This window comes from Lates calcarifer, linkage group LG3 (genome assembly GCF_001640805.2).
Source record: "Lates calcarifer isolate ASB-BC8 linkage group LG3, TLL_Latcal_v3, whole genome shotgun sequence".
NCBI lineage: Eukaryota > Metazoa > Chordata > Actinopteri > Centropomidae > Lates > Lates calcarifer.
The window spans coordinates 18,717,394-18,788,145 of NC_066835.1; the positions used below are offsets into that span (position 1 = coordinate 18,717,394).

Sequence of the window (70,752 nt, forward strand, 5' to 3'; positions counted from 1 at the left end):
ACCAGAACTGAGAATTTTTTTCTTTCTGAATTTTCTTTTCTGTTTGATTTGTTTGTGAATCTACAAAAGACACAAAATCAAAGTGATTGATTCAAGCAGAAACTATTGATTATTCAAACTGTCAGTAAATCTGTTGGTTATGTTTACAAGTAGCCAATTGATGGTTTAATTTGTAAAATGTCCAAAAAAAAATAAATAAAAAAAATAAATAAAAAATAATGATTAAATAAAATCTTATTTGTGTGATTATTTTTGTCCAACTGACTCTGATCTTTACTTCCACAACTTTTTGGTATTTTTGCTCGATGTTGGCCATTAGTTTTCTTTCAGTTGACTAATAGATCACCACCAGTATTTACTATGTATTTATTATTATTATTTTTATTTTATAATTTTAAAGAAGAAAATGAAGTGCTCTGTTTTTATTTTAACAATCCCTGAGAAGTTAAACAACTGTGGTTTTTCTCGGAGACAGGTATATTGTTTGTAAGTAAATTATAGTACAGCTAATTCAGCGTTTTCACTGACGTCAAGCAAACAGGTGTTCCTGCGTGCGACGTCAGCAGCGTGCTAACGTACATAGGTCCGTCTATTACACTTATTTCTTTTAATGAACAAATTTCATCTTTGTCCCCGTTTAAAATGGGAATAAATTAATCTCTCACGCACACGTTGAATATGTGTTAATTATTTTTATTTTTAAACGGCTGTAAAACGTCGGTGTCTCGCTGCAGCGGACACTAAACCAGCGGAACCTCTTCTTTTACGCCTGTGTTCAGTCAGGATGAAGTAGTTTCCGGGCGACAGGGTACCAGCAGTAAACATGGCGGAGGAGCTGCTGGAAACAGTGGACAGACTTCAGTCCCGGCTTCAGGAGAACCCGGAGCCTCGAAAGGTAACCACTGAGCAGGTGGAGACGGACGGGTTTGGTCATAAGCACCGACCGTTTCCCGAAACGCTGCGGTTTGTCTCTCGAGGCCGTAATGAAGCCGCGGCCGCGACAGTATCCCGAAAGTCGAAACGGTTTTTTAAATGTTGCGTTTGCGGGCTGCGGTTGGGCTCCGATTTCTGACAATCCTTTTCACAAAGCTGATTTTATATTTTTTACGGTTGGAAATTACACAAATACTACCACCACTACTACTGTTACAACTAGAATTACTTCTACTGCTGCTGCTACAACTGTAACACCCTTTGCAGTGGTTGTTTTAATTATAAGTAGAGTGATTCACTGCTAGAGAAGATCACCATCCTGTACCATGTGTGACTGCTGTAAAGTTTAAAGGATAGGGAAAAAAGAAACAACACAGAAAATGACTCATGATAATTTAACTAAAGATTATTTGGAGTGATCAGTCGATTTGTTAAATAGTTTCTTAATTATGAAATGTCTGAGATTAGTGAAAAATCTAAGTTTCCACAGCTTAAGTTGCTGCGTTCAGATTCAACCTTATGTCCAAAACTCAAAGATGGAAAAAAAAAATTGCTCTTTCGATTAATTATGTGATCAACAGACCAACTGTTGTACTTTACACAGATTAGCATTTTGTTTAACAATTTAATCATTAATGATAAAAACTCTGTCCACTAAATGTCACAAGTTAACACAAATGTCTATAACAAGTCTACTACAAGCAGTGACTGAATAAACAGATGAACAGCAAGACAGGACCCTAAAAAAGAACCTGAAACATCTTGATTGACCCCTGCTGGCTGGAGTTGGAGTACAAGTCATAAACCCCACCCCCTTCATATTAACTGATGGGACATGGGCCAAACTAAAAAATCTTAAGTACATTTTTTTCTTGAAGATGTTTTTTTTGGTAGTTTTATTACACTGGTGTATGTTTAAGTGTTTTTTTTTAATGCTTTAAAAAAAGCAAGTTTGTCGTCATGATTGACAGTTGTCGCTCTGTGAATTGACTAATGAGTTTTGAAACATGAATTTTATCATACTGTTTATCAGTGTAATTCAATCATTAATCATACATTTGTAATCTAGTTACTGTTAAAAGTCATCACAAACGTCTACACTCCATACTGTACAGATCAAACAATTAATTGATCAATCGAGAAAGTAATCGGCTGATTAATTGGTAATGAAAATAATCTTCAGTTGCAGCCTTTCAATATATAGATATGTATATCAGAGTTTTTCTGTCCTATATAATGCAGTAAAATGTAACTTCTTAAGTTTACTACCATGGACTTTGATTTGGAAGTTTGAATGAGTCTCTAGTGGTCATCTTACTGTTTCGTTATTTCCAACAGTCAGTGAAAGCATCATGTGGACGTCACGATAATTAAGGGGTTTTAACTTGTTAAAACGTAGTTGTTTAACCCCGGCTTTTAGCTAATATTAACACCTGTCAGGTACAACACCTGCCCACAGAGACTCTGTTGGATACTGAAATAATAACCGTAAACACAACGCGATTAATTTTATTACGAAACTCGGGGCCAGAGTAGCCGTTAGCCGTCCAGCTAACTAACGTTAGTGCGGAAAGTAAATGACAGTTCCAGCGACTCCAGGCCGCTAATGTTAAACTGATTTCTGTTAACTGAAGGCACCACGCAGCTGTTCATCACTGCACCGGGGTTTAACGATAAAATACTGAAAATTAAAAGCGGATAATGCTGAAATGCAACCATGTCCGACCTTCCCTTTGTTTACTTTCTCTGTGAGATGTAATGATGTAGTGAAAATAAAGCAGACATGATCTGTGTGATAGCTTTTGTTCAACATGAGCCATAATCCGATTTCCACAAATGGCGAAAGAAGAAGAGAAAAAAATGGTGAAATCACAGTTCAGTGATTTGACTACAGCTCTGCCCCGTTAGGCCACGACATCATTCAATCTCCATGAAGCAGGACTGAGAGTTTAATGTGCCAGACAGACACCACTGCATGTTTAATGAAACACAGGGAATAAAATCAAATATAAGGTGAGAAAGAGCTTTTAAATTTATTCAATCAGGGAGTTTTATAAGAAAGTAAAAGGTGAGTAAATTTGTGCTCCACATCTGAGGATGTTTTCATGTAAATTATCCAGAGGAACAGGAGAACAGTGGTTGAAAATGAAACCCGTGAACAAACCTGTCATGCATAGACACAGATATGAATATTATCCACAGTCGTCATTAGGATTTGTTTATAGTAATGATATGCACTGTTTAATGAAAGTCAAGTAGACTGAGTTACGACATCACCATCTTATTTATTTATTTTCTGTGACTTCTGTGAGAGAAGCTTAAACTGCCACTTTAATTTTTATTCCTTGTACCTAAGCACCAACGCTGCCGTGTCACTTCCTCCTTTATCACTGTGTATGTAAATTTATATCACAATATTAATATAGATGTCGTTATCTAGTCATCTGGTGTTGCATTGACCTAAATATTGCATGTAGAATAACTTTAAATGATGAAGTTTAAATAATATTTTACTGTGTATACATTTCAATTCTGTCAACACAGGAGCGAAATTAATGGCTACGTTTTGTTTTTCTCTTGTGTTGCAGCTACTAAAGACCCTCAGAAGACTGGGGGAACTTCCCATGACTGTGGATATACTGGTGGTAAGTGTTAATTTGTTTATTCACGCTTCACATCCTTTTGATTTCCAAACTTGGACGTCTGCCAGTAAAGAAAAGAAAAACAAAACAAACAAACAAACAAAATGAAAGCAGTGCTGCTGTGGTGAAATAGTTTAAATTGCAGGTGGCTCAGATGAGCTGCTGATGCTCTTGAGCCAGGCACCTAATCTATGACTGCTGCTGTATGTAAGTCATGAGCTACCGGGGCTGAAAAGTGAAGGTTTGCTGGGAGGAAAAATGCCTCGCTAAGTCAGCTTTTTCTTTTCTTGTCAGGTGAGATTTATGGAAATTATCAGCAGAGCCTGAACACGTCTCTGACCAATCAGATCAGCTTGGCTGAAGCTGCCTAAGATATGATAACAGCTGTAAAAATATCATGAGCACGTGCAGACTAAATGTCAGAAGCTTCACATGTGATATCCACCTGCAGGAAGAGTTGTAGACCTAAAACCTTGTCAGATCAGAGCTGTCGGTGTCTGTACGCTCACTTCCCTCTGCTCTCTCTTGCAGGAAACTGGAGTGGGGAAGACTGTGAACTCTTTCAGGAAACATGAAGTAGCTGGAGAGATGGCAAAAAGCCTTGTGGCCAAGTGGAAGAAACTGGTTCCTCAGTCTGCAGACAGGTACCATTCTACATTACCTGTGTCTCAACATGCAAAAAGTAGCTGCAGGAGTGGAGTCTTATTCCTGCAGCGGTCATATACAATTTGCAGTTTAAGCACTGTTCACTTGTGACTCATTATCAGACTGGATACAGGCCTGTCAGTCAGGTTAAACAATGAATAAACACTACACATTCCTGCTGTACTCACTTTCTGAGTCACACTGCTCCACATGTTTAGCAGCGTTCCCCTCGTAGATGAGACAGAAAGCAGTCACGTTAAAATAAATAAACTCTCCACCTCTTTTGAAGCCGTCTGTGATCCAGATATTACAGTATTTTGTAAGCGTCAGGAGCGACATGGTAAATTGTAGAGCTGACATGTTGTGCAGCCAGGCAGAGCTTGAACAAAAAGATGTTTTTTATGCTGGAAAGTTAGATTATTATTCGTATATAGAAGTTTTTCCAGCCCAGATTTTTTTTTAACACTGTCCCCTCACAGCCAAAAAGATTTCTGATATCTGATAAATAAATGTAATTTTGCACCTTGTAAATGTCTTTTCTATCCTGTTAATCATGTCTCTGATCCATCTTTCTACATCTTGGGGGGTCATGACCTCCAGGTTAGGAGTGTTGGGATGTCCCGGAGAAGAATATATACTCAAATTGTTAGTACATAAAGGAGGCCAAGACAGCAACACTTTACATCCCCCTGTTTAGCAAAACTACTGACAAATACTGTACAATAATAAACACCTACGATGCCCTTGCAGCTGTTTACAACTACATACTGCTGCTTTTAAATGTTTAATTAGGGGAAAGTGTTAATTTAAAGTCCTTTATCTGACTGCTAATTAATTATTGATACATTAATCAGCGAGAAGTGTTTTAAGAGCAACTGAACACTCTCTGAAAACCTTCTGTTTCCTTTTCTCCTGGTGGTTTAATTCCTCATCTCAGCTGTGTTAATGCACAGGTGTACTCCAGGACTCTGTGACATCACAGGTTTTGGTTACAGGTGAAGCGAAGTGCACACACCCATCAGTAGAGCTGGTTGTGTTCACAGGTGAAACGGTCAACCAGAGAGAACAGGAAAACACCAGATGACTCTGCAAAGTAACTTGTACCTGTGGACAGTAGTTGAGTAAATGTAGTAACTTTCTGACTGCCATCTTCACTCAGACCCAACAGCCACGCCAAAGAGGCCCCTCGGTCACACACACACTCTCGAGGCCCAGAGGCGGGAGGAGGAGGCCACAGACGCATCCGGGAGTCCTCCCCCGTGGAGGAGCCCTCCTACGAGGAAGAGGAGGAGGAGGAAGAGGAGGAGAGAGGCTACCACACCAACTACTCGCCCTCGCCTCCTCGACAGGAGCAGTACAGCCCTCCGCAGCGAGGAGGCTACCAGTCAGACGAGTACGGAAGTCCAGAGCCCGAGCCCGAGCCGAGCCTGAACCCGAGCCTAGTCCTCCTCCTCCTCCTCCACGCAAAGAAGTCCGCCACGCGAAACCAAACAAGGAGCCCAGCAAGAACCACCACCACCACAGTGACCGAAACAGGGACAGGGAGGAGGAACGACGGCAACGCCACACACAGACAAGTAGCGATCGAGGAGGAGGAGGAGGAGGAGGTGAAGGAAAGAAACGTGGTGCAGACAGAGAGAGGCAGCAGAGTCCAGTACAGAAACCTGCCAAACACAGCAAAAAGTCCACCACACACGAGAGCAAGAGGGAGGAGAAGAGGAAAGGAGGAGATGATGGTGAGTGTTTATGTACGTCTTTAAACCAGTATCATGGTCGTACTGGTCCAGTTTTGCCATTTTACCATTTAGAGCAACTTCCTGTCTACTTTTATCAGTCTCTGAATATTTTAATCTACTTACCGAATGCTGGAAGACTTTCCCTTGGATTATAGGTGGAAGTCCTGACCTAACTTTTGTTAGCTCTTTAGCAGCAGGTTAGCCAGTTCAGTACAAACTCAAACTCAAGCTTTGCAGCCAGAAATTGTTCAAGCTCACCGAACTTTATCTCAAATTGTAGTGTGTGTAGTGTTGTAGTGGAGATCCCAGAGTTTCCAAAGATACCATGCACAGACAGGTGACAGATTAGAGGAAAAACCATCATGAAGGAGCCTCCAGAGTCTCTGGACTCTGCTGGAGGGACTGAACACCACTCCTCCTAAAGATATTCTCTCATTTGGTGTTTTGATGATGGTGGTGGAGAGTGCTGTCTGTGAAGACCATAACATATGATTCACATCATTTTCATATTCATCAAACCATTCAGTGACGCCTCATGCCCTTTATCTTTAATATCCCACCTTGTTTATTTATCTGGTTTAATTTTGGAGAATTGTAAATGAAAATTATATAGAAGGTTATTAAGAATATTTCCTTTTGATGGAGAGGTGCAGCCATAAGAACACTGGCTTTTGCATTTGAATATTACACAGTAAACATACTAACTCTGCTGATGTAGTGTAGAATAAGAGGATTTTAACAACCTTAAAGGGGAGCACCACCAATTTAACACATCACATTCAAGAGCCTAAACATAAATGTTGCTTCAAATGTACAAAACCTTACATCCAAACAAGAATTTGTCCCTGTTGAACTGTAAATGTCGTGGTGTAATTACACCACAGCCTACAACAAAAAAGGAAGATGATGCAATTACATTAAGTTTGCCAGTGTGTTTGTGTTTAGAAAGCAGAGACCTGTCAAATACAGAAACAACTGTGAATACTTTGCACTTGTTTGCACCTCAGAGCAGCAGCTTTAGTTTCATTATTGCATTTTATCAAGTTAATTTAACAGAAACCAAAATGATGATTGTGTGGTTGTGAGATAATTAGTTTGTGCAGCTTTGTGCACCAGAAACATTTATGTTTTTATCAGCCTGGATCAGAAACTGTGGCTGCAGCAGAGAGAGACATCCTGTTCCAGTAAATAAGAGATTCTGTAGGTTCAGTGTGTTCGGTAACTGTGACGACAGGAAATGACAAACTGTTACTTAAGAGAAAATACAAAACTGTTTCCTCAACAACACGGAGCTGCTGCTCTTTCCTGAGAAAAGTGGACGCACTTCCTTCATCTGTTGTGGGCGGTTTGACACAAAACTGAAACACAGCTGTTGATTAATTAATCACCAACAAAAACATTTCAAACCAGTTCCTGCTTCTTAAATTTGAAGCTTTTCTGTTTTGTCACATATATGATCAACTCAAAATCTTTGAGGTTTGTTTGTGAGGGGAATCAGACAAATTGAAGGTGTCACTCTAGACTCTGAATTGATTCATCATTTAATCAACATTCTGTAGTTGCAGTTTATTTTTAAATGTATGATGATAAATGATACGTTGTTTGTTGTTTGTAATGGTAAACGTAACTCTTTGATGTCCTGCCTGAATAAAACAATTTATTTGAATATTTTATCACAGTTTTTTGGATTTTATAGACAGATATATATTATTTGATTGAAGAGAATAATAAGCAGATTAGCTGAAAATGAAAATGCTCATTAATCGCAGCAAGTTTATGATATTTACAGAAAAAAAGACAAATCCAGTAATCAAGAAAATAATTAGCAGTTTAATTCTGAAAATCATCGTTAGTTGAAGCCACCAAAAAGCTGTTAAAGCTCCATCTGAAAAGCTTCAATCCATCTGGGAAGCCTCTAATCAGTCTGAAATGCATCTTCTAACTTTTCTGTTTATCTCTGTTTCCAGGGCGACCACGAGCACCAAAGGACTCTCCACCTAAGGAGGAGGATGAGGAGTTCGAGGCTCCCACCATGTCCTTCGAGTCCTTCCTCACGTACGACGCCCCAACGTCTATCAAGAAGAAGAAGAAGCCATCGTCGTCGTCACACAGTCGGCCGTCTCACTCATCCTCTTCCACGTCGTCTTCCCATCACCACACACGCACCCCTGCGCCGCCTGCGACCTCTTCCTCCTCCTCTTCCTCCAAAGTGAGTAAGGCGAACGGCACTCAGAGCAGCAAGAGGCCACATTCAAGCTCCAGCTCAGCTGCTGCACCGGAAAAACGCAAGAGGGTGAGAACAAACAACTGAACAAACTTAACACAAACGTTCACGAGAAGATCATTTTTCACATCATTCTTCTATTAGTCTTGATTTTTTTTCAACTGTAAGAGTAACTACAGTGAGCAGCTTGACTAAATTATCCTCACTCAGGGTCCAGGCTTTTTCTGTAGCTTTCAACCACACCTCACAGTCTTCATCAGTGGATTTGCTCAGGCCTTCGCTTTAGATTTTTTCAGTATAATATTAGTGGAGCTGCAGCCAGCAGTTACTGTCATTATCAAATAATCTGCTGTTTGTTTTCCTGATTAATAGTTTGGTTATATAAAATTGCCGTTGTAATTTCCCACTGCCCATTATCATGTACTCATGTTGCTTGTTTTATTCAATCAACAGTTCAAACTGTAGATGTAATCAGTTTATCATCATATGTGACAAAGAGAAGCATCAGATCACTGAAGAAGCTGCAACCAGAGAATGCTTTATAAAGAGCAATAAATAATCAATTATTAAAATTGCTGCAGATTAATTTTCTCTTTATCAACTAATTGATGATTGATTGTTGCAGCTCTACAGATAAGTCCTAATCTGATCTGATCTGATCTGAGTCTTTAAGAACTTCGTTTAACCTTCAGTCTCTCTCCAGGAACCAAAGCTGTGCTTTTATTTTGTAGAGTTATGTTCGTTTCCTAGCAACAGTAGCTCACTTCACGGTCAAGGTAGTTCAGAGTCAAGCAGAAACCTTGTAGATTTCAAGAGCTGCATAAAGTTAAGAGACTCAAGCTTAACAAAACTTTTCTTTTCTTTCTTCTATGACTTATATAACAGCATCAGCAGGAGCAGTTGTCATTACCTTTAAAGGATAATTTGGAAAATACAATTAACAGCACCTCTGAAGTTAGATTGGCTGTTTGCCTCCTGTTTTGTCTTTTTTCTTTTATTGTTTTTGGAGGATTTTATGCCTTTATTAGAGAAATTCAGCAAAGGTACATCCAGTCTTTATGGAAAGCTAACAGCTTCAGATTCATATTGAACAAAACAGATATGTAAATACAATATCTCTTCATCCAACTCACTGCAACAAAGTCAGTAGGTGTAGTTAACAAAATGTTGAACTGTACCTTTAACTCGCTGTGTAGTTTGACTGCTTTTCTCCACCACATTTCTTTTACTTTTGTCTGCATTTGTCTTATTTTTTTATAAAACACTTAATTTGAAAAGTCATTTGCACATCCTGTTTGTTGAGCTGTGTAGTGTATTGTCGTGTGCAGGTGGTTGAGGCCGTTCCAACGCTTCCTGAAATCCCTCTGCCAGCAATTCAACCCAACTACAGACCTCTACCCTCCATTGACGTCACGCCGCTGTCGCCGCAGAGACGCAAAGGTAACGTCCTCAGCACCGAGACAGATGCTCAGATTATCTTGACGCATGCAAATCCTAATCAAGTTCTTCTGGAAAATGATCCTCTCTGTTCTGTTTTAAACCGTCTCTTCCTTCTTTCAGTTCCCGTTTTCAACGATGAGGAGGACGCCGGGTTCACAGGGAAGCGGTTCAACTCCAAGATGGTGGTCTACTCAGGATCAAAGACCTCTTACTTGCCTAAGATGATGACCCTGTACGAGCAGTGCATCCGCGTGCTGCAGAACAACATTGACTGTGAGTGGAGCTGTGTTTATCTTATGATTAGAAGCGGCCGTGCTCAGGAAGAGTCCAGCACACACACTCACACTAGACAAACATATCTACCACTGGCAGCTTATTTGGTTAAGGTGGTTAAAACAAACGAAAGCTGCAGCACAGATACGACTGTTCGGCGTCTCTGTTCTTTCAGCCATCGCTGAGGTGGGAGGGGTGCCATTTGATATCCTGGAGCCGGTTCTGGAGCGGTGCACACCTGAGCAGCTGTACCGCATTGAGCAGAACAACCAGGTAACGCAAACGTCTCTCAGACAACATCTCTGCCCTGCTCTGAGCAGCGATTGGTCAGATGTTGATTGTTGCAGCAATGTGTGTGATACCGTAGATGACGGACCTGAGACCTCCTTTGTCTCGTCTCCACTAAAACTCACTCAACTGATTTGACTTTGACTTGGAAATAGGTGCAGCTGTGTCAGCATATTAGGGATGTAACGATATCAAAATCTCACGATATGGTAATACCTCTGTAACAAGTCTATGATATATTTGTTGCAATATTTATTGAAAACTTGGAAAACTGTATGTTGAACAATGATCAGGGCATTAATTTTAATCTTAAAACCAGTCAGTCATATTCCCTGACGTGTAGGTAAGCTGTAGGTGACAGTGTCTGCATGTTGTTTTTGTTTATTTGTCACCTTTTCTCTCATTTTGTAACACGAGGAAACGGAAACACGTCAGATCTAAAAAACGCTGGAGCACCTATAGTTTCAAAGTCTTTGTCTCTAGCAGAACATAATGAGGTGTGATGAAAAAACTAAGTACATTTTCCAACCAAACTTGATATTTCTACATTTACTGAAGCTCCAATTCCCATTTTATTCAGGCATAAAGAGAGCTGCAGTATTGTCTTTATGGTCCTTTAAACCCTGATTTAGTCTCTTTGTGTGCTCCGACCAGAGAGTGCTCTTTATTTCCTTTACCTAATACCCCCTGACTTTCCTCTCCTTTCAGTGTTTTACGGAGGATTCTGATGAGCTGTGGATGCGTCACTGTCAACGGGACTTTAAGCGCGAGACTCCTCAGGAGTACGAATCGTGGAGGGAAATGTACCTGAGGCTGCACGACGAGCGCGAGGAGCGGCTGAGGATGCTCACCCAGAACATCACCTCCGCACACGCCAACAAACCCAAAGGTAGGAGACGTTTTCACTGAGTAAAGATTTGGAAATATACTAGATCTGTCACCACACGCCTCCAGTTTTGTGCTCAAGTGTTTGAGTGCGAGGCTTGTAGTTTTATGTGCCATAGCAATACATGTGAAGCAACTAATGCAGTGATGTGAGGATCTTAAAATGCTTTACACAGGAAGAATCAGGAGACTAGAGTTCAAATAAAGTATAATTTATCAAGTTGTGTGAAGATTCGTCAGCAGAGACAAAATCAGCTGAAGTAACATCCCATAGATGAGACGATGTATTTTAAAAGGTTAAGTATATTCATGAAGGTCTTTGAATGTTCGTATCTCAGTGTGCTTGTTGTGTTTTCTCCTGGCAGGGCGGCAGGTCAAGATGGCGTATGTGAATTCTGTCGCCAAGCCGCCACGTGACGTTCGCCGCCGGCAGGAGAAGTTCGGCACCACCAGTGGTTTGTCCACAGCCGCCTCCAACGCAGCTGCAGCTCCCATCAAGTCAGTTTAATATAAACAGGATGTGATGTTTGAATGTAGACTAATGACTTGAACCTGTGCTGTCAGAGGTTGTACCGTGTATTTAAGTGTATTTCTTACACCAGTGACAAACAGAACTTGTGAAAGTTATGGCTAAATTGAGCTTAGTGTACATTTAATAGATGTGGATTCTAAGTTACAGTAGATTTATATCTACTGCTGATTAATGGCAATGAAACAGTGAAAAATACACGTATCATACGTGTCATAATCTGTAAATGCAGCTTTGAGAATTTGCTGCTTTTATCTGTTTTGATTCCGTTAATTGAAAAGAAATTAAGATGATAACTCAGCTGCAGCCCCAATAGAAATTTAAAATAAAGTCCTTCATCTATTGACTGTAGATGTTGGTTTAGTTCAGATTCATAGATCCTCTCCCTCTTCCTGTGCCTTTCAGAATAAGACCAGCTACCACAGACTACTCTGGTGAATCCAGTCGCTCCTCTTCCTCCAGCTTGTCCCGTTCCTCAGCACCAGGAGGAGTAGGAGGAGTAGGAGGAGGAGGAGGAGGAGGAGGAGGACACGCCGCCCGAGACAAACCACAGGTCAAAAGTAAGTGTGTGTTAACGTTCCTGACATCAGAGTTCATGATCGTAAAAACACATTTTTGGAACATCAGCCCGTTTTAAATCTGATAAATCCTCTTTTCTTGTTTTCAGAAATCGCCCCCATGATGGCCAAAACTATCAAAGCGTTCAAGAACAGATTCTCACGCCGATAGTGTGAAAGAGACTGAATGTATTTTATGAATTCCAACTGTTTTTAATTTAAGTTTAGTAAAATTTTACTGGAGACCCCTTCAACCCTGCACACACACACACCATCATCATTGTTACCCACCAAACATATCATGAACTTTTCAGTATTGGTGGAAAAATTGAATTTTTTTTGTTTGTTTTGTTTTTTAATTTAAGTGGTGGCATCTGTTTTGGGGCTCTTCAAATAAGTATTTAAATCATAAATGACGGTCAAAGGATGTGACGTGTTAAGAAAATCAAGTCGCCAACTTTTTATAGGATACAAAAGGACACACAAACACAAAGTCTGTTACTTTTCTTGTTTTTTAGTTTGACAGTTTGGGAAATTTGCTCATTCGCTGTCTTGCTAAGATTCAGATGAGAACATCGATACCAGTCTTGTGTCTGTAGGATGATCGCAAAGCTACAAGCGGCTGCCAGTTAGCTTAGCTTAGCATAAAGACTGGAAGCAGGTGGAAACAGCTAGCCTGGCTGGACTTTTTTTGTTTTATTCACTTGTTGAAACAATTATTTAAACTAATTTCTTTTCATTTCCTGGTACGGGGAATCAGAAATTGTGATGCTGCTGTGCCTGGGAATTGAACAAAACTGTGCAGCATCTGAATATTGTTAGGTATTTTGCCTTTCTTTCACCCAATTTAAAAAAAAAAAAAAAAAATCATGTTAATAGCAACAACCACTTATATAAAATGATATGCAAGCAACAGCGCCCCCTACAGTCACACCCTACTATGGTCACTTTGTTTTTTGAACAGTTAAACAAGATAAAATGTATTCATTAGTGAGATTTAGAGATGCTGGTAGGTGGTTATTGTTACATTTAAACAGAGCTATGTTAGCTGTTTCCCTCAGTTTCCAGTCTTTATGCTAAGCTAAGCTAACCAGCTGCTGGTTATAGCTTCATATTTATCCCACAAACACAACAGTGGTGTCTGTCTTCTCATCTAACCCTCAATAAGAGAGCGATTAAGCGTTTTTCTTTCACGGGAGACAGAACATACTCGTTCTCTTAATCTAAAGATTAGTCATCTGTTACTTTTCTTTATGACCAAATGATACACTACACTAGGAAACAACCTCTACACACTCTTTGTTTTGTCTTTTAATCGCATGCATAGTGCACGTCAGCTGCAACATTAAGACTTCACCTGAGACATCGACTGGCTGGTGAAAGGCGCTTTTTTTAAAAACAAACACATGCAGAGTAACATGTTTTTGCCTGGTGCATTTTTCAATGTGTGGGGCTAAAATGATCTATGAAATGCACACACATATACACACAAACATACAGAAACACACATTGTAGAGTTATTTTAACCCTCCCTGTGGCTTCAGACCATGTTTTCCTGCTGTCGAATGTGTGCGTCCCTCTTTATATCTGCTTCACTGTGACAAATAGCTCAAGTGAGGGCTGAAGAAGAAAAACAACAATAAGGAAAGAAGCTGGTTGGACGACAACAATAGGGATGATGATGATGACATATTTATTTTCAACACTGGGACCTGGTACAACATGGGCCTGAAAGGAAGTAGATTAAAAATTGTAATTTTATTAGATTTTAATAAATGTTATATGGTCATTTTTATTAAAATTGACTTTTTGCCCTTGAGCTGTTTCTGTCTCTTCTTTTGATGATGACTCTCACTTCATGTATTTTAATTTTCTTTCTAAATGACTGGACACATTTTTAAAAATTGTCCATTTGTCCTGTAGGCCTCAACAAAGATGTTTAAGTCAATTATTCCTGGAACATTTCCTCTGTAATTCATGTTATAATGTCACTTTTTAATGCCATAATATTGGGTTTTCCCTTTGTTTACACATGAATGTATCAATAATTTAACACTCTGAGAGGGGTCATAATAAGCATGATACTTTTAGTTTTAAAAATAGTAATTTTGTTTGTTAATTCTTCCATAAATCCCCTAAATTACACTTTTTAACTGCAGAATTCAACCTTAATCTAGTATTTTCACTTTGTGGTTTTGTGATTTTACTGATACTTAACATGCTCTTCGTGCAGGATTTGCGACAGTTTTGACATTTGGTGGCAAATCAGGGGGTACATCACGTGTTTGGTGTTTTGTTCGTAAACCAGGTAAAGTGATCGCAAAGCCTCAGAGGAGTCTCCGGTGAAACTTACAGCTCCTTCAAAATAATATATGTTTTGCTCCATACTTATTTAAAACTTAAAATATTACCTGTACAAAATGAGCAAAGTAACCTCTGCTGAAAAAATTAAACACTGAACACTTCTTAATTTTTGGCTGTTTACTACCTTGATCTTAAAATCCAGTAATGCTCAGTCAAAGATCGCCTATACAGTATGTCTTAAAACTTCTTGTTGTGGAGACACAAAGTCCTCCATGAAAAAATAGACAAATAATAAATCATGAAATAAATCATCACACAAATAAAAATAGCCAGAAATATGTGATATCGCTATGAAATTAATGTTAAAACCCAGCCCACGCTTATTAAATGTTATTTTATCCTACTTTTTTAATGCTAGGATTTTTTCCCCCAGCGTTTTATATTTATAAATGTTGATGAAGATACCAAAGCCAATTAACTGGCTCGTTTATATGACTTACAGTGGAAAATTCAGGCCGTTTGTCCTTGATATTACAGTTTGTAGAAACAGATTGTTTTATTTTGAAAACCTAAACCGGAAATGTGGTGTAACTTCCGCTCATTTGACACAGACGTCAGTTCGCTTGACGCTGCGAAGTGAAACTTGCTGATCTCATTTCACTTTATAAAAACACTCGGAGCAGAGGTGGTTTCCAGCCTCACTTCTTCCAGCCTCCTGTAACGGAAAGCAGCGTTCCTCAGCTCCACGATGTCCGGGCACGGTCACGGTCATGGTCACGGTCACGGCTGCGGGTGCGAGGGGGAGCACGAGCCCGCGGAGAGGGGCCTGGAGTACGGACTGTACCGGCGGATCGACCTGGAGAAGGTGCAGTGTCTGAACGAGAGCAGGGACGGAGACGGAAAGCTGGTGTTCAAACCGTGGGATCGGCGGAACGAGCGGGACAAGGTAACGGCCGAAGAGAGCCTCTCCCCCGGTCAGTTATCCTGCTTGTGTCCCCTGACTGAGAGAGGCGCTGCGGGTGCTGCTTGTGTGTGTGCCCGGTGAGAGTGCAGGTCTGTGGGGCGTCTGGCTGCAGACTGCAGCTCAGAGCCTCTCTGTGGGTCTGCGCAGTTTCTAAAACAAATAAAAGTTTCATTTTAGCAATCAGACTGACAATTTGAGTTTGCTTAGAATTAAGTTATAAACCATCCAGTTTTGTCTGATGGGGCTTAAATAGGGTTAAATAGGCGGTTTGTGTCAAAATCCGGTGTCATAACTAATCACACAGACATGATTCACATATTTTTAGATTCAACATGACTTACACTCTGTAAGAGTGTCTTTATTTCCAATGTCTATCACAAATACGCATTCACAAATCACCTAGAAGTCACAGGAAAAAAGACGCTCCTGATAACTGCAGAACCTGCCTGATAATCACCAGTTTTTAACGTTTTCTTCAGTATTAAATGAATCCAGTGATAGCTGTCTATGCATCTGCAGGTGCACTGGAAACAGGAACTGCAAATAGCTAATTCGGGCAACTTAATTTTCCAACATATAATAAATATAGGATAGATTAGCATCGAGACACAAGCTTTTACTTGTGATGAAGTATTTTTGCAGTGTTGTACTGGTAATGGTACATTATTTAAAGGATGTGAATGTTTATTACAACATGGTTGAAATCAGTATCATGTTAATGTTAATGATAATATTTTCAAATATTGACAAGCTGCTACGTTACAATATGGTAAGATTTAGTTTTATTAGGATAGAAGATTTTTCCTCACCGCCCAGTTCTGATTGCTCATCCTGTCCAGTCTGCTGACTGATTTTATTGCTGCTGTCACTCTGTAATTACTTAGAAAGGATTCACCTCTTCTTCTTATAGTTTGTCGAGAGCGATGCAGATGAAGAGTTGCTGTTCAATATCCCGTAAGTCCTAAAATTATATGTTGTCATCATCATCATTAATGCTGTCATCAGCCTGAAGTTTAACCTTTTCTCTTGCGTGAGCACTGGATGCTTTGCTGCCTACACACATACACAGATTTACAATATACAGGCACATACACTTTTTTTTCTTATAAAATCTGTTGGTATGTAAGTTGTAATAATAATATGAGATGAGCTCTTTTTGTTTTTGTTTTTTTTTGTAATTTCAGACCAAAGTGATTGAATAGCGAAAACCAAAAATGAAATCTCTAATTTTTCTTCTTTTTTTCATCAAATATTGTAACCAAGGAACTGTGTAACGTCTCTCTCAGTTTTACAGGCAGCGTGAAGCTGAAAGGCATCATCATCTCTGGAGAAGATGACGACTCTCATCCAGCTGAGATACGACTGTGAGTGTCTGTCTCTGCTTCTCTGATCTGGGGTCAGGGAGGAAACACAGGATAAACTCCTTGGCTCCAGGACACTGTAAAGTCTTGGTTTATTAGATTAGAACCTGTAAATGTAAAAAATCTAATGTTTTTCTAACGGTATGTTTTTTGTATTACCTGATAATCACAAGACATTTTAAGTTTATTAATTAAAACAAACATAAGCATAACTCATAACTAATTTTTCACCCTAGGTACAAAAACATTCCTCAGATGTCGTTCGATGCCACCGGCAGAGAACCTGAACAAGCCTTCAGACTCAACAGAGACCCTCTTGCTGAGCTGGAGTACCCAACAAAGTGAGACCATGAACAGTAATACTTTTTTAAAATAAAATTTTAGCACGTTTAAGTCTCCCCAGGTTGCAGTAAAGCTACCGTTGTGGCTGCTAGTCTGATCCTGAAAGCTGCAGCTAGTTACACTGATAGTGTTTATGATCATAATCGTAATATTTTATTGCACAGATGTTGCACAGTTTTAGCTTCATTCCTGTCCAAATCATTTTTATCGCATTTTACTGGAATCCTCCATAGTCATATATGGAAGCTTTTAGCCCACACAAGGATGGAGAACTGATAGCATCATAGCATCATGATCATTTTCATTATCAGTGACATGAAGCTGTGAAATCCTGCTTAAACACGCGCTTATAAAAACAAGTGAAGCCAAACCTCAGTTTCTCTTTTTGTCAGTCTTAATGCGCCGCCTGTGTTTGTGTTTCCACGCACTTGTTTCACCATGATTCATTATGAAAATGTTCAAAAACTCTTCTTATGTTCCATTAACACTCTTTATATTCCTCAGACGTTCCCCAAGCCTCTGTCTCAAATCAAAGTGTCTCTTGTTGTGTGATGATTTTCCAGGATCGCTCGTTTTTCCAACGTCCAGCACCTCTCCATCCACATCTCGAAGAACTTTGGAGCAGAGAGTACCAGGGTTTACTACATCGGTCTGAGGGGTGAATACTCAGAGGTCAGTCTGAATCTCAACCCTCCGTATGAAACACTGACAGTATCCATGACCAGTTTAACGAAAGCCTCTGGGGCAAAAATTTGTTGTTTTTGTTGCCTGAACCACATCTGCCATCCATCCCAAACACCTCTTGGTGACTCTGTTGCTTTTAATAATTGTTGTGCGTCATTAATTTAAAAAAACTGCCTCCAAACATAATCCAGCCTGTGATTACATTTCCTACCAAATATATTTGCTGTTGCAGTTTAGTTGTATGTAGACAGAATTTAAATTAAATTAACACCTCTCTATAACAGGAAAAATGTATTAGGTTTTTTGCTAGGTGTACCAAATAAAGTGGGAGCAAGTATTTATTCTTTCAGTCAGATGCTTTCATTAATGTCTGTGATGTGTTATCAGTGTTCTTCATGTAGGAATTCAGTCCCAAGGAACTCAGACGAGTTCCCAGGGACTGATTTTGACAAACGTTCTTGTTTTCGAGCTGTGTCATGGCTGCTTTGGCTGCGTGCGTCCCATCATAACTATACTGAAAGGAGATATTATTTTGCCTCATTTTTTATCCCGAGGGCAGCAGATTCTTTCCTAAAATATTTTGCTGCCTCTCTGGTGCTCAGCTTCCAGTCTGACAACAGTCTCTGTATGTGTCTGTCAGTGAGTGCGATGCTGCTGTGGTGACAGCTGCGTTAGCAATTTACAAAGCTCCCTCCTTTTTTAAAAATTCATACCAAACAGTTTATGTTTACTGTTGCTCCCCAATCATTTAAAATATTAATACAGCTTTTTTTGTGTGATTAAATCAGCACCAGATGTGACTGAATCATCCATGTAATTTCTCTGCATGATATATAAGCACAGTAATTAATTGTTTTGAATATTTATCTTCCATTGTTATATTACTATAGAGGAAAAATCTCATTTTAAATCATGACATTATTTTATATGCGATATTTCTCGCTGTATTGTTGTATGGTCCAGCAACGGGAAACACTTTTGATAATCAATTAACTGATCTAATCATTTAAGCAAAATGCCAAATTTCCTTCTTTTGTTCATCTTGTATGTAGGTTTGTAGGTTTTGGGCGACAATATAAAGTCACTTTGTGCTGTAGGAGATTTTTCATTATTCTATAGACCAAACAATTAATTTAATAATTGATAATTAAAGTAACTGTTTAAGCTTGAAATTAATTGTGACCAAGGTGCAGCAGGTGTTGAGATTCATTGAAAAATAAACCTGTCAGCCCTCTCTGATGAACAAACTACGACATGTAACAAAATGAACTGAAACATTTATTTGGTATTTTTGTACTGCAGTTTCTTGTTCTAAGATTTATGCCAATAAGCTAAAACCAGCCAATTATATCAGCTACACCATGTATCCGTTGGTTTCTTCATGTAAGCTTCTAAATGTAATGTAAAGCTTCTCCTTGCTTTGAGTCAGCCTGTCTTTCTCTTTGCACTTTCAAGGCTCACCGACACGAAGTGACAATCTGTAACTACGAGGCAGCAGCGAACCCTGCAGATCACAAAGTGGAGAGCATCATCCCGCAAACTAACTTCATTTCTTGAAAGCTTTGGAGAGTCGTGAGGAGGAAGAGGAGGAGGATGAGGAGAGGTTTCAGTGGCGTCTTCTGACTGTCATTGACAGGAGTCCAAAAGTCAAAGATGAGTTCAACGCTGCGTACTGGCAGGTTGGTCGAGCTCGACCAGGACTGAGCACTGAAATCTGAAGACCAGAGGGCTTCAGATGTGTCTGGAAGTGCCAAGTTGTCGCTCTGTTTTCTATGGCAATAAAGAGTGAAGGCTTAATGTGGGCAAAAAGCTTAATAATAAATGCATGAAACATTTGACACTCAGATAAAGTCTGTTGTTATCAGTTTAACCTGTATACTCTGATTCATGTCAAGATACTCATCACTTCAATTAAGTGACAGCTACTCTGAAATAAAACAGTGAAGGCTGGAAATGAAATCAAGCAACAAGTGATGGTAGTTTGTGATTCATTTCAGATTTTGGTTGTTGTGTTTACATTCTGGATCCATAATCTGCTTCACATCATTATTTTTAGGTACAAAACACAGAGAAACTCAAGTAGCTCTCAAGCATCTCCTTATGCAGAGTCAGCAAATACAAATGTTAAGCTACTCTGGATACATGAGTGCATTTTTAAATGGCTATATATAATACCTGTAAAACCAAAATATTTGCCTTTTGTGAAGCCAACACATTGTCCACCAGCCACTGGTGGATATTTTCTGCCATCTAGTGGACTATTTTGTCACTGCCCTTGTCTGAACAGTAACTGAGATGGCCTGTGAATATTCTCTTTCATCCAGGTCATAGTTATCTCAAGGAAATTTAAATCGAGCGCAACTGGACTTAGTTGTAGTCTAGGAAGATGTTTCATCTCTCATCCAAGAGGCTTCATCAGTTCCTGTACGCATCTGACCAGGCTGGGACTGGTGCAACTGAGATGGGTTTTTATAGTCACAGTTGCTCTATTTGTCTTTCCTCTGTTTATCTCTTTTGGAGAATTGTCACAGGATTGTCCTGTTGATCAATAATCAAAAGTAGCAACTGCATCCAGGTGATTAAAATGTACAGAAATATAATCAACAATACGTTATTGAAGTATCAAAAGTTAAAGCTGTGCACATACAGAGTGGCTTATGTCAGTATTTTACCATCTTGATTGATTAATGATTGACACCCCTAAGCAGAGGCGTAGTGATAACTGGAATTACTCGAAGTCCAAACATAGGGAGGGCCCCCAAAAAACCTGTGAATTGCCTGAGGAGCAGAAGTTTTTATTTTAATATTTTTTTGATTGGCACTTTTAATACATCCATATTCCCACCATGCATAAATTTTCAATTGTTTGTAAACCAGAAACCAATGAAAAGTATGATTTTCCTCTCTGAAATAAGTTTAAGTACAAAGCAGAAAAGTAGCGCTGGGAACTTGTTTAAATATAATTAATCACTTTTAACCGCTGAATATTGATCTTATGTCTAATTAAAAAATAAAAATAGAAGTCGCGATCAGCGTGGGGCGGAGCTAATGGATTCCTATGACGTCTGCGCGTTCTGTCCCCGCCCCCTGCTGGTGTGCGGCCAGTAGCGGAAATTCTGTTCCGTCGTGAACTGGGACAGCAAGCGGTGAGTGTATGAATTTGTACAAGCTAGCGGGCCGCGGGTCTAATTTTTAACCACTTTATCCCGGCTCGAACTTAACCGTCTCGGGGCCTTTTGGTGCTTAAGGTGTCCTCTGAAAAAACGAGCCGTGTTTCGGGTCCGAATTCGAATGGTAGCGTTAGCTTGAGGCAGGCGAAGAGAGACACCGGCAGACAATACGGTTAGTGTGTGTGTGTGTGTGTGTGTGAGTGAGCGACGTTAGCTAGCAGCAGCTCTAGCACCATTACTAGCCCCGGTTGTTGTGTAGATGTTTGTGTGGCTAAACCGGGATTAAACCGGACTACGAAGGTTAGGAGTCAGTCCGTCTGTGTTTTTGGGGGCAGCAGAGGCTTTGCACCACTGAATGCCATCACTACCGAGGATGAGGATGATGATGGATGGATCGCATAACATTGCTAACCATTCATTGCATTGTCTCCTTCCTCCTCCACGCCGCTCCCCGTCGTTACTAACTCATTTTTACATGGTAGCAACATCCGTTTTTGACTGCAGTGTGTTTCTACATGAGCTAACTAGCCGAGCATTAGCCGGCGTAGAGCAGGGTTAGCTCCTGCTGCTGCTGCTGCTGGAGGTGGTGGTGGATGGGGGGGGGTTAGCTGCTGCTACTGCTGGTGGTGGTGGAGGGTGGGGGATGCCTGTCACTCAGTGCCGCATATTATCCTGTTGTTTGCCAGCCATCCGTAGCCATTGAGCAGAGAGCTGTCCGGGTGCAGCAGCCTGCTGTGTGTGTATAGTTTCAGTCGTCCACACACACACACACACACACAGGGCTGCAGCACGCCTCTGTTTTTGACTTAAATGTAATTGGAGTCATGCAGGATTGAAACTCGTGATGCGCTTTAAGTTGGCTGCAACACAGGCATAATTTTCCCTGTCCTCTTTGATTCGTGTCACCTAAAAGCAGCACTAGAAAATCGCTGTAGAGTTAGATTTCCCAACATTTCAATAACCTGATGGTGTTTGGTGTGGTGCTTTCTTACTGCTCTGTCAAAATCATTTAACTGCAACACCAGCCAAACATTTGCTCTTAAATCAAGATCTCACATTGACCAAAATGCAAGACAATACCACTATCTTCTGGCAGTATCAGCTGGAGCTGCAGCCAACAGTTACTTCCATTATGGATTCATTGATTTGCAGTCGTATAACATGTCAGAAAATCGTGAAAATGTCAGCTATAATTCCTACAGCCCAAAGTGATGTATGTAAACTGCTTGTTTTATTCAATCATCATCCCAAACCAGAAGATATTCCTTTTTTCTGTCAGATATGACAAAGAACAGCAAGTAATCACCACATCTGAGAAGCAGGAACCAGCAAATAGGTTCAGACTAGGTAATCATATAGCTCCTAGATTGACCTGTAACTTTTTTGAAAGTGTCTTTTAAGAATTTTATGTCTTTATTAGATCAGCGACAGTAGAGAGATGACATGAAATGAGGGGGCAGAGACTTTGGAGGTGGCTTTTAACAAAGCTCCCCCGTCAGATTCAAACCAGCTGTAGTTTATCGACAGCAGCTTAAAACCATAGGCAAACAGAGCATAAGGAAAGCAGCTAGTGATTACATTCCCCCATTGCTTCATCTTTTAATCTGGTGATGGAAAAATGTACTCTAAATGTACTGTGTTGTTTCTCAACATTTCCTGGTTCCACCTACTCCGATGCAAAGATTTGATGGTTTTCTTAGTTGCTTCTCCTTTTTCAAAAGAGTGTCCTTGGAGCTTTTAGCAAGTTGACTTGTGACAGATGGAAAAAGAAGTGCATCGCCAGAACTGTAAATTAAAAGAAATAATTGCGACAACCCAAAGAGGAGGATTGGTACTGCTGAGATGAAATTAATGAAAAGAATAAAGAGACAGGGCAGAGAGATTTTATTCAAAGCAAAATAGCATGTTTTTGAAATAGAGTCTTTAGTGGAGATTTATACAAAAATATCCCAGTGACCAAAATCTGAAAAGATACCCAGCTTGTGTCACAGAACATTAAACTAATCTGCTGTTCAGGTAGTATTTAGATATAGAGGTATTGAAGACTTTGCTGTCGGTAAACGTATAGTCGATACATTTCCGTCCACGGTTTCCCTCTACTGGAAATAGGCCATTAAAAACCAAGGAAATGTAAATGCAGGTCGCTGCTGCATCCACTCAGTGTTGTAAGGAGGGCACTGCCAGATCTATGCAGATAGAAACTGCATCAAGTGATAAATGAAATTCAGCCGTTGTGTTGGAACAAGCTCCGTTTTTGGTTGTTGATGTCTCTTTTTTAAAAGACCCAACCTGAATTGAACTGGATGCTTGTTTGCAGCGTGACACTATTTTTAACCACCGGCCTCCAGAAGCGTAGAGAGTGAGCCATTGTTTCTTAGAGCGTGCATTGAAAAACCCACACAGTGTTTTATGCTGGTGCTCCTGATCTTGGGTCATTGTGAATCTGCAGAACAAAAACAGATGGGAAAAAAAACGGGGTATAAAAGTGATAAATTGCCCTTTTTGCATATGCTGCCACTTTTAGAGAGCCTGTCCTACTTGTTTGAACAGATTGAGTGCACTCCCCTCTATCTTTTCTTGTTATCTGTGTCTTTGTTTCACTTCTTCTCTCGCACTGTCTGCTTTCAGTCACCGTCAGGCTCTGTCTGTTCCCTTTAAGATGCCAGAGTACAGCTAAATTGCATCTGTTGAAAAAAGGTTTTAACACTGAATTAGAATTTGGTGACGGCTAGTGCACATCTTGTGATGCACATTTTAATCAGATCACATTTTGTTTGTGTCATTTGCTTAAACAGATTCGTACTGAGGCGTCACTCTCGGCTTACGTTAAAATACAGATTATTATCAGCTAACTGTACTCAAAGTATCAAAAGTGGAAGTACTTTTTCTGCAGAAAAATGGCTCCTGAGTGACCTTTTATTATATAACATATTACTAGGTTGCTGATTTAGCTACTTTTATGAACAGTTAGGCAGTTCAGTGCAGTGGCTCCCAAACTAGGGCCCTCAAATGGCCTTTAGTTTAATTTTCAATATCAGTTAACCTCCTAATTATTTATTTATTTATTTTTTTGATTAATTGCTAGTCCATTAAATGTTCAAATTAATGAAACAAAATGCCCATTGAAACTTTTCAGAGTGATGTCTTTAGATGTATTATTTTGTCCGACCAACCGAAAGGTTTTCAGTTTAACGTGACATATGAGCCTGGAGTTGAAGAATATTTGTCATTATTTTCACTATCTTTGCCTGAAGGTTCATTTAATTGATTAATTATTTCCTAATTTGATTTGCAAACTGTTCTTTAAATGAAACAATCTGAGTTTAAAGTTTAGAAATGTGTCATTGGGGGAACTGATAAGCAGCTCATAAACATCTGAAACACGATAAGACTTGATTCAGATTGACTCAGATTTTTTTGTGAGAGCCAAAAAGGTTGCAGCAGACTGGTTTAATAATTAACAAAGCATTGTATTTTACAAGCTGATCATATATATTTTAATGTGAAATCCTATTCTGAAAAGTACCAAACCTGTAAAATAAATGCAGGGGAGATAAAAAGTACAATATTTCTCTCTGAAGTGTAGTGGAGTAGAAGTGTAAAGTAGCGTAAAATGGAAGATACAAGAGCCTAATAATGAGTAAACACACTTTGCTCTTTCGCCAGTTTCTCTATGATTCATTTTGATGCTTAAAGAGTAATTTCCAAACTTTGTTCTGCACTGAAAGAGAATTTCGCAGTGCTTGACCCAGCCCAGTTATTATTCATCTATTACTCATTTATCAAGGGTCAGGACGCCGGGCAAAGACACTTTCTTTTGTCCACTCTTTGGACTTTTAAATCACGCGTTTATCATCCACTTCCTTGTATTCTGGGTGTGAGTGTGACCTTCAGGTGGGAAATATGTCATGTGCCAAAAAGGCAACAATAACAACAGCAGAGGAATTTTAACACCCGTTCAAGGTTTACACATTAACCTTCGTGTTTCATCTCCTCATTTACTATTTACCAATCAGGCATTGTGCTGTCTGACCCGCCCATCCTGGCTTTTCTCGCCCTTTACCTCATCATCAGAAAGTTAAAGGCTGTTAATGCGGAAAGGCTTTTTACTGCTTGTCTTTACTGTAAGAAAACAACCTGATCTCCTGGCTGTTATCGAAGGCTGAGTCAGTGTACAGCAGGACGGACGTCTGAAGCTGATTTACAGAGTACAGTAGAGAGTGGGGGAGGGACGGAGCGAGTTTCATTTAGTTAATGAGTCCTGTCACTTGCTGACTACAGAAACCTGTCCGACACACAAACACATACCTCATGACCGCTGCCTTTAGGTTCAGCAGCAGGTTCACTATGTGTCAGTGTGCCTAAGTGGTATGTTGAGCTTTGTTGTTGCTGTTTGCGGGTTGAATGGCCGCACTGATAACCAGGCAGGAGTTATAACTGTCAGACAGAGCTGCTCTTTGTCATCACTCATGTATAAAAAGAAAAAAACATGTCGTCCTTCTGAGCTACACAACAGGCACTGCTGTACACGACGCTGCGTTACATGTGTCTCTGAGTCGCCTGTTTTGAATACGCTCTGCTGGTTTCACAATACATTTGAATACATCCTGGGGATTTGAACAGTTTTTGACTTTTGTGATCCTAGTGAAAAGGAACCCTGCTATTTCCAGAGTTTATATACCTTTATATGATTATAGCAAATAATCCACGACGATAAAACTTGTCATCCATCTTTATATACAGTCATTAATGTACATCAGTACTGATATATCTGGCAAAAGCTAATAGAGTGGTGCTGGGATGACGTGTTTTTGTAGCCCAACCCAGATGTTAGCATCACTCTTGTTCCCTTGACAAAAAGCCAGTGGGTTTTTTTCATTGGCTCTTGGATTATTGCAGTAAATAAACCCTCTGAGCAACAAAAGTTTGTGATACTTGCACATGTTGTTGATCAGATAATCCTCACAAATGACCACCGTGATGATTTTTGAAGCCTAAGTAACAATCACCAGAGGTAAATAGCTAATGTTAGGATAAATTCACCACACCACATGCGCATGACGTCAGCATCACCACTAAAAGCCTTTCTTCTTAGAGAGTTAGTGATGGTTTGAAAGAGTGGGAGCATAAACACAACGAGGCTGTAAAGGTGGACTGGTGAGTAGATTGGTTTTCATGTGTGGTTTCATGACGTCGCCAACCTCTGTAGACTCATTTAGCCACTTGCCAGCAACCGCCTTTTTTAAGACATGTAAAAGCGTAAAAAATCACAAGTGGGGTGTTTTCTGATTTATGTCGTAGAATAAAACGTGAAAATGTCTTGAGCTTGTGTTAAAACCGCAGGCTTACTCAGGCATTTAACCAAAAACCCACTGACAACTTACTTCTGGGTTTTAGGACTCATTCCTGCACCACTCTACACTCGGCCAGTTTGTCAGTCTAGCTCTAATCAGCACCTTCTTTGATAAGCAGTAACTGTTTCAGACATTTTAAATGTAAGATGCCAAACATGCTCTGGTTTCAGCTTCTTAAATGTGAGGATTTGCTGTTTTTCTTCATCATATGTGACTGTTAATATTTTGGACTCCCAATGGAACAAAATAAGCAAACTGAAGGTATCACTGTGGGTTTAGAGGAAATGTAAATAGCATTTTTTCACCATCTTTTTATAACATTTTATAAACATAATGATTAATTGTGAAAATTATCATCAAATTTCAATCCCTAATGGTAAATTCCTGTGTTAGTAATGCCCCAACTCTAAGTAAAAAAATCACTTCACACAACAGGTATATCTGGTAGAGGCTCATGTGTCACAAAACATAGATAAAATGATGTTAAATTTACTGAACATGAGCTATGAACTAGACTGTGTGGCAGCCTGTCTGTAGCCTGAGCGGCAAAACCCAGGGCACAAAAACCTCTGGAGCGATCACTGCAGTATGAACGTATTGAACGTCCTCTCTAATCGGGATTTTGGCAGCTGGACAGTGAAACGACACCTGTTCAGAGAGATGTTAGTAAGTAAATAAAATGGAAACTATAAAAGTGTGGAACAAAAATATGATTTTAAAAAGCGAGGGCGATGTGTCCCCCACCATCCCCCGTGGAAATTATGTCCTTGTCTGCTTTATTGAGCCTGCACAGTTCACTTATCCTGCAGAGCTAAAGGCCAGAGAAAACAAGTCCCTAATTTAATATGATGTAATCCAATGACTCCAGGGCCCAGGGCTGATTCATCAGCAGCAAAGTACTGATCATTTGGGTAAACCGATGTATTATCATCCATAAAAAGCTCCAGAACTTAAAGGTTCCCATTAGTCTCTTTGTGTAACAACAGGAATAAAAGATATGGATTTTAAACTTTAAGCAGATTTTAAATATTTTGTGTTAAACCTGCCACGTGAGTCGTCTCGTGTTTCATATCCAGGCCTGGAAACTCTGGAAATCATGTGAAAAATAAAGAGGGACATTTTCGCAAAATCGCTAGAAAATGTATGAGAGTTAAATAAAGGTCTTTGTTAAGCCCTGATGCACATGACAGCATATTTTATGTAGTTTGACACTGTGCGATCTGCAGTCAGCTGACCTCTGGGTTTTTTCTTTTTCTGTCCTCTCCTCTGACTCCAGCACCTCTTACAGTGTATGTGTGGCAACAACATGTCTGTGCCGCTGCTCGCCGAGGCCGTGACGGTGTCCGCGCTTGAGAAGGAGACCGCGGCGGTGAGTCAAACCACAAAACCCGACATGTTGACGTTTTTGTCATTGTTAAATTTATCGATATCTATATTCAGAGCACCTCACTTCCTCTGCAGGCCTTTGTCTTTCTGTATTAAACCAGATCGAAACAGTCGCTGTGATGCAGTTCTAAATCATTAAAGGGATGTTACAAAAAAAGCCATTTATTCACTTATTTTGGCTCCACTTATTCCCCTCCCAGAATTTTCTTTTACAGGCCCTTAAATTACAGTTTATTTTCAAATAATCTCCTAAGCAGTTTCCAGGAAATAACCACATAATTTGGTATTAATTTTGGATAAACGAGAGAGCAATCAGTTGGTACATTTCCAGTTAATTCTTAAAATTAAAATGTGTCTACAAACAAACAGTTCAGCAAAGATGAAGAGTTAAGCCTCTGATACTAAACAGATGGGTAATACATAATCACTGGGGTTTAAATTGAGCAATTTCTCTCATGGAAATTCATCTGGAAGTGAACAATAAGCTCAACACTTTTTTTCAAATGGATAATAAAGGTTTATTTACACCAGTAGTGTTTGTTAACATGGCTGTAAAAGAGTATATTCTGATCTTGTGAACGCAATATCTCAGTAATGCCTTGAGGAATGCTTATTTTCAGATTTACATGTAAGTTACTCAGTCGAAAAATTACAGATTAGACCTTCATTTTCAAACCTAATCTTTATGATGATTGTGATTCTGATTTTTACCATATTAGTCGTGTTCCTTCTTAATGAGAAGCCTCACCTGTGGCAGCAGGTGTAACAAGTGCAGCACAACAATCAGACACATTGTGTAGAAGCTCGAGTGTAGAAATTAAACACGTCTTTTATCGAGTTGCGTTCAGGTACAGTGCGGTTCTGTTAAACATTGGGATCAGAGCTGACTGTCACTGGTTCCAGCTCTGAACCTCATCTCGAGCTCCTACACGGAGGAGAAGTGTTTTGATCTCCGTGGAGAAGCCGAATGCTCTGATTTCCAGCCAACAAAGCAGAGAATTGCCAGCTTTCTAAATTGTTGTTATTCCCTTTCATGGTGTCTCTGCGGGAGAGTAGCGTGTGTGGAAACTGGCAGTGAGAGCTTATCTTGGCAAGACTGGGAGATTGGCACCTGTTTTTCTCTGTTTTGGAACAAGTGCGCACACTTACCAGTAGCACACTGAGTACACAAAGGCCGACGCAATGTGATGAATTGGCTCAAAGTTCAAAGAGGGTTTTAGTTATTTTTCTCAGTAAAGTTCAAGATGTGAATAACACACTGTACCGCTCAGAGAGGAGATCACAGGTTTCTTCTCTCCTGTGTGATCAGTCAAAATCAGAAATATCTAAATGTCTTGGATTTGGAGGGAAGTGTTAGGAAATATTGGCAGTTAATGTGGGTGTGGTATGATTTAAACCCTGCTTTTATCTGTTACAGGTGATCTTCCTTCATGGGTTGGGAGACTCAGGGTGAGTGATTTCCTTTTGTCTGTACATTCAGCCTCCAGTCAAAGACTCAACACGCCTGTTTTTTTCTGTTTTCAAAAGCAATTTATCGTCATTATTTTAACATACATGTGAGCCAAATCAGTGTAGAAGTGAGGCAACACGTTATTATGTAATTTGAACATTTTTTGTACTCTTCTTTGGCAAATGAATTTCACACTTCAGATATTACAACAGAAGCTTTTCATGACTTGACTTTGGCTGGCCATTGAGCTTCAGTACTTTTTTTAAGTGTTTACTTTTCTTTTGGACCGACCCAAAGTGTGTGTAGCACCGAGGATGGAAAACTGTCAAGTACAGAAAGCTGGCAACAAATAATAACAATAATAATATCTTAATTTATTTAATAAAAAAAACAAGTTAAAAAGACATAAAACCAAGAGGTACCAGATAAATGTGAAAGAAGAAAGAAATGATGCAGAAACAACAACATTTACCTTTCATTATATATTTGTCAAAGTAAGGTGTCAGGCAGTAGTTGCTGTGTTTCTGTACTAAAGTTCAGGCACTGTATCAGCTCTAGTATTTAAAATAATTTAAACAAAATCCAACACTGGAAGCACTCAGGTGGCCATGTGGTTACAGCGTACACCACATAATCGCCCCTGGTCCAAATCTGTCCAGAGACCTTTGGCATTTCATACCCGTTCTCTCTCCTTGTGTTTCCTGTTTGTCTCTTGACTGTTAACTGTCAAATAAAGGCAAAAATGCCCAAAAAAATACCATCATACAGTGAAGGCACAGTCCTCAATATGAATCTAAACAGAATATAAAACACAGAATTAAAAAGTGCTGTGACTCCTACACTGGTCTTTTAATGCACAGACTGACAATAAACAACATTAATAATTGATAAAAGTAGTACAAATAATAAGATACCAAAATAATATGGTTTAGTGTCAAAACTTAAACTCACATCAAATTAAATGGGCCCTGCTTGTTTCATGACTCTGGGTATGAAATAAATGGAGCTGAACTGATTTGTCGACTAAATAAAGTTTAACTTGAGCATCAGTGTTCTGTGTAGGATTGTCTCTCATATGTATTTCAAGTGACTTGTTTTGAGATAAAAATCCAGATATTCAGTAATTTAACTTAACCACTTAGCCACATGTTCATTTACACCTTTTTTAACATTGGATAGATTTTAATCGAGGCGTTTTATTAAGGTAAGGGAGGGTTGTGCTGATGAACTAGTGACCTTAGTATTTTTTTTAAATTAATTTCATAATACGCTCATGAATGGCTGGTTTAAAAAGCTCTTCTGGTTAAATCAGCTCTTCAAGCAGCTGATTTACTTCATAAGATGTTGTAATGTGTCGATTCATCTCTGTAATGGAGATCAAACATTTTTTCCCTAAGGGCGTAATTATACCTCAAGCACAAAGATTTTAAAATTTCACTACCTCAGTGTAAAAGTGATTTTCATTTATAAGCAACACATCATACTACACACTGTATTATGTTGTCAGTCTGTATTTTTGGGGTGGATGTGCTGCACATTAGTCACTTTGCTGCAGCTGGATTAGACACAAAGAGCTGCTTTCTCTCTGTTTTCTGTCAGGCATGGGTGGGCTGACACTTTGTCGGGGATCCGGCTGCCTCACGTCAAGATCATCTGCCCCCACGCGTAAGTCTTTTCATTTCCAATCCTTCTGTCATATTTTAATGCCTCTGTGACTGTCACTTGTCAGCAGGGAGGGAGGAAAACTGACTAACATCTTTTTCTTTGTGTTGCTGTGTGTGGAGTGAATTACAGAACCAACCTGTAATCAAATATATAGTTTATAGATTCTTTTAAAACCCATATTTTGCTGTCAGAATGCGATTTAAACAAATAGTTTATCTACCATTCTGTCTGGTCGGGTTAAAACATCAATCGCCAACATTTAGCTCTTGGCTGCTTGTGATATCCTCCACTGATTGTCATGTTTTCATTTATTCCCCCCCCCCCCCCCCCCCCCCCCTGCAGGCCCCAAATTCCCGTCACTCTCAACATGAGGACCACGATGCCGGCGTGGTGAGTTGGCGTGATGAAAGAAACAGCCTTTTAGCTCAACACTAGGTGCCATTGTTTCTGTGGAAACCACAATAGGCTCCCATATTGCCATTGACAATACTGCGATTGTGTCGATTGATTTCCTTAAACGCTCGCCTCTGCGTGTGTGTGTGTGCGTGTGCGTGTGCGCAGGTTTGACCTCATGGGTCTCAGCACCGACTCCCCAGAGGACGAATCTGGGATCAAGAGGGCAGCAGAAAACAGTGAGTTTAATGTTTTTAAATACCAGAGAAGTGACACCACTGAAGAGTGGTGCAGGAATGAGTCCTAAACCCCGGACGTAAGCTAGCATGTTAGCACTTCCTGTTCCCTCGTCCCAAACTCAGTGGGTTTTTGGTTTGGTTCTCTGGTTTTAACACAAGCTCAGAGCATTTTAGCATTTTACTCTACGACATAAAATCTGTCAGAGAACACCCCAATCCGGATGTTTGAAGCTTTTACGTGTCCTAAAAAAGGCGGTTGTTTACAAGTGGCTAAATGAGCGGTGTTCATTTGTGAAGATTATCTTGCTGAACAAAACGTTAAAGTATCTCAAACTTTTGTTAGCCATAGAGCTTATTTTCTGCAACAATCCAAAATTCAATGAAAAAATCCCATTGGCTTTTTGTCGAGGGAACCAAGGTGTCGCTAACCTCCTGGCTGACCTACAAAAACACATTATCCCTGGGAAGAAAGGTAGCTCCCACAGCCCTGTGCCACGACTACAGGTCTGCAGGTCTCATTGTCACCTATGTAACAAAATGCATCTTTTATTTCACAATTAACACTATAACATGTAAAAAGTTATGGCAAGCTATATATTTTGTAAATATCACACATTTATACCTATCTTACGACTGTCATGTGACTATCATGTTTGAGTGATCACCCCTGCAGTAAAAATTGGGTTAGTTTAATTAGCTCAAGATTAATAATAACCCTGAATATTGCAAGCCCCTCAGGACACCTTCAAGACAGAAGTGTGGGAACATTTTGGAGAACTATTACAACCTTAGTGTGCTTAAGGTAAAATAAAATACTTAAAATAGGCTCTGCAAAATGTTTGATGAAGAAGGAAATACACTTGACTTGTTTGTTAGAAGTCAAACTTAACTACAGGGCGTCTTTAAAGTCTTATCATGTGTCACCCTTCTCAATGATGGCACGCTTTTCTCCCTTCGAGCGACGCCATCCAGAACAGCTACTGTATAAACGCTTCATTCATTTCAAGTATACCCAGCCTTTCAGTTTTTATGCTCAAGTAGAGATGTGCTGAAGAACCGATGCTCCACCTGGTGGTCAGAGGGTAGAATTTAAAATCAGTCGCAAAAGTGAGAACAGTTCATCCTGCTAACCCAGAAAGACTGAACTGTTTAGTCTGACAGACATTTAAACGCACCATACATCCACTGCCCTGTGAGCACTGAGCTACCCACCCCTAAACATCTGTGAACTATGTGTTGTCTGTCCATTGATTAACACATAATCTTCATTGCTTTCCTCCAGTCACGGCCATAATCGAACATGAGGCCAAAAATGGGATCCCCCCACACCGTATAATTCTCGGTGGCTTCTCTCAGGTAGGATTTTACATCTTAGTCGTATTTACAGACTCCATGTTTGAGCATGTTTGTCAGTGCCTGTGATAAACTTTGATCCCTTCGTTCCTCCTCAGGGTGGGGCCTTGTCCTTGTATACCGCCTTGACCTGCCAGCATCAGTTGGCTGGTGTTGTAGCCCTCAGTTGCTGGCTACCACTTCACAAGAGTTTCCCATCGGTACACTCACAGTTTTACTGGGTCTCTTCAGTTCAAAACTTGATATGCTGCTTTCATTTTCTGTGTTAAACTATTTCCACACGCTGCAGATACAGTTAAACTTTTCCACAGGTCAGGCCACCAACTGTTTTTAATAATGTGTCTCTGTTGACACAGGCGTCAAGTGGCCACAAGAACCTCCCAATCTTGCAGTGCCACGGTGAGGTGGACCCCATGATCCCCTTGCAGTTCGGTGACATGACGGCGAAAAAACTCAAATACATAGTTAACCCTCAGATGATCACCTTCAAAACCTTCCCAGGGCTCTCTCACAGCTCCTCTCCTCAGGTACTGTACCACTGTGTGCATATATGTGTGGATTTATCCTGCCTGTGTGAGGCTAAATCAGTTTGTAATCATCAAGTTTTCTTTTAAAGCAACATTATGTAACTATTTTACCTTAAAATATCAGAATCATTTTGATGGTTCTCTGACTTGTAGTAAGGAGAATGGAGCCTCTGTCATTTGCATCCTTCAACACCTGTTCTTGAGGACTCCTCTATGGTAGAGGGTATCTGATTACGATCAGTTGACTTAGAAGTCATTCAAACCAGAGGTGATCTCTGATGTCCAGCCAGGAAACTTTGAAAATATCAAGATTTCTGAATGGAGTTTGGTGTGTTTGTTACAGCGACAGCACTTCCTGCTCTGGAAGCTGGGAGTTATGGGTAATATACCCTGTTTGGCCATGTCTTAGTTCAGTGAGTGGGGCTATACAGTCAGAACTCCAGCTTTGTTCAGACTTTGTTTTCTGTACATGAAAACTGACTCTGAGCCAAACAGAATTAATTAACATTCACGGCTGCAGAGGGCGCTGTTGCTCAGCAATCGTTGCTTTATGCCTCAAGTCCGCCTTGATGACCAACTCTTTTTCACATATTTTTCTGGACAAACAGCTTTTTTCTGTTTAGTGCAGCCTCAGTTTGATTTGTTCACTGTATCAACATCTGTTTTTCTTCCCTTTCAGGAGATGGCGGCTGTGAAGGAATTTATCGAGAAGTATTTGCCCCGAATCTGACCTCACCTCATCCCCACTGTGACCCCCCCTCCTCCCTCCTCCCTCCTCCTCCTCCTCCTCCTCCTCCTCCCGAGACACTGACCTCTCACCCCTGATCTGCCATTCTCCCACAGGAAACAGCCATGAGCACCCCCCCATCTTCCATACACACACACACACACACACACACACAAGATAACACGCATGCACACACACACATATAAACACAGTAATAGTCATGATTCGATCCACACCGCTAAACAAAACATGTGCTTCTCATGCAAATCCAGTCCAACAACTCTCATACTGAAAACAGATTTATCAATCACACTGATCTGATAATAACATAACCAAGTGCTCGCACTCACAAGTCTTAGCCTTCGGAGGGAGAAACACTGACTCACAATACATTCCCTTTGGTTTTATTTAAACAACTGCTGTCTGTCGCCTCCACCTTAACCTCACCTTCTCTTCACTTTTACCTCATTTTGCTTCATCCAAACCTATTTTTTTTTCTCAGCTATCACATCCTCCATCACTTTCACTGCCATGCCTTTCCCATCTTGCATTTTGCTGTGTCAGTTTGAGTGGGAAAACCAAAAATAAGACCAAGTTGGATGAGCAGGTAAACACCTAGCTGATGCTGTCAGGCCTGGATTTTGCCTTTTATTCATTTTTATGTAATAAAGGTGGGGGGGTTCAATCTGATGTAACTTTGACACAGAATCTCAAGGCTTTCCAATGTGCAACCAGTTTGAAAGAGGAAGAGCTTCTGGTTGGCTGCAGTGAGCGAAAGGACAGTGATAATAAAATGTTTACTGTATAATTCACAACTTTATTGACTACTGTTGTTAGCTTGTTAAGGATGCTAGCTCCTGCAGTAGCTACATAAACCTCCTGCTTTTTGCTACATAAAACCAGTGACTTCCATCAGGCTAAATCTGGTCTGACAGCAGCTTCACTCCTCTCTGTTTGGAGTCTGACTCAGATGCAGTGATTTTAAAGCTGGGGCAGCTGTTTCTTTTTTTTTAAATCACCATCCATTCCACCACCTACCACCCCCATGACAGTGCCACCTGTGTGCAGCCTGTCCGGGTCTTGAATCTCGATCGCTTAACTACGACCGGCCCTTTTATTGATGTACCAGCACCCCCGGGGGCCTCACATTTCTTTTGTTTTAATGGAGTGTGATAAGATATCTTGAATTATATGAAGAAATTCCAATTGAAATAAAAAGAAAACTAATCAATCGATGCTTTTGCCACCCTGTGCTGTTTATTTCAAACCTTCCACACCTGCATGGTCGCGCTCTCTGTCTGCTTTGATTATGTGTTTATTTACGTCAAAAGTACCTCAGTTTTAAAAATGAGATTGTAGACTTTAAAGGGTGAATGACTGACCAGTATGAGTTGCACGAAGCAATGCATCACTCCAGATGGTTGCAGACCTGCACAGACTGCACACCATGAGTCGTTTCACTGTTCCTCCCACCGACACATTCCCCCCATTCCATTCCAAATTTCCTCTTCTACCCCATGAACAGCCTCTTCCCTCCATCAATCCCAGTTCATTCTCAGTGGTTTTGGTTGTTTTTAAACTCTGGAGAAAAAAAACCTGCTTCTTCCACACCAAAGCAGTCCTGAGTTTAAAACTGGCGATGGACCATTACTTCCCAAGAAAATGTAAGAAAATATTCCCTTACCAGCTCCCTCCTTTGGCAACTAAACTGTAACCCACTAATAGAACGTCAGAAGGTCAGACTTAAAGTTAAACTCAACACTATTATAGTTCACCTCCTTTAAAAAATGGCTATATACTGGGAGGGCTTTGGCAAGAAGCTGTTCCAACGTGACTGAAGGGTGATTTTACAAATTAAAAACAACAAAAAAAAGTTAATCCTGAACAACTTGTGATCCTTGGACATAGGAGTGTAACTCTGAGGAGTCGTGTGTGCTTAAAAATATATATATCAGGTGTTCTGCATTTTCCTTTGTGAATGTTGATTTTGCTCTCCTCATGATTACCTGTTCTATATTGCTGTTCTCAAACCTGATTTTTAAAACAAACAAAAAAAGGACGAAAGACATCTGTTTTGATTGTTGTACACAAATCAATGAATGTCTCTTTTATCTCCTGGAGTCCTTTTATATTTTCCTGTTACTCTGAATCTCTGATGCAGCCCTGCGTTCTCTTTGCTTCTTGTTATTTAGTTAATTTTTTTCTCCTTTGACACCTTCACCTTTTTTTGTTCATTATTCCAAACTTTCCCAGTGTGTGACACCGTCGCACTGTCTCGTGTTTTTTTTCTCCTGGGTTGTATGTTGTCATTGGTTTAACTTTTTACATATGTGTTTTTGTTTTGTTTTGTTTATTGGACTTTGTTGTGTTTGGTCACTGTTGTCATCTCATCCTTTTTTTTTGTGTCTGTTTATAATGATGAGCATTAAGAAAACGTGTTGAGGTGAGACTGATGGTCTCTCCACTTATTTTGTTTCCAAAACACCTGTATGCGGAATAAATGACAAAAAAAAACAAAAAAAACAAAACAAAACATCCATGAGTTTAGCATCTTTCATTTCCTGTTGCTGCTTATAGGTGGTTTACTGAAGTTAATTAAGTTATCAAATGTGATCTTTCGAGAAAAACTTAAATACTGCACTTCAGTTTGATTGAAAGAGATATATCAACAAAGAATTTACAAATTAGTGGATATTGGGGATTTGAAATCCATAAAATCATGTTTATTAACCAAATATGTTAGAAGTTTGTTCCACTGAAAACAATATCATCCATCTTCCATCTTGTAGCCTTGTCTTGTAGAATGACAAAATCTAGTTTTAACACCTAAATTATCCTTATTAATATATATAGTATGCTTTAATTTTGGCTGTGCGTCAGATAGTAAACACTGAAAATCTTGCGCAATGTAGTACTATTACTTCATAGGAGAAACCGGAAGACTGCAATTAATAATTACTATCAATAGGTCTGTTATTTTCTTGACATACAAGTAAGAGTCATCACAGTTCCCTGTATCCAGATCAACAGTCAGACCCCCTTTAATTGTTGGAAAACTAGCAATTATTCACGTTTGAGAAGTTGGTACCAGTAATTTTTTTCGCAATTCAGATTTTTGAGAATCCACTAAAACGATATATCACTTATAGGAAGAAATACATTTTCTCTGACAAGAAAAGAAATTATTGCATGGTTGGTTTCCTGGGGAACAACGAGGAAGAAAATTTTGGCCCGGGGCCCCTCAGGAAGTTAATCCGGCCATGCCACTGTAGGGTATGGAGACCAAATTTTATGGCATCGCCCCCTTCCAGATAAAGCGATACAACTGGCTTCCCGGCTCCGGTGACTCCTCCTGCCGAGCAGCGGACCAATGAACGCGGCCGGGCGGCTCTCACTGTGTCGGAGAGAGAAAGACCTCTCTATTCACAGCCGTTAGTCGCCATTTTGAGACGTGCAAACACCGGTAGGAGGCGGTTGTTACGCAGCAAATCTACAACGTTTTTTTTTTGTATTTTAACAAAACTTTTCACTGATAGAAGAACCAATGTCTCGATTTAACAATAACCGCGGTGGACTTGGGATGAATCACTTCCAGCCACGCAGAGGCGGTGCTCCCGGTGGCCCGATGCGGGGTGGAATAATGGGAAACCCACATTTCAGGAACCATCCCTTTCAAAACCAGAACCAAAATCGGAGGGGACCAAATAATAACTTCAACAAACCACCTAATCAGGGACCACAGACGACTCCACAGAAGCCACAACAGAACCAGCCTATCATCCCTCCGCCGAGTCCCGGCCCGGCTCTCACGATGAAAGGCCCGATGCAGCAGCAGCAGAAACCGGCAACGCAACAAGAGCAACGGAAGCCGGTAACCCCCTCGCCTCAGCCGAAGATTCAGTCCCCACCGCCGAAACCCAACATGACATCCCCTCAACCTAACCAGGCAAACAAGAACCAGAATCAGAACCAGCAGCTGAAGTCACCGGTAGGAAATGCTAACGGGCAAAAGCAGCCCCCACATCCGAGCCCGAAGACCGGGCCACAGCAGGGCCAGAAAACAGGCCCCCAACAAGGCCAGAGGACAGGGCCACCGGCGATGAAACCCAAACAGCAGCCAGAAGAGGCAGAGAAAAAGACCATACACACAGACGCGGCCGAGTCAGACGGGAGCTCAGCAGAGGTCGGTGTTATTATTTGTAAAACATTTTCTACCCTTAATGGCGTCGACGGTGATTGTTGTTAGCTAGTGCTGTCAGGCAAACGCTAGGAGCGCGTTTGATTTGTAACGCACACCAACCCGAGCGGGCGGTGCTATCTGGCATTCCCTCCACCGTCACTTAGTTGTAGCCCGGGATAAACTATGGCGGTGTTAGCTGAGTTTTAAACCACGCGCACCACAGTTTAGTCGCTATATCTATCCGCCATCTTGTCCAAAATCCATGCAGTCACAAAAGCAAAATTTGCTCCATTTAAAATACATAACTTGATATTTAAAACGTGTCTGTTTAACACAGTTTTTCATCTGTTTACGTTAGTTATCTCATGTACGGTAGTTTTCTGAAAATCGACTCCAATAAATATAGGTCAAGTTCGTTTTTTTCCTTTCATCGTATGCAGTGTGTGGGGGATGGGCGGTTGGATGTTTAAATGAGACATAACGTATAAATAAACATAACTATTCGATGCATTTGGGCATAAAAGACTTATGAGAATTTCTCTGTTCCTGTTTTAAGCATCTTTGTGAGTATTTTTGTTGTTGGAGTGTAATTGTGTAGTTTAAATTATAGTAAGAGTTTCAATCCAAATTGTTGTTGCCAATTAACAGGGCTTTAAGGCAACGCTGTCCATGCTGCTGAAACCCGGTGAGAAGACATACACACAGCGGTGTCGTCTGTTCATCGGTAACTTGCCCAGCGACATCACAGAGGATCAATTCAAGAGGCTGTTTGCAAAATATGGAGAGCCCAGCGAGGTCTTTATCAACAAAGGAAAAGGCTTTGGTTTCATCCGACTGGTAAGACATCTCACTCTTAATTATATTCACAACTTAGTCAGAAAGGTATGACAAATTGTTGATTTGGTAGGAACAAATCTCTTGACAGTTTTTTAAATTTTATTGCAGCAATCCCGTGCCCTAGCAGAGATCGCAAAGGCAGAGTTGGATGACACACCAATGAAAGGCAGACCTCTGCGTGTCCGATTTGCCACACACTCTGCAGCTTTGTCTGTGAAGAACCTGTCACCATTTGTCTCCAACGAGCTCCTGGAAGAAGCTTTCTCACAGTTTGGGATGGTAGAGAGGGCCATTGTCATTGTAGATGATCGTGGGCGGTCCACAGGAAAGGGTATTGTTGAGTTTGCCTCCAAACCTGCTGCCAGGAAAGCCCTGGACCGATGCAACGAGGGCGTCTTCCTACTCACCACGTAAGTTCAGAAAACACCCATCTGCATTGTACATAATGGTCCAATACACATCCATGAAAGATGTTTAAAACCTTTGTCTATTTTGTCTGTTTCATCCATTCAGGTCACCCCGGCCCGTTATCGTTGAGCCTCTGGAGCAGTTTGATGATGAGGATGGTCTTCCAGAGAAACTGGCACAGAAGAACCCCAGATATCAAGCGTAAGCATGTCACCATTTGTTGTGTTCGCACCACACATTTACCTCTTATACAGATTAACTGAACTGTTTTGATTGTGAGTTGAATAAGGTGTAGTTACAATACTCTCTACAGTGCTTCTTTAAGTCATTGTTTAGTGAGCAGCAGATGGTGTGATGTGGATAGTGGGGGGAGGGTGAGGAGGTTCAGGGATTGCAGCTGTTACAAATCAATTTTCCGTGTGGAGCGGCAGATGTTGACACCTCTGAATCAGGGTCAGGAGGGGGTAGGATTGTGTGCATGACAATAGCACTGAAACAGACTCTTAATGACAGCCTGAAATTAAAATATTGGCCAATTTAAAAAATGTAAGTACTGTAATATTTTCCACAGGTTAAAAATAACTTATCTCCTCTACAGGCTTTTGTGAAATAGTTTTCCTGTGTTAGAACTCCATAGGTCCAACTCAATCACTGAGAAATAAAATTTTGTAATTCGTGTACAGCACAGCAGGCAATACAACTTTACGTATTGTGTCTTGTGTCTACAGAGAGCGTGAGGAACCTCCTCGCTTTGCCCGTCCAGGCACTTTTGAATTTGAGTACTCTAAGCGGTGGAAGTCACTTGATGAAATGGAGAAGCAGCAGAGGCAGCAGGTGGAGAAGAACATGCGTGAGGCCCGTGAGAAGCTTGAGAGCGAGATGGAGGATGCTTACCATGAGCACCAGGCCAACCTACTCAGACAAGGCAAGTGTAGTGGTAATGATGTCAGGTTGAAAAGGAAAAAAGCCCTGCAATGATGTTTCGTAGCTCAGTGTTTGAATACTGCAATTAAACCAGTTGGTTTTGTGTTTCTGTGCAGATCTGCTGAGGCGACAGGAAGAACTGCGACGAATGGAGGAGTTGCACAGTCAGGAGATGCAAAAGAGGAAGGAGATGCAGCTCAGGTATGTGATTTGAATTTTGTTTGTTTGTCAATCCAGGCATCCTCTCATAAACTGATCTGCAATAAGAAGACTTTAAATCTAAAATCATATATGTTAAAACTGATGCTCAACCTGGATGATTGATTGAATATTTCCTGTTTTTATTTAGACAAGAAGAAGAGCGACGCAGGCGCGAGGAGGAGATGATCCGTAAGAGAGAGATGGAGGAACAGATGCGCCGTCAGCGTGAGGAGAACTACAGGATGGGCAACTTCATGGATGTGAGTTAAACTTAGCACTAGAATACAAAAATATACATATATGTAATGAAGTGAGATATTTAATCAGTATTTGCTTGGCTTAATGATTATTTTCTTTGTCTTTTATGACAGAGGGATAGGGAGATGAGAATGAATCCCAGTGGAGCTATGGGCATGGGTGGTAAGTTATCAGCTTTTCTCTGTTATTTCCATGAGTTAATCAACACAGAAAAAACTGTGATTCCCTATGATCAGTAATGATATGTTATAAATGCCTTTCAGTTTAAGACAGTACAGACCACAAATGTTAGCTTCTGATATGATGTGGTTATACAGTTAAACAAAATCTTTGTGAAACCGTTTAAACCAAAAATAAACATTGTAATTCGTAGGAAATTGTATTTGCTAGATGAACCCGGTACTAGAACTCTTTTATAAGGTTGTGTTATTCCCAATAAAATCAAACTGATATTGATATAAAAGTAATACTTCTTGTCTAATTATATTTAATCAGCTGTGCCATCAACAGGCAGCATCAGGTTTGTCTGATGTGTCTGTATCAGCTGCAGTACATGTGCTTGACTTGTTGTCATGTTGTTCATGTTAGATATGCCTTTTGGTGCAGCCAATCAGAAGTTCTCCATGGGTGGAATGGGCTTTGAGGGACAGCAGGGAATGGGACCGTCCCCAGGAGGCTTGATGGGCAACGAAATGGTAACGTATCCCACTTTTGGGAAGATCAGTAGTTAATGTAGTTTGTGCTCGGCTCTCCTTTTCTGTTGGACAGACTCCAAGCTGATTTTAAATATAAAGGCCAGCTGGCCGAGCAGGATGGGAGAATATGAATGATTTGTGTCACAGCCGTTTTTCCGGTGGCTTGCTGGTTGTTGGATGTGACAGATATGCTGCCTGTCTACTAGAGTTTCTTTCAATGGCGAGCCAAGCCCCCTCAGTTATCTCCACGAGTCTTACTGCGTTCCAGCTTTGAAACCGTCAGCCTGCACTAAATTAAAAACAAATTGCTCTCCATTGTTCTCTGACAGCTGTAGACAGACTTCAGTGGCTCCTCTCACTCTTCTCGCACCGTTTGTGTAGTGGACTGACATTGCAAGCCCTGTCTCACATGAGCTGGACAGGCACTTTTTCTTGACCAGAGGCAGGATGGCATCTACCAGTGTTTTTTCCTCTAATTGCTGACAGCGTGCTTATCCAGGCTTAAATCACTTTTTTCATACTGTGCTAGCAGTTTCATGTATCATCTGTCATGAGAAGAGATTAAGTTGTACATGAATCATACTACGTGTATTTTTGGGTGGCAATGTGAAATCCTGTGTAAAGCTCCTTTTGTGGTACAAGACCATTTGAGACCTGCAGTAGGGGTGTAGTTCATCTTCTGGACCAGCAATCTTCACATTCTCATCAACCTCTTTTTTCCTAACTGAGCATTTACAAAGTTTTTAGTGCAGGCTGACGGTATAAGACATTAAATGTTGAACAGTATAGTCCGAATTATATATTATAGCAGGATTAATTGATGGGGGCAGGTGCAGCCATGTGATGTTGTCTTCAGGATGATATTGTTGAATAGTGGACCAAGACAAAGGTCTGTGCTTCTGGCAGAATTGTAGTACAAATGTTAGGTTTGTTTATGGATTACAGTTGACAGTAAGAGTGGCTACATGTGTGTTAACATCCTAAGTCCTGAATGAAAAGCATTTCCAGTATACTTAACTTTAAAACAAGCTTTGTTCTTCTATATAAAAGCTTGTATATGCTGCAACTTATTAAACTAGGATTTGTATTTGACATGTCAGACTTTGTTTACCCACATTAATATTTGTTTGGCCTAATTCTTTAGTCATGCTTTGAATTTAAAGCACAAATTGTCTTTAAATTGATATTAGAAAAGATTTTCTCAAGGAATTTAAGGTTTAAGCTTGTTAGCAATGTTGATGTCCGCAATGCAACAATTTTACAAACTAGCAAGTTGCATAAAGTGTGCATCTTGACATGGTGATTCGTATCTGAAAGTGAAGCTCAGTAAAAATATCTGATGATTAAGTAGCAGACGTTGGAAAGAATCAGTTCAAGACGGATTCATATTCTTCAGTCTCACTACGCTACATCCTGTGTTCTGTAATTACTCCAATTGATCCATGGTAGCTTCCCATTGTAAATCCTTCCTCCTCTTGGATTTTTGGCTTTTCACTCCTTCACACACCTCGCCTGAATTGGCGTATGAAGCACATATTGATGAACAAATTGCTTGTCTTGTTGGAAAAATGGTTGAGCTGAATGTCTTGTGCAATGTTGACATTTTACTGTGCCCAAGTGCCAATAATCCACACATGTATTTCTGGTACAGTCCCTTCACTTAACACATGTTACATCACAAGACCTTTAGTTTAGTATTTACCTTTTATCAATGCAGTGCCACAACAGGTCCTGTGATTGCAGACAGCAGATTAACACCATCATTTCTGCTCAACAAAACCTTGGAACTCACTTAATTCAGAATTTGGCACTGTGGCACTTAATTTCACAGCAGTTTACAGTTTTTCTTCTAAGGAAACATGAATTCTGCATGCAACAAAACAAATATGAAATAGTTCTTAAATTATAACTGACTTATAATTTACACATTTAATACACACCATTGTTAATACCTCTATCAAGAGGTCTGGGCACAGTATTAGTTGCCATATTTAATGATAAATATGGTCAGCATTTACAAAATGCTGGACCTGAAAACCAGTAGAGACTATAGGTTAGTCTTGGCATGCACTGGAGAGACAATACTAGGTAGGCACTGACTAACGAAAGCATTACCCTCTCTTCCTTTTCCGTATGTAACCTGTGGCACCTGTGGACCTTCATATTGGAACGAACCGTTTCTTCGGATGTGTCTCCTGCTGGTTGTTTTGTAAATCTGCTCACAATATAAAACAAACCACCTCTATTGCCATACCTTTTTATACACCTCCATATGGACATGAACTGTGTGCTCGTGCACTCACCCTATCCTATACCTTACTCTCCTCCCTGGCAATTTGACACCCCCCCCTGCCTCAACAGCGCAATGAGCGCTTTGCCCAGGGCGGCCCTAGGGGAATGGGTCCTGGTAACAGCGGGTATGGCAGGGTCCGTGAGGAGTTTGATGGTCCCGCTAAGAAACCCCGTTTTTAAACGCTGCTCTTTGATGCTCCCAGCAGCAACGTTTGTATAGATTCTCCAACACAAATATGTTGAGTCGCATTTCTTGTATTTAAGTTTAAATTGTTGCTACATTTTAGCTTGACAATTTACTCATTTTATGACAAAGTCAATATTTTCATTTTTTATTTTGTATTGTCAGTAGTATGGAAAGGTAGGTCACCCTCGTGTGATCCGTTAGATCTTTCTGACCCATGTACATTTTCTTTTCTAGATGTATTATGCTCTGTGAGTCGCCGTGAAGTGATAATTGTAACATTTTTCTCAACTTTCTATGGCTGTGTTTTGTGCCATACATTTGGAGTCAAAGCATGTATTATAATAAAGGCAAATTGGTTCTATCAGGACAAACCGTTAACATTTATTCCTAAAACTTGAAACGTACATTACGTTCCAAGAGCAAACCAAGTGGTTGTTTGCACAACTGAAATAACGTGGATACAGCTGCCACATCAGGTCTTAAAGGGTCTATGTGTTATCTCTGCCACAGTCCTGACCTCTTTCATTCAGAGATGCGTTTAACACAATTTTAAAAACTCAAAGCATTGCCCTGCTCGAAGCAGATACTTGATGCAAATGCTTCACTGCGTCCTTATCTTCTTCATTTTCCAACCATCAAATTCAGATAATTAGCAGACACCTGTTATATGTCTTTTCAGTACACAATGTCAGAATTTATTATACTTACAACAAAGTAGTAAAGACTGGTAAAGATGTTTAGCATGTGCTAACATGTTTATACACCAGGTAGCACCTAGCACATATGATTGTATTGTACAGGAAGCTCAATTTATTATGTAGTTGTAATACACAACTTTTCAGTTCCACTCCACAAACACTGCTCTCAGTGGAAAGTGAGAAATTAAGTTGTTTTTTATATTTAAGTGGGAACACTAAGTTGTTTCATTCAGTAACTCTGCCTTGAAGTCAGTCGTCAGGAGAGCAGAGATACTACACATAGAACCTTTAAAACAGCTTGTGGTATTTATAGTTTTTGGTTGTGGGTTAACCAGTCGACAGACATTGGGCTCCTTACTAACACATTCTGCTCATATCACATACACACAGTTCACATTAGTGTGTGTCTCATGTGCATGTCCTGAGCCTGGGGTAACTGACTACGTTTACATGCAGTCCAACTTATTGAAGAATTACAGCAATTTACGGCCTGCAACTAGCAGTTAGTGTTTTCACCTTCTTAGGAGCTGGATTGTGTTTTTAAATTGTGATAAGATAAACACATATAAAAGTGACAACCCAGTTGCTACTGAGCTACTTGAATTGGGGTTTTGATGACATGGTTGAGTTTTATTTACCTTAATCACATGCTATTGGACACAATGAAGCATTTAAATGCACCTGTGGCAGTGACATTGGTGTAAAAGACGGAGTTGTAGTTTGTAGGTGCTGACCATGTACTAAAGAATGTAATGCCAATTGTGGTTAAGTCAATAAGACGACCATAATTTTGTCCCTCTACGTGGCTACAGTATAGACCTCTACAGTATAGACATGTTAACAGCTGCATGGATGATGATGTCCAGTGAGTTAGGCAGAGTATTCTTTACAAACCTGCATGTAAACGTAGTCATTTTCAGTTGTGGCCATTGGGTGCAACAGAGTTGTAAGGAAGTCTTTGCTAAAGGAACTGGCATAAAATCCGTATCTGGATCTAATGTCCACGCTACAGTCACAATATTTGCCTTTGCATGACTGGCAAGGACAGTTAAGTAGTCTTGTTTAGTGCTCAGTTTCAAAAGCACGTTAACCACTTCATAAAGAAAAATATCATCTGTGGATAAAAATGTCAGTCCTTACTTATAAGAAAGGGGTCGCCTCTTCAGATAGAGTTTCAGTTACATATGAAAGTCAGTAATTCACTGACAAAGCACTCACTGAGCTGGAGCTGTAAGAAGACAAGTAGCCCAGAGTCTAAATCCTGTGCACTTTTCAGAATTATGAGTGAGTTGAACAGCATGGATGAGACTTGTACGTGAAGTTACAGCCTGCTGCAAATAATCCATTTTTTGTCACTGTCAATACAAACTGACGTTTCTCATTGTCAACTTTGTGAACCCCCTATTACATCCTGTCACTCCACAGAAGAACGACTGATCACAATTACTGGTTAAATGATATCATTCTGACTTCATATTGTTTCGCACAGATACATTTTCAAATGCCTTGTGCCATAAACCAGCCATGTGGCTGAAAGAAGTGGTAATAGACAAACCATAGTATATAACCTGTGCGCAGCTGAGGACCACAGCGCTTTCATTTAGTTTTTTCTGCTTTTGACTTATTGTTGGGCCAACCTTGGACAACAAATAACACTTGCCTCTTACCATTAACTGGTTTACATTTATATCTGTCCATGGACCAGATGTTTGTGCTTTGGAAGCATGATGTGTTTATGTGCTTAAATAGTGGCATCTGTGGAAATAGTGGTGAGAGCCCATAAACTGTATCTAAAGAAAAATGTTTAACAGCTTCCAGAGTCTGAGTAACTCAGTAATTGCTTACCTACACCAATGACCTTCTAACCAGGCTTCAAAGCCTTGAAAGTGACATCTTTAACAGTTTGGTCCTGACCTTTCTCTAGAGGAAGTTCAGAGGAGAGAACAAAACATTTATGATTTTTGGAAGATCCCCTTCAGACATATTTTATGGTGCACAGACATTCTCTTCTTTGTGTCTGATAAGAAATGGAATTACCTTACAATATTATGGAGAGAAACCTAACAGTTCCCACCATTAGCAACCACTTGGTGACAGTGGAGAGGAAAAACTCCCGTTTAACAAGAAGAAACACTGACAGAACTGGACTCAGGGTGGGCGGCCATCTGCCTCAACCAGCTGGGTTGAGAGGAGAGAAATGGGGGAGCGAAAAGAAAGAGGGGGGAGAGGGAGGAGATAACTAGAGACAAGATGTCTTCCCACTTCACTGAAAGGTCTGTTGTCTATTGTTTGTACTCTGGACGCTTCTACATCTTGTAAAAGTTGTATTTTGGACCTCCATTGTTTTGTCACAAAATCCTGCTCGTACTCAGTTTTGAGAGAAACTCGGAGAGGTTTTCGTTAATGTCACCTGGCATTTGAAATTCACTCTGCTGCCCTCTCTGGCTCCTCCCAAACAATGATGCCATTTTCTGTTCAGAGATATTATGACATCACTTTGGCATCAAAAGGACACCTACCACCATGCACTGACTTGCCTTAGCAAGCATTTTTCATATTTATATAGTAGGCGGGGTTGGATTCACACAAGTGAGTGTAAGTAACCCGTTGAGACTATGTGCATTTCATTCATTTTTCTTAAACCTTGACAAGAATAATTATTACATTTAACTGCAATTTATGTGATAAAATATAGTCCATACAACTTGGCTCCACCATTTTGTGGACAGTGATTTTACTTGTGTTCACATTAGCTTCTGTTTTTATCTTCTGTCACAGCTTTTAATGTTTAACCCTTGGTTACGTTTTCCTTATGCCATTATTTCTTTCATTTTAAAGATGAACAACTAGTGGCTTTCCACCTTAACTTTGAAGTCACTTGCATAGTCCAATGGCTGACAACATTTGGACCTAATGGGATGACTCCAGTGCATCCTATGGTAGTTTATCAACTGGCTAAAGATGGCCAAGACATCAAGAACCTTTAAATTTAATTGCAGTGTTTATCTTGTGCAAAGTATCATAATGTACCCTGCACAATAACTATACATTTTTACTTGCTTATGAAAGTATCCTAAGTAAATCTTGCTTCTTTGTGTGGCATTTGAAAACCCTGCATTTGGTAATTCTGTTGGATATCATGGAGTGTACACCTGAAATGTTACGTGTGTTTGTGTTATGTACATTTTTTCTTTAACAGGTTTGACCAGCTTTAAAGATTGTGGACTGTGGAGGAATATGTGGCTGTGTAGCGTGGACTCGTAAATACTTGAGCAAAATACAACACTGGTTAGCAAAATTCAGTTGGAACTGTGCAAAAGATTACAAAGAAACTGCACAGAGGTTTGGAGCAAGGATGATATTTGTCATCAACATTTTGACTCGAGTCAGTTAAATACAGATTGAAAGTTGGGTTAAAATGCAGATTTAGTCATGTGGCATTAATTTTGAATGACAAATTCATGTGAAACCTGTAGATAGAACAATTACGAACACAAGGACACCATTGACTTAAAGTCGCACAATTAATTTTCCTAAATTTTTACAGAGATAACATTGAATGTTTGATCTTTATTCATAGAAAATAAGATTTTGCTCTTGTGGCTAAAACGTGAGTATTTTCATCTTTTATCAAATGATGTGGACAAGTAAATTCTTACAATTAATATTTTTATGTTTAGTTATTGCAGACCAGCGTCATTAGTTCAACAAAACGTATGGGAATGGACTCAGTTTCTGTAGTTTCAGATGTGAAATTTCTTCACCTGTTTACAACTGCTGTATTTCTGGATCAGTGCCAGTGTATTTGTTGTTTTTCAAATCTCCATATAAAACTAACCAGTCATGCAACATAATAATGGCTTACTGGACTTAATGGTGAATTTTATTTACCTTGGCCAAGATCGGCTTAGATGGTTATTCCAGACTTGATATTCTGTAGACGGCCTCTAGTGAGATATGTTTATTATCTAGGTGGCCGATTTTGTCAGTAATGTACTGGAAATTATAAAATAAATGACAAATGAATTGTTTCTTTCCTCACTTTATCGATATGGATAAGGAGATTTTTCGACTGACCACTACAAGAGCTTTGTGCTCTTTTGGAAACAGACTGTTTAGAGGACTGTCCAGTGGCTGCCTTCAGCACTTGGATGTGGACTATTAGATTAAACTACATCCACTTGAAGTAACTTCTCTTGATCAGATATCAAATGAAGAATTGGAGCACAACATGAAATAATATTTAATACTTTGAGATTGGTAAGATAATTATGCATTTTTAGTACCACAAGTGTGAAAAATTAAAGATCAGTATGCTGTTTACACACATATTACTAACATAATCTAATTTGGTTTATAGTAAATTCATGTTAAAAAATCATTTTAAATTAGGTAATGTATTTCTAAATTATGTCCGATTATTTTAGGCTTTTGCCAATGTAAAAAACAACTTGATCAGAGTTTTCCTTCTCCACACAGCGTCTGAACATCCTACAAATACTCAGGTAGATTTGGTGATACAATTGGACTGAAGTGTAAATTTTAAAACTTGTAATGTTATGTCTGTGTGTTGGTGTTGTGTACCATTTGTTTTTCTTTAACAGGTTTGACCGTCTTTAAAGATGTTGGACTAAAAGAAGGAACTTTCGAAACCAAGAAATTCAAAGTCAGTTGGTAACAAAAAAGGTTAGCAGTTATTACATCAGCTGAAGCTGTATGCAGCTTCTGTCAGAGCAGGTTTGTCAAAGACAAACTGTAACTTTCAAGGACCAAGTAGCACCTGTTTTTTGAAGAATTTACAGTTATTGATCATGACGGGCGGTGGCTCTGTAGCTTGAACTGCAGCTTGGAAAGTTGGAAGATCTTAACATTTGTCTCTTGCACAAGTAAAGACGATTGAACTGAGGTTCAGAACAGGGATGTCCCTTATTGCCAACCTTTTGACTTCATATTATTGGAGTAAAAACAAGCCTTTCAGACATGAATTCCTTTTCTGATGGCAATTTAACATGTAAGTTTCCTGGATACTTTACTGTAAAAGTCATGATTGCAAACCTAGCAGGTTGGACCCAATACTATTTCTATATTCCTTTCAACATGGACCCAGTCTGATTGAGTGCAGTCACATTGATGGATTTGTGTGCACACTGTGCCTACCAGTCATGTCAGTCTTGGAAGTGATGCTTAAGAACACACAATCAAATGCCAGACATAATTCTGAAATGGCAAGTTTGACTGCAAAGAAAATGTGTTTTTGAGGTTCTTGGATAACAACACAAACAAAAGCGTTTTTGTAAAAATGGCTGGAATTTGGTCAGACACCAATTTCAGAGAGCTCATAGGACGAGATAGTTCGATTCAAAATTCAGTAATTAATTGCCATATCAATTATTGATTGGACCAACCAAAGCTTTGACACTGACCGTTTTTATGAGAAGCTTGTAGTCGAGATTAGTATGAGATGGCACCAAGCGCACTTAACAGACAACACAATAATGTATCAGCAGTTTTGGAACAGGAATGTCTGTTGCCAACACGTTTTGACTGTATTATTGAAGTAATTAAGACTTGGCACTGATGTTTTTTAGGAGACTTATGTAGAGGCAGAATCAGACACTAACAGACCATTACAGAGGTCTGAAATGGTGTTCCCCCTATTTCCAATACATTTTGACATCATTATTGAAATAACACAAATCTAAGCTTCGACGTTGAAATTTTTAAAGTTCAGAAGTTGAGTCAAGATTTGTTTGAAGTTACCACCAAGCACACTTTTCACAGATTTTAAAATAACCGTTTCTGAGTTTTAGAATGGGGACTTCCCCTATTGCCAACATATTTTGACTTTGCGTCTTTGAAGTGAAAATTGAAACCAAAGCTTTGGCACCAATGGTCTTAAACAGTAACTATAGTACAGAAGTCTGAAACCAGGATTGCCCCTGTTACAACACTTTTTGGCCCAATCGCAGTTCCCTGTCTTGGCCTTACCCCTAGTATAGGGTATTGACCCTTCAGAACATAGCTACAGGGGTAAAGGTTGAAAATTTCACCAAGGACATGGGACACCAGTCGTTTCTCGTTCTGGAAAGTATTCTTCTACCCCTACAATAATCTACCTCTTGAGGGGTAGTTGACCACTACCCCTCGATCCCCAAAAGAATGGGCCAAATGGTAGCACCAAGGGTGGGAATTGGGATTAGGCCTTAGACTTTGCATCACTGGCAAAAAACTGAAACTAAAGCTTTGACACTGATGTTCTTAAAAAGAGGCTAGTTGTCAAAATTTGTTCAAAGGCCTCATGGTATTTAACCCCTGCACCCTATCCTTATTAGTCCTACCTGGCACAACCATCTTTATTCCCCAACCTACCTGAGGCAGGAAGTCCCATGCACCTTTCGGTTGAAGAGAGGATGGCGTGTTGTGCCTGTGTGTGTGTACGTGTGTGTGTGTGTGTTTCATGTCTTTGGGTAAATGTGAGGTGCGTTAGCTGCTGTCAGCCAGCTTGTCAGAGACAGGCTGCCCCAGTCCACAGTAGAGGCTCTTCTCTGCAGTTGGGTTACAATGACGATGAGTAGTTCTGCAGAAGTCAGTGGACAGTAAAGCCTGGACTTGTTTGCACTGCAGCCAGAGGTATGCTTACACAGATCAGCTGAACGAGTAAGGTAAGTGTCCCATCCATGTTTATAATACAAGATGCATAGTTCTCCCATAACTTAACTCTTCTTTCCCACGTCACGGCTCAGAGTGACGTTTACAGGGCTTCTGGCATCACACTTAACAAAGAATGGTATCACAGTGCAGATCTCGGTTCTTCAACCTTTTTGTGTGTGGGTGCGACGAAGCATTATAGCCCGTGCAGTGTGTGTGTATGTGTGTGTGGTTGTAGTACTTCGGCTTCTCTGTATGTATGCACGACAACAACTGAGTGGACAGCTGAGTCACTGGTTCAACATCACAGTTTCAAAACACAGATGTGTGGAAATACAGTGCTGAAACTTGACACACCTTCAGTGTCAAGTCAAAAGAAAGGGTATCCAGTGTTTATTTTTTGGTATTGCAAGTATTAAAACCAACTGAACCATGAACTTGTAGGTGATGAGCAGTGGAAACAGGCCAGTTGTGTTGAGTCAAACACAAAGTCCAATGTATATGATGGCATTTTTCTTGTTTTGCACCTCTTTTACATCTAAAACAGGTCCAGTGGTGCGGTGAAGACACCGTACCAAAACTGATTATTTCTACCTTAGTGCCTTCAGTAATGACAGATTTTTAGTTTATTAACTCCGTGCCTAAAGCCAATCTTAGTCTCTCATGCACAAACGTGCAGTTGTCCCAGTGTGGATCACTGTAACATAATCACTTATTAAAACCATACAAACTGTGTAAAATGTGTATTAGTTGGCACTTTCGTGTCCGTCACTGAGTATCACTCCTCCTGACTCCCTTTGTCAAACAGCATATTTTGTGGTACTGGGGTGGGATGCCTCTGCAGTTTTTAAGTAAAACATGTTGCATACTGCTCGGGTTATTCTGGGTGGGAAGGTCGAGCATGAAAATGTCCGACATGTTTTAATCAATGCTCCATGCAGTTTGCTGTACTTTGATCTTTACACCACAACCTCTGTGACTCGTGTGTTTGTATAGATGGAGTTTGATGTGGATTTTATCTTTCTGTTGAAGGATGAAAATATTTTACTGATAATGGCTGATCTCCTCATGAGTTACTTCACTTTCAGTTCTTTGCTTTTTGTTCAACCTGTCTGTTGAATAATGGGCTGTTAACTTTATGACCTAAAGTATCAACACAGCCAGTTTGCCTGACTACTACACCAATGCCTTATTCACAATAGATAAGTGTTGTATGGGGAGGGGATACAAAGTCAACTTTGAGCCTATATTGAAAAAGGAAAGTAAGGAGGAATTTAAAATGCAATTCTTTCAGTAATTTCCTTCAAATGGAAAAAGAACCTAATTGCTAATTTTATGTAACACCTCTAAAGGGGCCTCTACAATTTGACACTTTGAACAGACCCATTTTAGTATTCAGTTACAGGCCTTTAATCACCTCGCTAACAGCCAAAGAGTGACTGATGGCTTCTCAAAACCCTCTCACTGTAAATCAGAGGTAAAGGGATTAGATGCCTCCTGTGACCAGAAAAGCTTCTGCTGTTTCTGGTCCCAGTTTCAACAGTCTGAGCTGCAGCTGTGGCTGCTTTAAAACCCTCTATAGAGCACAGATGCTGCAGTTTGATTAAAAAACACACTCCTACTTGGAGTCATAGCTCAGTCAAATCAGTGTTTCTTTAACCTCCTGTGGAAATCACATCTTCAGTGTCCATTGCAATTAAATGTCCATTAAACTGCTTAGAAATGTCTTCGTTGTAACTGCAGAAAATAGTCATGTTTTTAAGTTTTCTTCACTCTACACAGGAACTACTCATAGTTAATTCAGCATACCTTTATGGTGCCAATTTGTTGAAATATAATCCAAGTTTTTGCCCCCGGTGTAACTCCATGAATGTGAATCCATGGCAACGCCTCTGGTTTCCAAAGCATTATGGGAACTGTAGTTACAAAACTTAAACCAGTGGTCAAAGCAAAGGCCACAGCAGACCTGTGTTAATGTTGAGTTGTTGATTATTTCTCGTCCTGTTGGCAGTCAGTGGTGCGTCACAGGAAAAATGTGAGATGTAGTTCTTCTGTTAGAATAAAAATGTGTGGTAGTGCTGGACTCTTGCTTTCCTTTCCTCTCTACTCTCAGTACTCAGCACAGTCTTTATCATACATTTGTCACACACTCTGTTACACTCGGACGCCCTGTCATGCCAGTGACCAGCCCGCCATGTTGACAAGGTACAAACAGTACATGACGACTGTGGCCATTTTCCTTTTTTTTTTTGCTCATATGTAGGAGTTGTCTCGTAGCTGCGAAGGATCACGGTGCTTCCTGGAGTTTATGCCTCTCACACGATCTTTGACTCAAGAGGAAACCTCACTGTGTTCAGTCCCTGCCATGAATCCAGCCCTGGAGGCTCTCGAGATGTATCTTATCTGCACTGTGATCCATTTTCAAACTCAAGTCCTGAATCCTGATTTGGCCCAAAATGTTTTCCATGTCCCGTTTCAGAGTGTGATGCCAGAATGACCCATTTGGCCTCTTAACGGCCTCACTGAAAACGACCCAACTCCTGTACAGGGTTACTCCTCTGTCATGTGCAGCTCCCAGTTCTGTTTGGGGTTTTGCAGTAACACCCCTGATGTGTCAGTTTGAAGTCCAGCTTCACACGGCTTGGCAACAGAATTACCTTCCCCCGAGGATCGCAACAGATTTGAATGTCGTCGTCCTGAATTTGTCTCGTCCCCTCTGCAGTATCACAACATATGAATCTACGTCAGTGTGCCGAGATGCCTTTTCAATGTCTCTGCCTGTATGTCAGCTTCGTCACACTACATATTTGAACCTCTCCTCACTCTGACATACACATCAAGTTATTCATTCTTAATGCATGTTCCTACATCATATCCTGTGTTTACAATTTTAAAATATGTTTGGTTTTATTTTGAACTTCCGGTTTCAACCAACACAAACACATGCACACACAAACCAGACGCACACACATAGATACACAGGCTGTCATTTTGTCTTTTCAAGGTGGCAACCTCAAAACAGTAACACTATTTAAAACAAACCCAAGAAAAAAGTAATGGTTGAAAGCTGCTGATCAGTTCAGTACCAGGCTCTCATTGTCTTGTCTCTCGCCACAGGAGCCTCGACCAGTCGAAGGAGGCTGAGAATCCACATCGATTAACCACGGTAAGATCCACAGAGTCAGCAAAGTGGGCCTGTTTCCAAAGATGAAAATTGAAAAGTACTACATGATTTGTAAATGCTGTGTATTTGTGTCTGAAGGAGAGTCCAGTCTTTTTCAAGCAACAGTTGGATTCCCTAAAGAAACATCATGTTACAGCTTGAACACATCTCGATCACAGACAAAGCAATCGAATCCTGACAACCTCAAACATTATAACACAGTTAATCACATTCACAGTGCATGTCCTCAGGCCTTTGTTGGGTCAGTGAAACACTGAATAACTTTTCTTTTTCTTATTTTGTAGGTAAAATGAAGACTGATGTCTGATAAAATACCAGAGCCGCAGAAGACTCAGCAAACCGCACTGTGGTGACGTCAGGACGACTTCCATGTTAGTTTCCCTGACACTTTATCAGTCACACGTGGATGTGAAATATTGTGCCATTAAATAGCTTGTTATATCGGCATAGAAATCTAGATACTAATACTGGACGATAATAATCTCCTCTTGTCCTTTGCAGAGCTGCAGGTGGAGATGCAGACGCAGTAACAGGAGGCGTCCAGCAGAGGACAAACAGTCTGCTGGCCAGAGGAGAAACACACTGTTTAGTCTTGTTTTGAAGTTTTAATAATAAATCAATTATAATAAACCTGAGTTTTCTCCTTGACTTTGTTCTTCTTACAGTGCAAAAGAATTAAAAGGCAGTTTAAACCCGTTATTGCATTGAAATAGATAGTTTTGTAAGAATTTATAGCAGGTTTACATGAAGTTAAAATGCAGTCAAATGCAGTGCTACACAGAGAATATGTAGTTTATCAAAACAACCACCACAGCCTGCCTGCCTCTGACTTGCCTCAGTGCCTCAGCTCTGACGCTTCTCTGAGGCCAGTTACAATTAAGGGTAAAGGTGCAGTGTTTCCGCTGCTGGATCACACTTGTATCCTGAGGTTTTGGCTGTCAACCCTGGAGGAGGGTCCAGCCCGGAGGCAAGCAAGACGATCTGGAGGAGCCGCGAAGGCGCAAGAACCAAACGGGAGGGAGGCAGAATGTGGGTCAGGTTTGTGTTGTCTGACCTGAGCTGCACCCTGGCACGACAACGCTCTGGTTCTGTAAAACAGGCTGTTAGTGGCCAAATACACAGAGAGGTGAGAAGTCAAAGGGAAAAAAATGGGTAAACAACAAAGGCAGATTCCTCCGCACAAAGAACAAGGGCTCACTGAATTATTGTATGAAAATGGAACAAAACCTGACAAAGACACTTTATTTTGGTTTTTCCTGCAGTGCTTAATAGTGGTGAAAAGTGACTAAAGTGACTTTGGGGTATATTGAGGTATTTCTACTTGATGCTACTTTATACTTGTACTGTCTTAGACAAAAAAAACTTTGAAAAGTTCAGCTGTTGAGTCACAGATTAAAACATTACATAAAGTCAAAACAGTTTAGTTAAGTAAAAGTAACAATACTTACAAGCTGAGCAAATTAAAACAGATATCATTTAGCAGTAATAAATTAATTATAAGATAATCCTGTATTAGTCTCACAACAGGGGTGTTGCAGCAGCAGAGATAGGAAAAATAGCCAAATTAGGAAACAATAAATGTTAGTAAATACAAAACAAGATAATATATAAAAAATTAGAAACGATATGAACAGTGTAAACAGGATGCTAACAAATAACGCCTATATTTATTTTAAATTTTTTCATGCTTTTAATGGCATGTTTATTGATTAATTTAGTCATATATTTATTTTTGATTGTGGCAGTTGTGGTCCTCCATACTGATGAAGGAGAGTTGAACAAACAGGAGATGTTGGTGCCAGAGGACACACAGCTGGAGAAAAGGCTTAAATATTTCTGGTGGAGTAGTTTTAAAGATTTCTTATCGAAACATTTAATAACTGACTTGTTCTTCGGCAGCAGCAAATGTAAAATGTAAATTGAACCACTACTTTCTGTTTGAAGCTCGCTCCATGACAAATACATTTCCTGGATGTTCAAGCAACGTTTACCACCTGTTCCCTCTGCCTGTAAACTGACCTGGGGGAAGAGAGAAAGGGAGAGAGGGAGAGGAGGTAAAGTAGGTGGTGTCCACCTGACCAGCACCGGCCATGCATCATTAATGGACATGCATCATTGATGGCGTCCGCTGCCCACAGGTGGAGCACCACAATCCCCTCTCCATTCACCCCCCTGGGCGTGTAGACAGGCAGACGAAAGACCCAGGTCCACTTCAGGGGAAACACTTGTTAACTACCATCCTTCATCTTACTATGCTGTCACTTTCAGGGCTGTGCATGCATGGCAGCATAAATCTAGTTTAACCATCAGAGGACTCGTCCAGGTAAATCCTCCTCTGCTTCTCCAGGTGTGACACAGGACTCAGACATCCATGAGCGGCACAGCTGGAGCTGCTCCCCCGACCGCCGTGCTCGGCTCGGGCTTGGACATCAGTGGACCCTGGCACCAGAGAGCTGTCCAGAGGAGCAGGGTGCTGGTCCAGACCTACCTGCTCACCAGCTCTGTGCACCCTCCACCCACCACCACAGCAGCAGCAGCAGGAGGAGGAGGTGGAGGAAGCAAGGGCACCACAGCTCCTCTGAGGCTGCCGTCGCTTGTGGCCACAGCCAAGGGGCCTCGCAGGAGAAGCAGCATGCCGCGTCTCAGGTGAGCTGTGCATCTGTATATTTATGATTGTTGTGCTTGAGGTGTTTTTGTCCTGAAATACACAACTACTACAACTTGCAGTTAATTGTTAAAGCATATGTAGCACTTTTAAATGTACATGTACACAAAAACACACAATGAAAACGGACTATAGATGTTTATTTTAAAAGGATTTTTGCTGAATTTTCTGTTTGCTGAAGAACCAGGTGAGTTTGATTTGCTGTTTTCTTCCTCCTCAGTTATTCAACAACATTGGTTGTTAAAGATATTCCCAGAATCGTAAAAGACAGACACTGTTTCCTGCACATTTCCATTTAAAAAGAGGAACTTTAGAAAATACTTCTCATGTTGCATTTGTATTTTTATTAGTCAGGTAGTCAGAGAGGAAAGATGTTAAAATATAAACGTTATTTTGTATAAAAATGTAAAATAATCAGTTGTAACATCAACACCAACACATTTAGCTGATGGAGAACGTTTTGTTTCATGTTGCAGAAATTCAGCACAGACATACAATATGCCATTTCTGTCTGCCATCTTTGTCTGGATTAGAAACCAGAGCTGCAACTTGAGAAACAGGTTTGAAAAACTTTTACGCTGCACAGGGGGCAGAATATTTTTTCAGTCGGGTGTTAAGAAGAATCTTAGTTCTGATATAATGTGTTCATTTTATTTTTACCTTTTAGGGACTAAACAATATTTGACAAAACAATTGGCAGATGAATCAATAATGACCAGCAGCCTGAATTAATTTAATTTCTTTAGTAATATATAATATAATATTTCACATATATACAGCTGACAATGCATTCGTTGTTTTCAAAGATACATTGAGATTTATTTAGAAACATTATTTGATTTTGTCGTCTGTGTGTCTTTGTTTGCAGTAAATTATTTACGTCACTAAAGGCTACAGTCTGCAGTCACTGCAGATTAAGAGCTGATTTTTTTTCAGTCTTTAGGATCCATTCCTCTTGGAGTATCGAGTATCTTAATGAAAATTAAAGTCAGGGTGTAATGGTGAAATGTTGGCATGGTGGCTCAAGCGGTTGGTGTTTAAACTCTGAAGCGCTAATTTGTTGCCAGTGTTCGTTCACAGGGAGCAGATGTTGTAACACTCTCTGATAAACTCGTGATTTTGGGCTGTATGAATAAAACTAAGTGGACTTAGTTTAAAGCAACACGAATGTAACTTCACTTCACTTCCCCCTCGCTGAACTGAAACGCAGCCCAAGGGTGTGTGTATTACCCATGATTCCCGGCTTCTGGAGGAGGAAGTGCTGTCACTGTAACAAACACACCAAACTCTGTTTATAATCTTTGATATTTTCAAAGTTTCCTGGCTGGATATCAGAGATGAACGCTGGTTTTTAATGACTTCTAAGTCTTTTTAACTGATCTACAGTTCAGCATTACTCAGTATTGCCTTTATTGGATAGTTCAGGATGCCAGCGTGTCCTGGTGTCTCAGTGGCCTACAGTACCCATCATGCAACAGTGTCACTGCAGTTTTGAATGTGATTAATCAGCTGTATGTCATCTCCACTGTCTCTGCTATTCATTTCAGCAAAAGTGCCTGTCAAAGCACAGGGTGAACGCTTGACTGGAATTACACTCTAATTGTTTTCTTCTCTGGTCTGTCCCAATTTGATAGCATAATGTAGACCTCTTCTGTCCCCCCCGCCCAACACACACACACACACACCTGGCCTCCTTTGAGCTACAGAAGGCCAGGGACCAGTGTGTCATAAATCTCAGGTGTGGAAGCTGATCCGTTGCCTGATGCAGCACCCAGTGGTGCCACGATGGCTTCACTCAGAGGAGGGAGAAACCTGAGTGAGGCACACACACAAAGACCTCAGGCTTTTAAACACACACACAAACACACCTCCCTCGCTGTCCGGCAGAGTATTTGATGGCCTCCACTCACCCAGGCAGAGCAGGTTTTGAATAACCATTGAATAAAGGAGGAGAGGACATGCACAGAGCTGCTGAATCCTGAAAACATTTTCGATACTAACTCTTCAATCTGTGTCTCTTTCTCTGCAGCCTCAGTGAACCGTCTCTTCTCACCCTAAATGAAAACGTCCAGTTCGAGGGATTCTCCAGCAACCGTCGCCCCTAGTGTTTTACAAAAGCGACCTCCTCCTCTTCCTCCGTTTTCCAAGTCGTCAGCCCTCCTCCCTTGTAAGACCTGCCACTCATCCAGCAGCAGCAGCAGGAGCCATCTGCAGAACCAGCAGCAGGTCCACAGCTGCAGCAGACCGGCCTATATTCACTTCTCCCAGGGCATCCAGCCCAGCTCCAGGCCGAGACCGGTGAGACGCCATTCCCACAACCCGACCCTGAGCGTGGACACAGGCGACCTCCGACCTCTAGCGATGCAGCATCGTCACTCCTTGCCTCAGGGAGAGCCTCTGTCCGTCATTGGGAAGCCATGTCTTCCTGAGCTGCGGTCAACGGCCACCTCCGGCCGCTGCTTCAGGTCCTGCTCGCCCTCAGCTCCACGTGTTTCTGCCCACAGAGGCGGAGGGAGAGGAGGTGGACAGTGAGTCTGTGGATGAAGGCTTCATGGATGAGCTGGACAGTAAGATAACCTCTCTGAAGCTGCAGCAGGGGGCGCTGAAGACAGTCTCATACCACTGATGGGCAGAAAACAGATGGGTCACCTGTTGTTGTAATATATAGCCAAAAGTATATGAACAACCCTGTCCATATATTTTTGTGTGTTTGGGGTCTTTGGTTCAAATGAAGGGAAATCTTAAATTATGCAGCAACAGTGATGTTTCGCCAGTCGTCTGCAGCAGTTTGTGGAAAACTTCCTGTTCCTGTTTCAACATGACAACGATCAAGGTCCAAACTTTTCCATTCTAGTGTGGAAGAACTTTCACAGAGCCCCGACATGGACCCAGGCCCCATCAGCCAGCATCAGCATCAGACCTCACCAGTGTTCTCATCGTTAGAATGGAAACGAATCCCTGCAGCCAGGGTCTGACAATCACAAGGTTTAAATGTCTGCACTCTTTTGGCCATGTGGTCTTTGTCTGTGAAAAGCAGCTTAGACCTAAACATCTGTTTACACTTTGGTCTGTCTAAAAGAACCTGGGAGACAAATAAAAACAGGGACGTCATGGAGAATATTATATTATTATGTGTAAATACACCTGTGTATGTGAACAGTTTCTTATTTTGTTGCACTGAGATGATTAAAACGCTCCTTGTTTCATAACTAAGAAACACAGAAATACATTTTTCAGACTTTCCGGTGTAAAATTTTCACATCATCTGTTTCTGTTAAAGTCAAGAGCTTTGCAAACAGCTCTGCAAATCACAGACAGTCTTTGTGCATTAAAATCGTATCAGTGTAAATACAGTTTGTTGTTGTGAAGAAGTTAACAAGCACTGGGAAATTTTTTTGCATGTTTTGGGACATCAAATTGTAATTTTAAAAATGAGGAAGAAATGGTGCTAGAATAAGCTGAGTAATAAATCTACCTTTATTAAGCAGTTAATGAGTTTGCAGTGTGCTTCTCCTGTGGTTGTGTTGCACTACTATCACTACCATCAGTATCTAAAAATGTATTTTATTCAAGCAGAAAAAACAAAGTGTGGACAGTGGTGTCCATATACTTTTGGCCAGTACACACTTCACACCAGTGGTGGCGGTAGTGAGCTCGTGAAGTTTCATAACTGCCAAGAAGTAGAGAAAAGAAGAAGACGCACGCTCTGCAACAAGCTGCGCTGGATGCAAATGATGTAGTGAGGAGCTTTGAATAAGTGGTTTTCGGCTGTGGAGTGTGTTTAAAAAGCGCCGAGTCGCGTTTCACTTTCCTTTGCAAAACCCACGGATCGGGATTCTGGAGCAAACATGGCGGCTACGGAAAGTGGCGATGGACACCAACGTCTGGCCACCAATCAAGTCCCATCTGCACAAGTCTCTGGCGCGGTAATTTTCTGCACGTTGTTACGGCTGTGTCCTATCCATTACAGCGTTTTTATAAGAATAACTCCAGACACAACTGTGATTTAACCCGCACGGTGGTCAGTTATCATGCTGCGGGAACATATTTCCACGGTAACGGCTAGCTAACCGTAGCGGGCTAACGAGCAGGCAAACAGCTAGCGTTAGCTTAGCAAACGGACAGCTAGTTGTCTTCTTATTTTCGGGTCATTTAATTTGTAAATATATTTTCACAACATGGATGAATCCAAGGAAACGAGTCGGTCAGAGGTAATGAAATCCCCCATTTTCAATCTAACGTGAGGTTGTGGTTGTCAAGCAGCCGTTTGCAGTTTGCTTAGCTGTGTTTACATTGCATGAGCGGTGTTCAGTATCAGCAACAAGCTAACTTATGTTTGTTTGGAGGTTAAAACAGAAAAATATCACCGGGGACATGTCAGGGTGTCTTTCCCCAACATGTCTTCTGTGAAAGGTGTTTTTTATCCATGCATGTTCACTATGATCACATATAAGACCGCTTCTTTGTTTGCATTTTCTTCTGCAGGAGTCCATGTGTGCATGCAGAAACAAAACTTTAAAGCCTCGATATAACTCTCTCTGTCCACTGTCAGTGACTTTATAGCTGCACTCATCATTTTATCAGCTTCACATTTGTTGTTTTTTTAACGAAAAAAGCTTTTTTCCTCGGCGGAAGTAGAAGTGAGGTGTTCCTAGTTGGACAGCAACTTTGAAGAAGTTGAAAGTGCATTCATCAGCTGCCAGTTCACGATTAAGCGACACTGGATTTATGGTTATTTGTTGTGCACATGTACAAAAAACATTACCAGTGAATACATAACACTGATTTATTGAACGGGCAACTCTGGTTTTATTTTTTAACCTGAGCATTACTTCCCCATGTTTTTGAGTGTAAACGATTAAAAGGGACAAAAAACTGTGGTATAATATAAACTAACTTTTCAAGTCAGTGGTATTACAACAACTTCAGTGTTCTGCTCTGTAAAATTACTGTTTTTGTCAGTGGAGTCTGGTGGCGATATATAGTGATGTCTCTGATAAAAAGGTCTGTCTATGTAGGAATCCTATTTATAATGTTGCCAGACAACAATCTGAGCCTGTCAGTGGCTAAACAAGCACTTAAGTGGACATACTTTGATTTGCTCATTGGATTACATTGCAGCAGATGTTTGCAGAGGTTGGGTACTCCGTTGTTGCTCAATACTGCACAGATTCCAAAGATTTTTGTCCCTTAACAAACATTTACACTCAAAAAAAGGCCAAGGTTAAAAAATCCTGGAGTTATCTTTTAACAAAGTGAAATGCTTTAACTTAGAATCATCTTACATTCTTCTTCATGTATGAAGATAATGACATGACAGTAAAATTTACTGACCAAAAAGGCTGAAATGTTTTTGTTGAAACATAAGTTACTGTATATGTGTGTTCTGGAGTGGAGAGCTCTGCTGTGAGCACCGAGCTGTTGAAACGTCTGTTGACTGAATTAATTTCTTTGCCCACCATAGCTGGTTGAAGTTTTGTAGAGTGCTACAGTGTGTGTGTCTTGATCAGCTGGTCTTGTCTGTTAGTGCTGCAGTCCTGTGCTCTGCTCTGCTAACGTTAGCCTGGAGGTGATCGGAGTACAAAGTGTTAACAAAATACTCAGCCATTGTTTTTTTTTTTTTTTAAGCTAATCATTAAGTCAGTAAATCCTAAATGTGCAGACACACTTGCCTTTTTTGAAGATTAACAAGAAGATTATTGTGGGTGTCGCAGTTCTGCCTTTTTCATATCATTAAACATAACCATACCAACTACAGTTTACTGCAGAAATGGACTTGGGGCATTTTTAAATTGATTCAGAATCATAGAAGATAAGAATCACAATTCTTTTCTTTGTTTGTTTTTGTTTTTCCCCCAAGTCACATCTTCTGTTTACAGTTACTCAGAGAAACATGGGGATCCATCAAACTGAAAACAGTGCCTAATTCCTGTTGTGAATTGGCGCTATAGAAATGAAAACACTAAGGTTAATTTCACATGAAATCAACAGATTTTAGGAAAGCTTGTTGAAACTTGTGTTGTTCTTTCGTCCGTTTTGTAAATCTATGTTGAAGTTTTATTCTGTATTGCTCTGTCTGCTGTGTGTGGGTAACAGGGAACAGAACCTGGACAGTTTTTGACAGTAAACACGATGTTTAATTTACTCATGCACAGGTGAACTTATCACTGCTTATGTCAGATCTCGGCTGTGTATTTTAATTCCCTTTCCATTTTCCATATTTAATATTTGGATTTTTGGAGATGTGGTGGCTTTTGTTTACTTGAAATAATGATTTAATTAAAAAAATTGTTGGTCTGGCAGTGGATATTTCTCATGTTTATTGTTTATTGTCCAACACAGGCAACAGAGGGGGCAGATGAAGAGTCCATGGAGGCTGTTTCAGAGGCAGAAGCAACAGTGGATGCTGGAGACTCAGATCTTGTTCGTGGATCTCCTCCTAGACTGTCTGAACATGCAGAGGAGGACAACTTTGATGCTGCTGAGAAAGAGACGGAAAGTAAAGAGTCAGAAGATAAAGAAACTGAGGCAGCTGTGGACCCTTCTCCTGCACCTGTATCTCCTCAAAATCCATCACCTCCACAGTCAGCCCACTGCACGGACGAGACATTCAGCACAGTTTTGGTTCACGGGGGTGAGGCGGGCAGCCCCTCGGAGTCTGGATATGAGGGAACTGAGGTGAAAACTGAGGAGGAGATGGATGAGGAAAATGTTGTAGTAAAGGACAAGAGCTTACAGGAGGGCGAGGGCACAGATGTGGACACGACTTCTGATTGCAAAAAGGAGACAAAAAACACAGACAGTGACTCTAAGGAGGACGCCGGCACACAGCAGGAAGAGGAGTCTCATGGTCATAAACTGAGAGTTTCTACAGCTGACGACCTCGATGAGATGATGGACATTGGTACAGTGGATCAGGTGGAACAGGAAGCTCAGATGAAAGCGGAGGAACCGGAGGTGGAGAGCAGCCGTTCACCTACCTCTTCGAATACAGGTAAAATGAAACTAGCTCTGATTCCCAATTACAGCGAAGTGTGTGTGTTGAACATGTGACGTTCCTCTTGCAGGAACAGTTTGGAAATTGTGGAGCAGAGGTTACTGTAACTATTATTAGCCATACATCACGTGTATCATCATCAGATGAACCTGTATTTTGATTTTTGTTGTGCATGTCACATTTTTTTGCATCACATTTCCCTTTTGGCTCTTTTGGAAAACTGAAAGTCAGCACTGTCTGATGAAACACCCACCTCAGGCTACTTCCTTTTCCCTGAGGTGAAGACGGAGCTCAGTGGTCGCCATTTTGACAGCGATGATGACGTTATTGGACCATTTTCTCAGACAGTGCTGGCTCCTCCTAAAGACGTGTTCTGCTCCACGAGCACTGGGCTACAATGTCCCACTGATGTCTGTATTTTCATTTCCCCTCTCAGTCTCAGTGGCAGAGGACACTTACTCTGTCGAGGAGGAAACCGATGTGAAACCCACTGTACTGCCACCACCTGCAGAGGAGGACCAAGTGGAGGACATGAAAGTGGCTTTAGATATGATGCAGTCCAGCTCGTCTCCGTCGTCCGAAGCCACGGCCAGCACAGGTGAGAGAAAAGGTGCTTAAGATCCACCTGGTGACAATGTGGCACACATTTTCAGACCGTTTCTCCAGGAAGACAATTCTGGTTGACATGAAATAGTTGAGTAACAAACACACAGCACAGCAGGCCAAGCATGAAGTGAAACATCTTCAAGAAACCTAAAAAGTCCAGTTGCCTTCAACTTCAGCACTTAAGACTGATGTTAGAAAGGTGCAGAAAGTTTCAGAAGGATTAACTATTTCTTCAGACTTTTCAGTTTTAAAGTCTGGGATGTGATTTTTCATCTCAGGCGCATCTGTTGAATCACAGGTTTTATCAGGTTTTTTGTATGATTATTTTCTGTATGTATTCACTTCTTTTGCTCCACACGTTTTTTATGTTCCTGTAGGAAGAGACAGCTCATCGCCAGCGACCATGATGAATGGAATGAAAGTGGTTAAGCTATCAATACCAAGATTAGACAATGTAAGTATAAGGAAGGAAATCTGAAGTATTGCTGTGCTATATACTGTATAATAGGAAGTTCAAACAAGCAGTTTCTCTTTGCTTTGTTGTAGGAGAGGTTACGAGCAGCAGTTGAGTCAATCAAGTCGTCTCCTTCGCCACCTTTGGTCAAGGTGAAGGATGAGCCTGTGGATGACGAGTACGAACAGGCTCTGATATCTTCTACAGCTACAGCAAGCGTGAAGGATGAGCCTAATACTGCCAAGGTGGGTCACACACCCCTGTTAATAAGTATTTCTGAACTGATGTAACATCATTTTGAGGTTTGTTATGAAGGTGGCAGAGTAGGGTGACAAAATAACTTGTTGTCACTTGTCAGGAATCCTCAAAACAGCAACACATGTTTAACAAACCACCAGAAACACTCTCTTAAACCAACTGTGCCTGCCTTCAAAACACAGCCCCCTCATTCATTGAACTTGTTACCAGACACCTGCATTTTTGTGCACAAGCCTGAAAATAATTTACCCAAAATAGAAAGGTTACTGTTCATCAGCCCTTATGATTACAGTCATAAATCTGGTCTTCTTTGAAAGGCAACTCTTTAAATGTCATAACCAAAAAGTCAAAACGAGTAGAAGAGATACAAAAGCAAAGTTGTAGAGGCACAAACATGGTAGAAATGTATGTTTTTGGCATTAAAGGGGAGTATAAGGCATGTAGTAGAAACCTTAGTGTGGAAAACTCTTTGGAGACATAGATGCAAGTCTCAACAGCTGTTGCAGTGATATGGGATATACTACTGCTGCTGCTATATTTCTGCTGTTTACCAAGCGATCAAGTAACTAACTTCCATCCTGATAACTTTACAGAGCTGCATAATCCTGTATCAGAGTATTAGAAACCACTGTATTCTTGTATTTTGGCACAGATTTGTGAGTCAGACTAGACAAATTTGCATGTAAACCATGAAAACTGCAGATCAGGGTCAGTCTTCCTCCTGAAGTTCGGTACCCGCATATAAACCTCCGCCTCTTTGTTCTCTCGTCAACAGGAGGACTTGAGGATTGGCTCAGTCTTCTCTGTAACTCCGCCTGCTGAATCGCAGACGCTTCCCGACATGAACCCGTCGTCTTTGCTCATGTCCTGTTCCCACTGCAAGAAGAGCCTGATGAAGGGACAAACGGCTTACCAGAGGAAGGGCTGTCCGGCACTCTTCTGCTCCACCATCTGCCTCACTACGTCTCTCCCCGCTGTCAAAGGAGTCACTAAGATCTGCCACAACTGCCAGAAGTTAGTTAGTTTTCTTGCTTTTATAAACCTGTCTGTGTTTCATCTTACGACAGTTCAGATAAAACCGTTTAAGTGGTCGTATACCTGCAGATTTCTGAAATTGATCGCGTCTCTTTTCCTTTCCTCAGGTTGATATTTCGGCCTCAGGACGTCATCCTGGCTCCAGATGCTAAAGGAGTCATGAAGGAATTCTGCAGCCAGAACTGTTTGACCTCCTTCAACTACAAGAAAAATGCCTCCAACTACAGGAAAACAGCCACCACCAAAAAACAACCACAACCAGTCGCACCACAATCTCTGTGCAGCATGTGCACCAGATACTGTGTTGTAAGTCAAACAGAATAGAGCTGCAACCAATAATTATTTTTATTGTAGATTGATCTTCCAGTTATGATAAATCACTTTGATTATGAAAATATCTGCAGATAAATTTTCTGCTGATTCTGAAATTCTAAATTGATCGTTTGTCATCCCTCCTCGCAGAGCAAACATGAGGTGATCCTCAGTGGTGCTGTCCACAAGATCTGCAGTGACGCCTGTTTTAACCGTTTCCGTACGGTGAACAACCTGTCGATGGCCGGCTGCGCGAACTGCGGCTCCTACTGCCACAACAAACCACTGATGCTGAAGATGGACGACAGCAGCAAAACTCTGTGCAACACAGAGTGTCTGGCCAAGTACAAAGAGGTATGAAAATCCAAAGTGAGACAAGAAAATGAATTAACACAGAATAAAGAATGAAACTAAACCTTTTATTGTTATGATGCAACTGACATTCTCACTTTCTCCTTTATTTTGTTACAGAAAACCAAGATAACCCACTCTTGTTCGATGTGTCGAACCACCCGTCTGCTTGCAGAAATGGTTGACGTCAAAAACAGCGACGACACGGTGAATCTCTTCTGCAGCAGCAGCTGTGTGATGGCATTCAAGGTTCAAACTGTCAGTGCATCAGGTACAACAGGGGCAACAGTCAGTTCATTAATTATTTTTGATGCTCGCATTTAATACTTTAGTTTCTGTAATAAAAACAGTTACTTTTTCGTCAGGTGCTCGGTTGAACTGTGACAGCTGTGGGAAAAACACTGTGCCGGCCTACCACCTAGCCATGTCAGATACCTCCATCAGGAACTTCTGCATGCTACCATGTGTCATGGCTTTTCAGGTAATGGGATTAGATGCCTGTAAAACTGTTAATAAATCATGTACTGCATCTGCTTTTTCAGAAACTTAAATACAGTAATGCATCTTAGATATAATAAAGTAGACACTGTAACTGAAACAGCTGTTTGCAGTGGTTCTCAAACACAGCTCATGTGGTGTTTTTTTTTCTGTGTTGTAGGAAAAGTTCAAGAAGTCCCAGACGCAGGTGAATGTTTTCACCAAGTTGCCGATTGGATCCACGCAAATCCAGGCGGTCACTCCCACCCAACCTCAGCAAGACGGCTCCAAAGGATCGCCAAAACTGAACTGTGCCCAGTGTACCCGCAACATAACTTTCAAACCCGAGCCCATCCAGATCAAGGTAACTTGTTTGTGTGTGTGTGTGTGTGTGTGGTTTCAGTCCACTTGACTTCTAGTGTGGGCTCCTCTATTCCCAGAGCAGGCATTAAGATTTCTTAGGGGTGTGACAAGCGATTTTAAATCGTGCCGATATTTCTCGTCAGGTGAAAAGCGGTCTCGCGAGTGAGTATCCACCTGCAACCGACGATGATGAAATTATAATAGAGGATGCCCCACCACTTTTAAATTGTTTGTGTGGCAGCATTTTTGGTACCCGGTAGAAAAAATTAATGGCAACAGAGTGACAGAGTATCAGAGCCAGGGCAATAACGAGAGACTTCAGCACTTTCATTGCTGCTGATATGAGACCATTTTCCATGGTGGAAAATGTGGCATTTCAGCGACTTCTCCACACACTGGAACCAAAATACTCCATCCCGTCACGTATGCATCTTGTTTGCACAGTGGATCCGGACCTCAACACCCTGAAAAAGGCAGAGAGCATCACCATAACAACTAACAAGTGGACTTTTAGAGGTACGCAGAGCTACATCACAGTTACAGCTCACATAATCAACAGGAACTGGGAGATGGTAAATGTTGTACTGCAGACTTGCCCACTTTGCGAGTCCCACACTGGAGCAAACATAGCTGAAGTTTTACAAGCAGCTGTCAGTGACTGGGACCTTATAAGACCAAACCATGCTCACAATATGGAAGTGGCAGCACGAGAAGCCCGCATATAAAGTGCTTTGCACATATGATAAACCTTGCTACCCAAGCTGGCCTTGGCGTCGCGCGGGTCGCTCATTTGCTCAAGTGGGTGAGATGCGTGGCTCCTTTTTAAAATCAGAGTTCGACAGCTACCGCTGCGCTGACGTCAAAGCAGAGGCTGCTACAACTGCCAATGCACAAGTGAATCCCTGATGTTACCACAGAATGGAACAGCACCTTGGATATGCTGGATCGTTACCTTGGAGCAGCAGGCCGCCATATCAGCAGCTCTCACCAGCCCGGAGATAAGACAGAACGCCTGCAACACTGGACAGCTGCGATATCAGAGATGCCGAAGACCTTGTGAAGCTGCTGAATCCTTTGAAGACTGCCACCACAGTCCTACGTGAGGAGAAGACCCCCACAGTGCCTCTTCATTGTGCCACTGAAGAGCACGATTGAACAGAACATGACACCACACGATGGCGAGTCCACCACCGTGGCCGACGCAAAGAGCGCAATCCTCTGTAATTTGTCAGGCAGCTACAGTGTGGATGCATACAACTACCTGCTGGGGAGTACAGACTTTACTTTACCGCAGCTGGACCATCACCAGCACGAGGCTGTCTTCACCAGGATACAGGAGAAAGTGAAACAGTTGCAGCAAAATCAGGTATTTATCACTTTAAATTGCTTTCCTCCTATTGTGTGTGTGTGTGTGTGTGTGTGTGTGTGTTAGAAACAAGAGCATCAGGGTGAGTGTGTGTGTTGAGAGGGAGAGGGAGGCTCTCTGCAGCTTATTAAGGTTAACGCCAGTGTCTCTGTTGTTTAAAGACCAGAGCTGAGGAGAGTGAGGAGAGGGGACAGGAGGCAGCAGGTGGAGCTCACTGTCCCACACATGAAAGACGTAGGGCTCTGGGAGCTGAGCCAGAAATGACAGAACCTTGAAGATCTGCTAGGAGACTCTTTCCCTACTAAGCCAGAACAGTCCAACAGATTGCACCAGATCAAGAGAGAAATTGCAAACTACAGAAGAAGAGAGGCCTTTATCCTACTCAGTAGCTGCCCTCTGAGGTGGTGAAGAGAAAACTGCTCTCAATATCCTCTGCTGTCTCCACTTGCCAAAGCATACCTCTCTGTCCCTGCTACCTCTGCTCCAAATGAGTCTTTTCAACTGTAGGAGACATAGTTTGTGCACAAAGGTCTCAACTGCTGCCAGAAAACATAGATGTGCTTCTATTCTTGAAAAAGAACATGACCATATCTCAGGCTGGGCTGCGTAGCTGTAACCATCTCTGTGTCATGCTTGAGGAAAAATTTGGTCAGTCTCTGCAGTTTGAGTAGAACTTTGAGTATGGTTTGCATTTATTGGTTGCACTTAAAGAATAAAACCAAGAAAAATCCACCTGCTTTGTTTTTGCATTTTGTGACTTGCAGTCAAATAAAAGTGTGAATTATATAAAAGGTTTTAAAGAGAGCTAACTACGGCAACAAAATATATAAATAAATATGTATTTCCCAACATATCAAACTATTCCTTTTAAAGACGGTAGGTTTGTGCAGAGAAACACACATCAGGTTGGTTTAATAATTAACCTGGAGCTTTATCAGTAACTACATACTCACATATTTATAATCCTCGTGGCCAAAATAGAAAGTTTGATCTGAACTCAAAGGTCCTTTGATAGTTTTCTGAGCTTTCAGCCGCGTCTCACGGTCCTCCTCAGTTATTCTCCTATTCTGGAAGTCGGATGAGATTCCCAAAGCTACAGAGCAGAGCGAACGGAAGCATCTGGAGGCCTCCGCCTCAAATGTGGAGGAGCCTGTGGCACCAAAGAGACAGGTGAAACTGACCATCTTAATAAGCTTCTTTAGTTTCCAGGTTATTTTAAACAATTCAGACTGGACTGTTAAATATTAGCTGTGTGGGGTTGTCACAGCTATTTTAACTGTATGGA

The 70,752-nt window shown here is 40.8% G+C and overlaps 5 protein-coding genes across 11 annotated transcripts in view; all 5 read left to right on the plus strand.

Annotated features, from left to right (window-relative positions):
* Positions 1–708: 708 nt before the first annotated feature.
* Positions 709–13,971, plus strand: eloa (elongin A). Its single transcript, XM_018698989.2, is given in 13 exon segments — positions 709–895; positions 3,522–3,578; positions 4,107–4,219; positions 5,380–5,639; positions 5,642–5,956; positions 7,924–8,249; positions 9,509–9,620; positions 9,741–9,893; positions 10,069–10,166; positions 10,890–11,070; positions 11,432–11,564; positions 12,001–12,155; positions 12,263–13,971. Coding segments are annotated over 13 exon segments (2,037 nt in total). The 5' UTR covers positions 709–823; the 3' UTR covers positions 12,325–13,971.
* Positions 13,972–15,054: 1,083 nt separating this feature from the next.
* Positions 15,055–19,777, plus strand: pithd1 (PITH (C-terminal proteasome-interacting domain of thioredoxin-like) domain containing 1). Its single transcript, XM_018698975.2, has 6 exons — positions 15,055–15,402; positions 16,331–16,374; positions 16,707–16,784; positions 17,018–17,122; positions 17,687–17,795; positions 19,263–19,777. The coding sequence occupies exons 1-6, from the start codon at positions 15,205–15,207 to the stop codon at positions 19,362–19,364; spliced, it is 636 nt and encodes a 211-aa protein (XP_018554491.1). The 5' UTR covers positions 15,055–15,204; the 3' UTR covers positions 19,365–19,777.
* Positions 19,778–20,858: 1,081 nt separating this feature from the next.
* Positions 20,859–35,306, plus strand: lypla2 (lysophospholipase 2). Of its 2 annotated transcripts, none has more exons than XM_018698955.2 (10): positions 20,859–20,953; positions 27,608–27,700; positions 29,135–29,166; positions 30,767–30,832; positions 31,175–31,222; positions 31,394–31,464; positions 32,747–32,820; positions 32,916–33,017; positions 33,174–33,344; positions 34,024–35,306. In XM_018698955.2, exons 2-10 carry the CDS (start codon positions 27,623–27,625, stop codon positions 34,072–34,074), a joined length of 693 nt encoding a protein of 230 aa, XP_018554471.1. In that variant the 5' UTR covers positions 20,859–20,953; positions 27,608–27,622; the 3' UTR covers positions 34,075–35,306. The 2 variants fall into 2 exon arrangements, with proteins under 2 accessions (XP_018554471.1, XP_018554480.1); XM_018698964.2 differs by lacking the exon at positions 20,859–20,953 and adding an exon at positions 20,962–21,149.
* A 2,178-nt stretch (positions 35,307–37,484) lies between these two features.
* sfpq (splicing factor proline/glutamine-rich) lies at positions 37,485–55,218 on the plus strand. 4 transcript variants are annotated; one of them, XM_018698927.2, is made up of 12 exons: positions 37,485–38,254; positions 38,900–39,088; positions 39,197–39,498; positions 39,602–39,697; positions 40,225–40,421; positions 40,537–40,621; positions 40,770–40,881; positions 40,993–41,041; positions 41,486–41,574; positions 43,936–54,565; positions 54,868–54,954; positions 55,085–55,218. In XM_018698927.2, exons 1-10 carry the CDS (start codon positions 37,616–37,618, stop codon positions 44,044–44,046), a joined length of 1,869 nt encoding a protein of 622 aa, XP_018554443.1. In that variant the 5' UTR covers positions 37,485–37,615; the 3' UTR covers positions 44,047–54,565; positions 54,868–54,954; positions 55,085–55,218. The 4 variants fall into 4 exon arrangements, with proteins under 4 accessions (XP_018554443.1, XP_050924393.1, XP_018554461.1 ...); XM_051068436.1 differs by having other exon boundaries at positions 54,517–54,565; XM_018698945.2 differs by having other exon boundaries at positions 37,486–38,254; positions 41,468–41,574; positions 54,517–54,565.
* A 5,689-nt stretch (positions 55,219–60,907) lies between these two features.
* Positions 60,908–70,752, plus strand: part of zmym4.1 (zinc finger MYM-type containing 4, tandem duplicate 1) — an 18,238-nt gene continuing 8,393 nt past the window's right edge. The window contains exons 1-11 of one of the 3 annotated variants that reach the window (XM_018698907.2): positions 60,908–61,459; positions 63,591–64,242; positions 64,682–64,855; positions 65,229–65,305; positions 65,398–65,550; positions 66,339–66,577; positions 66,706–66,904; positions 67,061–67,264; positions 67,382–67,532; positions 67,627–67,742; positions 67,920–68,102. In XM_018698907.2, coding sequence (XP_018554423.1) covers positions 61,427–61,459; positions 63,591–64,242; positions 64,682–64,855; positions 65,229–65,305; positions 65,398–65,550; positions 66,339–66,577; positions 66,706–66,904; positions 67,061–67,264; positions 67,382–67,532; positions 67,627–67,742; positions 67,920–68,102 — 2,181 coding nt within the window. In that variant the 5' untranslated portion in view covers positions 60,908–61,426. The remainder of the gene's footprint in view (positions 61,460–63,590; positions 64,243–64,681; positions 64,856–65,228; positions 65,306–65,397; positions 65,551–66,338; positions 66,578–66,705; positions 66,905–67,060; positions 67,265–67,381; positions 67,533–67,626; positions 67,743–67,919; positions 68,103–70,752) is intronic. The other 2 variants (XM_018698892.2, XM_018698899.2) reach the window with 2 other exon arrangements.

Coding starts and splice junctions, on each gene's coding strand:
- pithd1 (XM_018698975.2), top strand. CDS start 15,205: ATGTCCGGGCACGGTCACGGTCATGGTCACGGTCACGGCTGCGGGTGC. Junction 15,403..16,330: donor GGCGGAACGAGCGGGACAAG/GTAACGGCCGAA, acceptor TTCTTCTTATAG/TTTGTCGAGAGCGATGCAGA. Junction 16,785..17,017: donor CATCCAGCTGAGATACGACT/GTGAGTGTCTGT, acceptor TTTTCACCCTAG/GTACAAAAACATTCCTCAGA.
- lypla2 (XM_018698955.2), top strand. CDS start 27,623: ATGTGTGGCAACAACATGTCTGTGCCGCTGCTCGCCGAGGCCGTGACG. Junction 32,821..32,915: donor TTCTCGGTGGCTTCTCTCAG/GTAGGATTTTAC, acceptor GTTCCTCCTCAG/GGTGGGGCCTTGTCCTTGTA. Junction 33,345..34,023: donor CTCACAGCTCCTCTCCTCAG/GTACTGTACCAC, acceptor CTTCCCTTTCAG/GAGATGGCGGCTGTGAAGGA.
- sfpq (XM_018698919.2), top strand. CDS start 37,616: ATGTCTCGATTTAACAATAACCGCGGTGGACTTGGGATGAATCACTTC. Junction 38,255..38,899: donor CAGACGGGAGCTCAGCAGAG/GTCGGTGTTATT, acceptor GCCAATTAACAG/GGCTTTAAGGCAACGCTGTC. Junction 41,042..41,467: donor TGGAGCTATGGGCATGGGTG/GTAAGTTATCAG, acceptor TGTTCATGTTAG/ATATGCCTTTTGGTGCAGCC.